Source organism: Sorex fumeus, unplaced genomic scaffold (assembly GCF_029834395.1).
Source record: "Sorex fumeus unplaced genomic scaffold, SorFum_2.1 ptg000008l, whole genome shotgun sequence".
In the NCBI taxonomy this organism is placed as follows: Eukaryota; Metazoa; Chordata; class Mammalia; order Eulipotyphla; family Soricidae; genus Sorex; species Sorex fumeus.
In genome coordinates this window covers 49,958,018-50,030,106 of record NW_026606065.1, presented here as the reverse complement: position 1 = coordinate 50,030,106, position 72,089 = coordinate 49,958,018, and the positions used below count along the sequence as shown (strand labels likewise).

At 39.8% G+C, this 72,089-nt stretch overlaps 1 protein-coding gene across 1 annotated transcript; it reads right to left on the bottom strand.

Annotated features, from left to right (window-relative positions):
• Positions 1-24,128: 24,128 nt before the first annotated feature.
• EDNRB (endothelin receptor type B) lies at positions 24,129-47,796 on the bottom strand. The gene is made up of 9 exons (XM_056109818.1): positions 47,487-47,796; positions 46,083-46,623; positions 32,312-32,424; positions 31,990-32,194; positions 30,682-30,831; positions 30,184-30,317; positions 29,515-29,623; positions 24,475-27,112; positions 24,129-24,205 (listed from the first exon to the last, which is right to left on the bottom strand). The coding sequence occupies exons 1-8, from the start codon at positions 47,729-47,731 to the stop codon at positions 26,978-26,980; spliced, it is 1,632 nt and encodes a 543-aa protein (XP_055965793.1). The 5' UTR covers positions 47,732-47,796; the 3' UTR covers positions 24,129-24,205; positions 24,475-26,977.
• Positions 47,797-72,089: the final 24,293 nt, after the last annotated feature.

The window sequence follows — 72,089 nt, the reverse complement described above, 5'->3', positions numbered from 1 at the left end:
GTTGTTTATTTCCAAATTGGTCAGGTAGAAGAAAAACTGAGCACGTGACTCGGAAGATGAACATTTGATGTGGCACATTTTCAATAATCTTTGTTTTGTCCTAACTTGTTTCTCAAGGTCCTGAGGTATGGATCAAAAAAAGGACGTTATGAGAGAAAAAGTATGATTCTGATTGGAAATGGTTTAAAAATAGTTGATTTTGTTAAATGAATGTTTAATCCATTAGGCCTATAATATCCTCAAGGCATTTTCTGTGCTTATAACAAGAGGATGAGTTTCTCATTTTTTGTCCCATTTTTTTATTATGGGACAATATCTTCCTCTTCCAAGATCAATATTTTTGGGAGAGAGGGTTATGTAGGAGACCATGCTGTGCATTGGATTTCATTATATGAACTAACTGGTATTAACTGCCAATTTTCTTAATCCATTGGATTTCTTAATCCATTGGAGGGACCAGAGAGTACAGTAGGTAGGGTGTTTGCTTTGTATGTGGCTGACCTGGGTTTGACCCTTGGCACCAGATACGGTCCTCTGAGCCCATCAGGAATGACCTCTGAGTGTAAACCAGGAATAATCCCTGAAAACAGTTTGGTGTGCCCCCCACCCCCACAAAATAAATTTGACTAACCAATCGATAAAGAAGTTAACAAAAGAATTTAATAGAATTAATTAGTCAATTAAAGCTTAGTTAACTCGAAGGAGTGTCTAGAGCTCTCAAGAGTGTGTTAGAAGGGTTATTTTTAAGGGTTATTTTATTTTATGGGAAAATAAAATCAGAAAGAGAATACATGAGAAAAGTATTGTTCTTTTTACTTATTAGAATGAGCAGTGTTTCTCTCTAAATGGATATCATTGCACTTAGCTAGTCTGACTTTGACAGACTGGCAGAGCACCCAATTTTTATGTGTTTGGAGCATATCCAATGAGAAGAGATCCAGGGTGGAATAAAATGTCCTTAATGGGGCATGTTTGTGTTAGGAAGTATGATATAGGCACTACAAATCCAGGGAAGTTTAGGTTGGAAATGGAATATCTGAGGATCTGTGAAAATGAACAGTGTCTCAGTATCATCCTCAGAAATAGTGTTTCATTGGTTTGGGAGCATGATTGGAGCATCTTAACTTTTAGCAAATCCCCAGGTGATAGTGATAGATTGAGAAATATCGGTGATATGTAGACATACTCAATATTGTATGGTTGATGAATTTAAGACAAGCAAACAAAAAAATTTTGAGTATCTATTAAAATGCTTCTTAACTCCTCCTCCACACTGTATGCAGTTTATAGGGCTTTTGAAATATCCTAGTACCTGGTTCCCACACTAAGATCGAGCCAAAGTCCACCTTGATATCCAGAATTTTTAATACAGAATGTTCTGATGTGCTGCTATACTTGAGAACTGCTGAAGCAAAAACTTGATTCAAATAGATATTCTAAAACACCTGAAATAAACATATAACCTCATTTGGATGATTAAATCACATCCAAATTCCTGGCAACTGATGCAAAGCAGAAACAAAGCAGAAAAAGCTCCATTTTCTGCATAAAGTATGGCAAACTCTCTTTCCCTCTCTTTTTTCCCCTAAAGAGATGAAATTTCTGTAATGAAATTTTAAAAAGAATTTTTTAAAAGTATGTCTTCATGGAAGGTGTTGAATAATGGTAGAGTTTTCATCAAAGCCTTTTAAGTGTTGTTCCAATGAGTAGTAGTCCTGGTAGGGGCTTATTATGGACTCAGAGGCAGGATAGTTAAAATGGGTCTGTGAAGAAATTTTTGGGCAACTGAAGAGGTCTCATTGCTAAGAGAGGAAGGCCTTTTATTGTTAATCTAATTTAGATGAAACCTGGTCACCTCATAAGACAGTGTGCCTGTCTAATGTAGATTATGGATCAAACATGATGGCTGCTTTTTACCTGTATTGTTGCTTTTTACCTGTATTGCTAACCATAATACCCAAAAGAACAGAGAGAGTAGGAGGGATTGTGTCTGCTACAGAGGCAGGAGGTGGGAAGGGGTGAGAGTGGGAGGAGGGATATTGGGAACATTGAGGGTGGGGAATGGGCACTGGTGGAGGGATGGGTACTTGAACATTGTTGGACTGAAATTCAGTCATGAAAGTCTGTAACTCTGTAAATGTATCTCACGATGATTCATTAAAATAAAAAATTAAAACAAAAGAAAATGTCTAGCCTGGGAGCCATAGAGGGGCCAGAACTGTTTCTCCACTGAGATTTGCACAGGCATTATATCTCCTCAGAGAGAACAAGAAGAGATCTTGGGTATTCGTAGTTATTTTCAGTGGAGAGGGAAGGAAGGGATGCTGATGAGAGTAGAACTAGCAGGCTTGGGGTAAAAGGCTACCTATGAGCTGTAAGAGCCTGGGAGGGAATGAACCCAGTCCTTCAGAGTAAATAAAAGGGATATGAGTGACCATAAAGAGAGTGACACTAAGTTTTCCTGGGGCATCAGTATTCTAGAACAAGTAAGTAGTTTTCTAAGTACCTTTCTGGGTAATACTTTGATTGCCTAGTCACTATTGTACCTCCTCTGAATCTTTTCCAGACAACTTCCTGAATTTCATAAACTTACTAAAAAATAAATGTCAGAGCATCCATGTACTTTGAGTCTAATAAATGAGTCAGAGACTGTGCTTGTAAAATTTCATTAACTGTAACTTAATGTGAAGACTCAAAACCTCAGGCATCAGTCACACATCCTTTCTTCTCCACTGTCAGTAGAATTTTTCTGGAAATGTTGAAATGCATCAAAGCATAGCAAAACTATAGGATCAACTGTTCTTAAATAAACCCTTTCTCTAGAAGAGAACAGTGACACTGTAATTCCCCTGGCACAGATTTCACCCTCTGAACCACAGGAAAGGTGTTCATTGACATGGTACTGGAAGAATCAACTCTTGAGACAGCTGAAGAAACTGAGATTACAAAACCCTGAGTGCTGACAAGAGCCACTGCAGGGAACAGCTGCTGTAGCTCTGTTTTCCTAGGAACAGCTGGGAGAAGGAGGGAACTACCAAGCCTGAGTGCAAGGGCAGCAGCTGTTGACCTGCTGAGTATAGATGCCATGAGAAGTGGCAGATGAAGTTATTCCTAAGAATGGTCCTTCCTGGATTAGCTGCACCTTTCCATTACCTCTGTATGAGTCACTTAAAGGAAGAAGAAGGAGAAGAAGAAATGACAGGTGGGGGGGGGGGGAGAGGGAGGGAGGGAGAGGGAGGCAGAGAAGGAGAGAGAATAGAATATGCATGCGCAATGCACATATGCTAGAAATTGGACTGGGGGAAAAGTTAAAATTGGGATTTTTGGGGAGTGATGTGTTTTTTTTTCCCTTTTTAATCATCATGGAAGAAAGACTAATAGTATCTGTGATGCATCCCACTGGGACTAGATGCCTGGGAATTCAGATTGAGTCTTTGAACCAAAGGAAAAAGGTCCAAGAATAAGTAAGCAACCAGACTATTGGTATCTGAGAACAGAGGTTAGGAAGGACTCAGAGGCCCAATGGTGCCAGAATTAGCAATTTTACAGATCTATTCTCAATGGTCAGAGATTTGGAAAGGTGATTAGATAGTGACTACAGTTGAACTCTCACTCTGATTTTGGCAGAGCAGGTGTTCTGGACAGACACAAGGGGAGCCATTTTGAGTAGGTGCCAATTGATTTAAACCTTTAGTAATGATCCACAGGATCACTCTCATTTCTGCTTTCTTAAAATGATCCACTCTCATTTCTGCTTTTCTGGTGAAAGTCTACAAATGGAGTTAGAATTATTTTTAAATTATTTTTTATTAAATCAGCATGAGATACAGTTACAAAGTTTTCATGATTGAATTTCAGTCACACAATGATTGAACACCCATCCCTCCACCAGTGTGTATTTTCCACCTGAGTCAGAATTTTTATCAGAGTTTATTTTTTTATTAAATCACGATGTGATACAGTTACAAAGCATTCATGTTTGAGTTTCAGTCATGCAATGATTGAACATCCATCCCTCCCCCAATGTGCATTTTCGACCACTAATGTCCCCAGTCTCCCGCTTCTCATCCCACCCCTCCCCCTGACTCTATGGCAGACAATTTTCCCCATACTCTACTTTTGGCCATTATGGTTTGAATTATAGATACTACGAGTCTATCATGTTTGTTCCTTTATCTACTTTCAGCACACATCTCCCATCCTGAACTATCCCTCCAATCATCATTGACTTAGTGTTTATCAGAGATTTAAACTTGTCAAGTTCTTGAACTTATGTATGATATAGTCTTAAATAAATAATGGTATAGCAAAACCCACAGGACCTGTACGCCTCATTTGAGCCCCATGATTTTCACCAGTTCACCAGCTTATGCTTTTGTTGCCTGGGTTGATCATTATATGAACTATATTAATATGCATTATAAGTATGAATTTATACACATACACCTATATCTGCATATATTTTGAGTATATATAATTGTATTGAAGTTTAACTTTTCCATGTATATTTGCAATAGAATGTCATAATGAAAAGCTTAAAAGCAAGTTTTTTTTGTAAATGAAACTAGATGGGGAACCCAGCTCCCGGAGCCGCGCGGCCGCATTTGCGGCCGTGCGACATCTTCTTATGACATCTTATTATCTCATTCCTACTTTGGACAAACTGGCAGGCTACCGAATGTAACCTGCCCACATGGCAGAGTCTGGCAAACTCCCCGTGGCATACCCAATATGCCAAATACCAGTAACAATGATGGGTCTCATTCTCCTAACTCTGAAAGAGCCTTGAATATAGCACTTTTTTACAAATCTCAGGGCTAGGACGAAGGAGACGTTACTGGGGCCTGCTCAAGGCAATCGACGAATAACAGGATGGTAGTAGTAGTGATTAGATGGGGTTGGAGAGATAGAATGGTGGGTAAGTCACTTGCCTTGCATACAGTGACTTGGGTTCAATTTCTATATGTGTGTTCGTCACCATATATGGTCCCTGGAGCACTGCCAGGAGTGATCTCTGGGTGCAAAACTTAAAGGAAGCCTGTGCATGCCCGGATATGGCTACCTTCCTCTTCCCCCAAACACAAAAAATAGTTATATAAACAATTTTAGTTTTATATTTTTGCAAAAATGAAGGGAAAGGAAATTAAGTTTTTATTCTATTTTTCATTGAACCTTTATGTTTTGGCTCAAAAGACTAAATAAACCCTTTTGTAACAGAGGATTGCAAAGACTGAAATGAAATAGGTAAATGATTCTGACTCAAATATGCAGAAGGCAGCTGGATAAAATGTGAACTTCTATTGCCTAAAGCTTAAAACTTGGGCTTCTTAATATGAAACACATAACTAATGATTTCATCTGAAATCAGGATACACTGAAATTTGATAGGAAAAAGATAAAAATCACTTTTAAAGTGAAGGGGATGTTGTAAGAAAGCTTCTATTTTACGTCACTTTCGGCAACATTGTTCAATGAGTTACTGCCAATGAGTGACCTGCCAGTTACTTCCTCTGATGTCATTCTCACACAGATTAGTCAGATTACAGTGCTATTTCTCGGAGAGGGATTCTATGATGCTTGGCCATACTAAACAATAGAATGTGAAGTCTTAAGTCCATGACTTTGACTTTATCTTTGTGCACGACAGATTTCCATTAAGTTCCACATGGAAGGAGGACTTAAAGCCACAATGGTAACTCAATGCTAACTCAAGTAAAAATGGTAGGTAATCATAATTATATCTCCATTGTGAGACTTGTTGTAACTGTGTTTGGCATATCGAATATGTCATGGGTAGCTTGCTAGACTTTGCTGTTTGTGTGGAAATACTCCCGGTAGTTTGCTGGGCTCTTCGAGAGGGGTGGAGGAATTGAACCCAGGTAGGCCAGGTTGGCTGTTTGGCCACATGCAAGGCAAACTCTCTACCCACTGTGCTGACTTTACTGGGCCCACTCAAGCAAATCGATGAACAATGGGAGGACAGTGCTACAGTGCTATCATAATTATATATGTGTGGATTATATATACGTGTATGAATTCTATGTGTGTGAATATATATATGGACATATATATGGCTATATATATCTGGATGCCTCAGAATTCAGTGTGTATGTGTGTGTGTGTGTGTGTGTATGTGAGTGTGTATTTGGTGTGAAAGATAGGCAGAGCTCAGTGTCTATTCCTGGGTCTCTGTGCTTAGGAGTGACCCTTGGAGAACCATCCATGGTGCTGGGGATTTCAACAAGGCTTGTAGCCGTTGCAGCTTGTGCTGCACAAGTGCCTTATCTCCTGTACATCTTTCAGGCATAATCATAGTATTTTTAAGAATATTGCTTTGATGAAGTATAATTTAAAATATCAATAATTTGCACATACACACAAATACACTGGGTTTTAGGGTCAAGCCCAGTAGTGCTCAGGGTTTTCTCCTAATTCTGCCCTCAGGGACTAGTCTAGAGGGACTCGGTGGCCATATAGGGTGCTGAGGATTGAAATGAGTCAGCCACGTGCAAGGCAAATGTCCTACCCACAGTACTATCACTCCGGCACCTGCACTTATATTTTGGGGGAGTGGGAACATGCACATAGGTATTCTATTTTGTCTTTCATTCAGAATGCTGTTACTTTTGGGGATTTCTTTTACAAACACTGGGGAGCCATAATTCAGAGATCAGTGCCTGATGCTATATGTGAGCTTCTGTTTTGTGCTTGCTTTTTGATTATTTCAAATTTATCTTCTGTGTTACTCAATAATCTATTCAATTTATGTAAAAATTTTCCAACACTTTAGGACCTATGGAAACTTATTTTTTGATAAAAACTCAAGATTTTTTAATACCAAAATATATTATAGCAGGATATTAGCCTGCTCATAATCAATCATAATCCTTGATTTAAAAAAACACGAAGATCTAGGTTGATTTTTGTTGTTGTTGTTGTTGTATGGCTTTCTGAAAACTTTTTATATGCTTCTACTTCTAACTTGTCAGCTTTATAAACTCACATTCTTTTTTATGCAGTGCCTGAAGTTTCATTGGGAAATGAATTTGATATAAATAAAATGACTATGACTTCTTCAAGGTCTATGCAAAGGTATGACTGATTTATACCAAATTTTTGGCTGTAGCAGACTAGTTCTCAGTAAAAGGACTCATATTTTGTAGATTAATGTTTTTAGGATAACTAGACTAGACTGCATCATATTGTTTCAAGATTTGGTCTCTGTCACAATGAAATACATAAACCCAACTATGTTAGTACTATATTTTTATTTGAGAGTAGTATCTAATTACAAGGAAATTCTGGAGGCAAAAACTACACTCAAGGATAAAAATTACCTTTTGTCTGAGAGTTTGGAGATACTTTTCTCCAGGCTTCATTCTTACTTGAATGTGTTGTAAGACCTTTTACTTCTGGGTCTTTTTAACTATTGGAGAGGCACTATATCTTTTTTCAACTCCTCTCTCCTTAACTGAATGTGAGTGTTCAGAAAGCTAGCTTGAAAGTAGTTAAGAACAATGCCAGATCAACTAGTAGAAAGTAGGAGGACTGATGAGTGAAGGGACAAACATCTCGTGCTGGGTCTGTTTCATCTCCCACAACAGTGAGCCCTCTGAAGAACCAACCTTCTGAAAGAGGAGAGTGATGTTATCTCCTGGGCAAACTTGAAAGGAGAGTAAACAACGCATTCCTCTTCATTAAAGTACGTCACACTGCTGATTTTTTGCATGTAAGAGTTTACCAAAGAAAATCTGGAACCACTAAATGCTACTTGCTCAACCAGTACCCTGTAACCATAACACTGAGAAAGCAACAAGATGAGGAGTATTTGAAATGATCCCAAATCCCTCCAAATTGCTGATGGTCCAGTCAGTCATGAAAGAGACAATGGTATTTACCTTCCTGTAAGTCGATAGCCTCATTTAAAATTGTTGCAGCAGGAAAATGCTGTTTTTCCAAATCTGTGAGGAGGAGGTAAGCAGAACTGCTTGAAAGATCAGTGATTTCTTGTTCTATCAGAAATCAAGGATGGTGCTTGCTTCTGCAGCAAATATACAGAAATCGAGGATGTCATAACAATCTCCGGAAAGTATGGATTGACCTTATGGAAACTAAAACCACACATTATTAGACACATTGTTAAAATTATTTCTGTGGTTGCATTTGTTTGAGAATAAACAAGCAGGATGTAACTGAGAGCTTTTTCATCCCTTAACCTAGGAGATTTCCAAGGAAAAACCAAAATATCCACTCCCCTACCTGTAAGACTTGTAGTAAATGAGAAGTCTGGGGAGGTAAGCTTGAAAGTCTTAGGGATCTATTGCTGCATACGCTGATCTCCTTCTCCTTTTTTTCCAAAGTAATATTTAAAGGTCTTTTTGATGACAGGTCACAGCACATGGCACTTGGAGAGACAAAAACAGATGAAAACCAGAGCTCTATTATTTGGAGCTTTGAAATAAAGACAGAAGTCCCCCAGGCAGTGCTATCCAAGGGGTTGAACAGGGACAGAAGGAGAGCTCAGTGTGTGTGTGTGTGTGTGTGTGTGTGTGTATGGGGGGGGGGGTGGACAACTTACCAAGACAAATGTATCTAGAAGGCCTGTGGATTGCCCAACCAGGCTCAGGGTTGAGGGGCTATTGCTGGTTATTGAGTACCTGGTCTAGGGTGATGAAGGATGTCTTCTAACAACCCAGAGATAAAGGCTTGATAAGGGAAGTGGTTGGAGTGCATATTTACGTGGCCACTCAAGAAGGTGAATTGACAGGCTTCTCAACAGTAGGCCAAGAAGGCACAAAAAGAGAACAAAAGGAATTCGTTTCCCTCCATGCCACGCATCATGTTTGTTCTGGGCAGAGTTTGCAGTAAGTGTGGGTGTGCTACAGTGAAAGAAGTTCCACATGAAGAGTGATTGCTGGACAGGATCAAATTTTGCTTATACACAACCCTATGCATGGTTCACAGGAGCACACAGTGTTAAATTAATTCAGATTCTGGTTTAACAATTCTTCAGGTAATATCTCTCTACAGACTTTATTAATTCCTTCTGAGTGTTTGCTTCTTTTTGAAAAACACATTAGGGTGATATCAATTATATAATATAAAATTTCTCTGTTTATAATTAATTGTAGCACTGTAGCACTGTCCTCCCATTGTTCATCGATTTGCTCAAGCGGGTCCAGTAACATCTCCATCATGAGACTTGTTGTTACTGTGTTTGGCACATTGAATACGTCACGGGTAGCTTGCCAGGCTTTGCCATGTGGGCGAGATACTCTCAGTAGCTTGCCAGGCTCTCCGAGAGGGGTGGAGGAATCGAACCTGGCTTGACTGGGCTGGCTGTGCACAAAGCAAATGCCCTACCACTGTGCTATTGCTCCAGCCCAATGTTTTAGTAATTATACAGAATTCTGCAACCATCATCTCAGTACAGATTTAGAATATCCCTATCATCCCAGAAGAATTCAAGAGCATCTTTATACTTAGTCTTCTCTTCAAATTTCAGGCTGAACATCAATCTGCCTTTTTGAATGTATAGACTTGCTTTTTCTAGACACTGCATCACTGTATCACTGTCATCCCATTGTTCATCGATTTATTCGACCAGACTTCAGTTACATCTCCATTTGTCCCAGCCCTGAGATTTTAGCAACCTCTCCTTACTCATCTTTCCTAGCACTACCGTATTGGAGGCTCATTCAGGGTCAGGGGAATGAGACCCATTATTGTTACTGTTTGAGGCATATGGAATACACCACAGGTAGCTTGCCAGGCTCTGCCATTTTCTAGACAAATAGTATATAAATGGACTTAAGCAATGACTAGTCTTTACATCTGAGATTTTTTTCTCTTTGACTTAGTATAATGTTGCTGAGATATAATGCCGAGACTCATCTATGGTATAACACACACCATTGTTCCCTTTATTGATATATATAATATCATTCTATGAGCATACCACATTTTTGTCATTCACTATAGATGGACATTATTTTCTCTTTTCAGCTTTTCAGTGTGGGGATATTATGTGTAGAGTTCCTATGTATGAATGTTTGCATACGTCTTTTATTTTTTTTTTGCAGTGCTCAGGACTTATTCCTGATTCTGTGTTCAGACATCACTCCTGGTGGACTTGAGGGACCATATGGAGTTCTGGAGAGTGAATCCAAGTTATCTATGTGCAAGGCAAGCACCCTACTCATTCTACTATCACCCTGGCACTGCATACAACTCTTGATGTAGGTAGGAGTGCTCATTTCTCTTGAGGTAATAGATATCTTAGATGGGAATTAAGATATATTAATGCATTTTACAATAAATTAACATCTTAGATTAGCAATATTAGCAATTTTTCATGCATCTGTCAGTATATTTTCTAAAGTATCTCTGTTGTTTTGCTCACCATCATCAATGTATAAGATGATCAATGACTTCTCCACATCTTCATTAACACTTTATTTTTTATTAGTGAAACACCATGAGGTACAGTTGTAGACTTACAAATTTTTGTGCTTGGGTTTCAGTTATACAATGATCAAGTATCCATCCCTCCGCTAGTGCCCATTTTCTACCACCACAGATCCCGGTATCCCTCTCACCTCCTATCCCCCCCCATCCCACCCTGCATCTGTGGCGGGGCATTCCCTTTTGTTCTCTCTCTCTTTGGGGGGCTGTGGTTTGCAAAAGAGGCATTGAGTGGCAATCATGTTCAGTCTATAGTCTACTTTCAGCATGCTTCTCCCATCCTGGGAGGGTCCTCCTAACACCTTTTATTTGGTGCTCCCTTCTCTATCTGAGCTGCCTTTTCTCCTAGCATGACTAACGCATTTTTTTAATACAACCAGTCTACTAGGTTCATGTAAACATTTCTTCTTTTTTAATTTTTTTTCCATTTTTGAGTCAGAGTAAATGAAATAACATAATTAAATTCAGGAATGAGATACAAAACCGAGAAAGTTGTTAATGAAGACAAATAAAAAACGTTTTCAAATCGTTAAATTATCTACTACAAAAGAAAGATTTAAATTTTATAAACAATTCTTTATAATTATTACAAAAAGAGCTTTTTAAAGGTAGTGCTTCATAATTCAGTGAACATTGCATCAGCACTTGTGCTAAGTGTACAAAAGTGAAAGAAAGAAGAGAGAAGAGAGTGTAAGATAACATTGGTTTGTTCTTTCTCCCTTGCCTCAGGCAGTTTAGGTTTATTGAGTTACACCATCACAGTGCTCTTGAGGTACTCCCATACCTTTATGTTTAACTTCCCTGTGCTCTGCTTCCCCTATCTGTTAATCACCTATATCCCCATGTCAGACTGTGACTTGTAAGGTCAGAACCGTCTAATGACTCTGGATTTTGTATTTGTAAGTGAAATATTGCTTTTGTCTTTCCCTTATATCCTTTGCATAGTTAACTTTAGAGCAATGTCCTTTTTGTATAGATAAAGGAAGGCAGTTAATTTTATGCTTTTGTAACTTGTGAGTTACTTGACTCGAAATAATATTTACTCCTGAGCATCTGTCATATTTACTCAGCATAAATTTACGTAAATTTACATAAGTTTACATAAATTAACTCAGTTTCCCTTATTTCCTCACACCCCAAAAGCAGGGTCCCAATAAAGGGACTGGATGGACCCAGGGCAAGTGATAAGCTACCCTGGCATCAAAACAGGACAGACCAAGTGCCATAAAACTTATAATAAGAGCATGGTCATAGACAAATTTTTGTGATGACCCAAAGAAAAGTGACTGGACAAGGACCCTGCTAGGGTTAGGAAGAACTAATCTGGCCTGAGGACTGTAATCTGGGATTTATACCCAGATGTCCCCAGGAGAGCCGCCCTTTTTATTTTAATTTTATTTTATTATTGAATCACCATGAGATTATGCAGTCACAACATATTCATGATTGGGTTTCATTCATACAATTGGATTTCTTTTTTTTAAATCCTGATAGAACACCTTCTGCTACATGTTTCATGTCCTCCATAAACATAGATAATCAGGTATGTAATTTCACATGAATGAAAGATCACTGAAAGATGCAGAAAGTGTTCACTTCTTCAGAAGATTATTATGGTTCTTGTAGCTTGAGAGCCACCCTTTAAGCTTAATATATCTCTTACTGTGTACATACAAGATGACTAGAAAGATTATTATGAAGTAAATCTAAGATGATTGTTTATGGACTAAGGTAAGGGTTAGTATAACCTTAGATAAAATTCTGTTCTTGAATGGATCTCCTAGCAGGATGAGATCTTTGTCTTCCTGTAGACAGGAAGTCGAGCTTTCTAAAGGGAAGCTGAAGTAGAGTTGCCCTCTCACACCCCCAAGGAAGGGCTTTCATATGCTGATGGTGCTATCTCACCTATGTGTAATTGCTACCCCATCCTTGGAAGTTGGGCTCTTGACTAAGACAGTGAGACTGGGTGCGGGGGAAACTAGCATGGGGAAAGTAGGAGATGGGAATGAGGGGCAGTGTGAGACTGGAACAGGGTGCTCAAGTGTTCCCTTCTTCATGTGTCTGGTGGTGACAGTGGCAGGCCAGGAGGGGAAGTGGTTCATGGACACTGAATGCACGTGGCGAGAGAACCCACACATATTTTGTGAACATACAAGAGAGGGGAGGGGAGAGGAGAGGACAGAGAAGAGGTAGACAAAGGCCATGAAGGAACCTTGCAAAGGGTGAAACTGGATTATGTTTGAAGGCCTAAAGATAAGGAGAGTTTATGCATAGTTTACCCTTTTCCCCAAAGCCTAAGCCTTAGTTTATGTAGGTTTGAGGGTAAGGAGTGTTGACTTATTGCCAACACAGTTCTTTCTTGGCCATGTAGGGCCAATGAAGATGTTCTAGATTTCTCCCTGCAGTAGCACACACAGTTGGGCCTTTGGCCTGAAGGGGATTGCACATTTTGGGAGACCAGAACGGAAATGAGTCCTTGAGTATATGTCATGCTGGACACCAGGAATAGAGGGTCTCCTTAGTTTGGAGAACACAGCAGGACTGTAAGCCCATGGGCATGACACTAAGGGACAACAGTGGAACCATGGAGACAAGACCTTGGGTACTTGTGTGTACCTATCCCGTGGGTATTTAGGAAGGCCCTGGCATTTTCTGTGATTTTCATTTTGCTGCTGTTTCCCGCATGAGAGCTTTTCAGGACTGTGGGGGAGTCCCCTGAGAGATTCAGAGCTAGGACGGGTCCTCTGAGCAAGCAAGCTAGCTGGCATAGTTAGCTTTCACACTATCTTCCACCAGAGGTGGAGGGAGTGGGGGAGAGGGAGAGGGAGGGGGAGGAAGAGAGGGAGAGGGGGAGAGACAAAGACTCTCTCCTATACTGGCATCTGGAGAGAGAGAGAGAGGGAGAGAGAGAGAGAGAGAGAGAGACAGAGACAGAGACAGAGACAGAGAGACAGAGAGACAGAGAGAGGGGGGAGGAGGGGAGGGGGGGAGATGGGGAGAGAGGAGAGGGAGAAGAGGGAGGGGGAGGGGAGAGGGAGGAGAGGGAAAAATGGCCAAGAAACACTTTTCTAAATACTCTGGGTCTGTGCAAAGGTCCTGAGACTGGAAGGTGGTGTTAGCTTTTGAGAACCTTTAGCAGGACCTCCTTGCCTAGAAGACAGAAAGTCAAAAAGATCATGTTAAAGATTTCAGATTTTATTCCCTAGAGAAAGGAGAATTTAATGAGATGTTCAACTGAAGTATAACAGGGTTCAATCTGAAAAGCATATCTTTAAAGTAGTTTGTACGGGACTGGAGAGGTAACACAGGGGTTCAGGCACTTACCTTACTTGTTGCAAAATCAGATTTCATCCCCACGATCACATAAATCCTGCACCAAGTACTGCGAGGAGTGATCCTTGAGCACAGAGCCAGAATTAAGCCATGAGCACAGTCAATTGTAGCTCCTAGACCAAAAAAAAATAAAAACAAACAAAAGCCGTATAATTTTACAAATATGGAAGTGAAGATGCTCATGTAGCCAGCTTAGTCAGACATGAGCTGGTGCCAGGGGTGTGGGGGTTGCTCATGTAGTCAGAGCCCAGAGCCCAGAGCCTTGGAATGACCCAGTTAGGAAAACTGCCAGGAATCAGATTGCTCAGGGGGCGTGCAATCTCCAAGAATGCCAAAAGCGAGAATTCCTGTGATTAGTACATTCTGAGAGGTCAAACCACCTGGCACTGAAGCTTTCCCACCCAGAAAGTTATGCAAAGGCGGGAAAGCTAGGGGAACCGCCCAGAAATGTGGATAAAGAAAGAGATAATCAGATAAAACCTATTATGCCTGTCTGTTCCTTACTGTGCCAGACTGCTCTAAATGTCTCTGGAGAGTACTTTCTTTTCTTTCACTTTTCCCAGTATATTTCCTGTCACTCTCTTCTGTCCGGGGTCTGGGTCTGCTGAGAGAGAGAGAGAGAGACAGAGACAGAGACAAAGAGACAGACAGGAGATGGAAAGGAGAGAGAGAGGAGAGAGAGAAGGAAAGAGAGAAGAGAGAAAAAACAGAGACAGAGAGACAGAGAGAGAGGGGAGATGGAAAGGAGAGAGAGGAGAGAAGGAAAGTAGAGGGAAGAGGAGAGAAAGAGAGAGGAGAGAAAGGGGAGAGAGGAGAGAGAGACACAGAGAGAGAGAGAGAGAGAGAGAGAGAGAGAAAGAGAGAGAGAAGTCAAGAACCAACTCACAATTCCACATCCCAGTAGCATTTGCATTTCCAGTAACAGAGAAGCCAGTCAGGGTCCAGTTGCCCTGTCCAGATAGGGTAACTGAGGCAGAGATAGGGAAGGAGAAGCAAGCACGGATCTGAAAGAGGCGCTGAAGTACTGTTCACAGAACTTCCAAGTGCATTGAACACAGAAGTAAAGAAAAGGAAAAATTCAAGTTTCTATTCTGAGTTAAATTTTGAAAGGTCAGTGGTATCCTTAAGTTGAACAGAAACATGCTGAGAGAGGATATGGAAAAAAGGTTTAATGGAAAAAGAAAACAAGAGACACAGATATATTTTTAAAAAAATACATGACTGTTTTCCTGTGTCTCCAGGGCAGCTATGTGGAGAGCCCATTGGGGACCACCATATAGAGAATTCCGGAGCTTCACAGGAAACTGGCATATGATAGAAAGGTAAAAGTCAGCAGGAAAGGACCTCCAGGCTGAGGTTGGACTGATAGCACAGTGTGTAGGGTGTTTCCTTGCATGTGGCTGACCTGGGTTTGATTCCCAGCATCCCATTGGGAATCGCCAGAGGTGATTCCTGAGTACAGAGCCAGGAGTAACCCCTGTGCATCGCTGGGTGTGACCTGGAAAAAAAAAAGACTTGAAAAGCCCAGTGGGTAGCCCAACTACCATGGATATCTTGTCCTTTGAACTAGAACTTAAAATTTACCATCATAATTGACACCTGCATTTTCCTATCATTGAGTGAAATTTGGCTTAGGGGGTGAATTTTGCAGAGGTCCTTTCAGATAGCCATAAAGAGGAAATAAATCCTTTCACCGTTTTGCTAGGAAGCCCCATAGCAGCCCGATCACTCCCGTCTTCATTCCAGCCCTTTGGTGATATTAATGATTCTCAGTGTTACTTGCACATTGGAATCAACCTAACAGACTTAAAAATTCTGAAGCCTGTGCCCCACCTTCAGAAATAATTCCGATGTGACATGGTTGTGGGCTGGTCCTCAAATAAGGAATATTAGAAAGACTTTAGGAATATTGAAAGCTCCCCCAGTTGATTCAAATTAAATGAAAACTTGAGAACCTCTGTGTTGGAGAGCATCTTAAAATAGGCCCATTTATAACAACTGTGAGGCCAGAACGGGTTCATTCGAGTCATCTAATGATGAATTGTTAGTTTTTGATTTGCATTTCCTCACACTTAGAATGTTTCCTGCCTTAGGTCCAAATGTCCAATGTTCAAATGTCTCAATGTCCCAGTGTATTTTCTTTCTTGTCTCACCAGGATGCTGGGAATTATCACTATACCAGATGATTTATCTCTTCCATTATTTCAAATGAAAATTTTTCCACTACTGAGAATGGTTCACCTGACAAAACAGTGTGTGATGGTTTATTCCATAAACCCTCTGCAGGAGCAGGGAGGCAGGAGGCAGAACTTGACAGTAGCTCCTGCTCTCTGCACTCCAAGAACTCTGAAAAAGAAACTTCTCTTTCCAGGCAGTGCTTATACTTTTATTTTTTGTGAACTTGAGTTTCTTGAGTCATCTTATGTAAAAAAAATTTTTTTAATCGAATCACATACAAAGCTATTCAAGATTAGGTTTCAGTAATGCGGTGTTCCAACAACTATCCCTCCACCAGTGTACATTTCCTAGTACCAGTGTCCCTGATTTCACTCCCATCATCCCATCCTACACCTACTGGGTTCTATTCCTATCACCTCATATACCTCTCTGGAAGGCTCTCTATCTGGAAGGCTCTCTATCTGGAAGGCTCTCTCTCTCTCTCTCTCTCTCTCCCCCCCCTTCTCCATCCCTCCCCCCTTTTAGGCATTGTCTTTGCAGTACAGATACTGAAAGGTTGTCCTGTAGATCTCTTTTCCTATCCACCTACTTTTAGCACTCAGTTCTTGTTGAATGTGATATTTTCCAGCTATTATTGTCATACTGTTCACTTCTCTATCTTACCTATCCTTTGCCCCACACACACTTGTGGTTGATTTCAACCACTGACCAGTACACACACACACACACACACACACACACACACACACACACACACACACATACACACACATATATGTATTTTTATATACCAAAAATGAATGCAGTCATCTTGAATTATCTTAAACAAAAAAATTACATCTGCATTGGATAGTAAGTTGGTGTTTAGCATGGATAGGAAGCCTCATACAAGGTGTCAAGAAAGGCTCTGGAGAACAGAACCAAAAGAGACGAAGTGCAGGCAAAGTGACACAGCTTCTAGGAGTGTGCAGTGGAACATCAAGCATGCAGCCAACACTGAAGTGACTTCTCTTACAGTAATCATACTTTCTTTTGGGTGGTGGTTGTGAGGGGAGGGTTACACCTAGGAGTGCCAGAGATGCCTGGCCTTTCCGTGAAAAGCATGCAGTCCAGCCCATTGAACCATCTCCCTGACCCATGCATAATAATCTGAACAAAGTTCTTGTTGTCCCTGGCCTGGTTTGCCATGGTAAAGAAGGCATACTGTAAGTTAACAACTTAACATAATTTATTTCAGGATTTCAAAATGTGTTTTGTTAACATATGATGCTGTGTGTCCTGGTAATGTTTTAGGAACAGCAAGATAAGAAAGCAGGCTTAAACTAAGGTGAGCCAAGAATTGTTCTGCCTCTCTCTTTTTGTGTTATTTTACTGTGATTTTATATAAAAATTAATTTCATATTTTTAAACTAGTATGTCAGATTTATTGCAGTGGGGTTTATAATCCAAAATATCAGTTTTCTGCCTTTCTCCAAATTTCTATTCCCTTAGAAAACAGTTTTCTTCTTATTTTCTCTTGCATTTTAAGGCCATTCCCTTCATATTTCTAAATAATGAGTGTATATGGTTTCTGCTTGATTTTTAGAAACATTCTTTAGATGTTTTATATAGGCTTTTTCTATAATTTTAATTCTTTTGGCTTTTTTTTTCTTTGCTCACACCTGGCAATGCACAGTGGTTACTCCTGGCTTTGCACTCAGGAATTACTCCTGGCAGTGCACAGGGGACCATATGGGATGCTGGGAATCGAACTTGGATCAGTTGCAAGCAAGGCAAATACCATACCCACTGTGCTATCACTCCAGCCCCTTCTTTAATTTTTAAAAATGTGAAATACAACACATAGGCAAAAGAACCTAAGATAAATGTCCCTGAAGAAATAATTGTTATATTTAATAGCATATGAATTATGTATGAGACATATATATATAAATATAGTACCAATTATATACTATAAAATTATATAATATAGCTTTACTTTGTAACACAATATATTATAAAACATACATGCATTTTAATTAGAATTAATATATGCAATTTGTATTGTATGTGCACATATATTCATATATGGTACAAAGTATGTGATATTCATATAGTTACTTTACATTTTTCTATATGTTAACCTGCATGATTACATAGATTATAACTATACATTAATAATAGAGTATAATATAAATAATAAAAACTCTTCAGAGTCAGGTGACCTTCCCATAAATCTCTTCCAAATCACAATTCTGATTTCTCAAAAATAGCAAGTAAGAGGCTGGAGCAATGGTACAGTGGTTACTGAGTTTGATTCCCAGGATCCCATGTGGTCCCCTGAGCACTGCCAGGAGTAATTTCTGAGAGCAGAGCCAGGAGTAACCTCTGTGCATTGCCAGGTGTGATCAAAAAAAAAAAAAGCAAGTAAAACCAAAGAAAGAGAAAGAGAAGTTGAAATTTATCACTGATAATTGCAAAATAATTTTTAGTGTATGTTTATGGTTCCATGGTAAATGTGCTTATATCCATGTAATTTATATATAATTTTTATGTATTTTTTTCAAGAAAAAGTCAAGGAGGGGATTCAGAAGAGGACCACATTTTGAGCATCTAAGAACATGTCTTTCAAGTATCCTAATTACTTTTATGAAATTACAGACTCCCATAAATATGGGAAAATAGAACTGACACACTCTTTTATTTTTTCCTGGAGATACTGTTCTGTTCCTCTTCTGCTGGCAACCAAAATAATTGATGGCTTCACAGACAGGTGGAAAAGTATGCCCTGCCTCTCTCCACTATCATCTTGAGAATCATTTTTAAGTCTTTCCTGTCTAAGATTCACCTGTTTCCTGGACTTTTTTCATTTCCTTCCTTAGTTTTGCTTTAGTAGATTTAGGAGAGCAGCTCTATAGTGTAATTTTCCTCAACACAACATTTATATTCATGGAGAATTTTATTTACTTTCTCCTAACACATTTTCAATTCCCAAGAATACTTTCTTTGCGGGCTCCTTTTATCCAGGTAGCTCTTTCATTTTTGGTTTCTTGGGTTTTTTTTTTTTTATTGCTCTGGGAAAACATAATTGTATTGCATCCCCCCCACCCGCCCCATTATATTTCCTGTACTTTTTCTTTTTCCCAATTCTCCTTGCCTTTTTTTTTTCTCATGTTCACTTCAAGTTTTGTCTTTCATTTGGGAGGATTTTTTAAAAAGTGTCTTTGCATCTTTGCCTCCTTTTATTTATTTCGTTTTGAGGCCACATGCAGCTCAGGGTTTTCTCTTGGCTTTATAAACCCAGGGATCACTAGTGGTCAGGGGATCATATGTTGTGCCTGGGAATCAAAACTGGGTTGAATGAATGAGTACAAGGCAAGTGCTTTATATCCAACCTATCTCTCCATACTTGCCTGCTTTTATTTGTCTTGTTTTGCTTTGAGATAAGTGCTGATGATGCTCAGGGCTTACTCCTGGTTCTGCACCCTGGAATAACACGTGGAGGACTTGGGAAACCATGTGTGGTGCTGAGAATTGAGCACAGGTTGGCTGCATGCAAAGCAAATGCCCTACCTGTGGTACTAGAGCTCCAGCCCCCTGTTGCTTATAAAGTGTGGCACAAAGAAGCAATTTCTCAGATCCCTGCATGTGGAAAGAAAGGATCAGTTCTCACCATTTCAGTGAGAATCTTCCTCACCACCTCACTGGGCACTCCCCTCCCCCTGCAGCCACCAAAGTGTTGATATCTGAGGGATTGTGTGTGTGGACACTTAATACTGTAAGTGTCATATGACTGCCTACTTGGAGATGGAGATGAAAGCTAAGTTCTCAAGGTCTTCAGATAAATTTGTGTTGAATCCTTACACACATACACACACACAAATATATATAAGTTCAATCATCGTGAGATACAACTACAAAGCTATTCATGATCAAGTTTCACTCATACAGTGTTACAACACTCATCCTTCCACCAGTGTACATTATCCCACCACCAGAGTCCCCGGTATCCCTCCCAACATGTCCCCCACCCCAACCACTCCAGTCTAACTCAATAGCAGGCACTTTTCTATTCTTCTTTTTCTCTCTTTCTCATTTTGGGCATCATAGCTTGCAATACAGGTACTGAGAGGTTATCGTGTTTGTTCCTTTACCTCCTTTCGGCATGTAGCTCTTATCTAGAGTAATCATATTTCCTACTATTATTGCCAGAGTGGTCCCTTCTCTGTCTCAATTGCCCTCTCCCCCAGTACTTACGGCCGGCTTCAACTGTGGATGGATCCTCCTGGCCCTTGTTTCTACTGTCCTTGGGTATTAGTCTCATACTATGTTTTTTGTTTTATATCCCACAAATGAGTGCAGTCATTTTATGCCTGTCCCCTTTCTTCTGACTCATTTCACTCAGAATCATTCACTCCATGTCGATCCATTTACAAGCAAATTCTTTTGATTCCAGTCTGAGACCCTCATTTCCATCTTCAGCTGTGCTCTGGTACCTCTGCTGAAATGAAGCCACTTGTGTTTTAGTGACAAGGTGGACAGCCACCTGGTGATGCATGCTGAAATCTTTCCTCTTCAACTTGGAGTTAATTATTTTCTTTTGTCCTTCTGAAGCCTTTAATTTGTCAGTTGATTCTAGGCTGTGAGGCATAGTTCCTTTCTTGATTGCAAACTCAGTGATGCAAATTCCTACTGCAGAGCTTTTTCAATCCTAGGTGCATACAAACGCTTGAAAGTCTTCATTAATTTAAATACTTTGGGAGCCACACAAAAGATCTGATTGTGTAAATCAAAGACAGAAGCCAGGAATCTACACTTTAAACAAATCTCCCAGATGAGTCAGCAGCATATCACTTAATCACTTAATCACTTAACCTCCCGTTAGTCATCGATTTGCTCGAGCGGGCGCCAGTAACGTCTCCATTTGTCCCTGTCGCGTGCCAGTGCAGCCCAATGGCATCTCTTCGCTCCGGGAACATGAAGGGCCTCAAACCGATCGATCGTGATCTTGACGAAGAAGTCTGACCATCTGGTAGGTGGGCGGCCACGCGGTCTTTGACATCCCATGGAATCCAGTCAGTAACAGCTCTAGTCCAATGGTCGTCTTTAAATCTCATTACGTGACCAGCCCGTCGGATTTTCAACACCTTGGCAAATGAGACAGCGTCCCTGATTCTTGATCGTCGATGGATGTCAGAACTCCGGATTCTTTCTCTCATTTGAGTGAAACGTGATATTCTAAGCATAGCTCTTTCTATTCTTCTTTGGGAGACATGAATAGCGTCCTCATCTTGTTTGCATAGGGCCCAGGTCTCTGAGGCATATGTTAATGCAGGAAGAACAGTGGAATCAAAGAGATGTGCCCGGAGCCGGAGGTTCTTCGTCCTCTTAGCTATTGCTTCGACATTCTTGAAGGCGTTCCAAACTGCTCTCTTCCTCCTGCGCAGCTTGAGTGCCAGGTCATTTGTCATGTTGACCTCTCGACCTAGGTACACATAGCTGTTGCATTCGGAGATGGTCGTTCCATTGAGAGCAAATGGGGCGTCAGGAACAAGGCTGTTTCTCATAAACATTGTCTTCGTAAGATTCAGCTGTAGTCCTACCTTTCCACACTCACGGTCAAAGTCGGCCAGCATTTGTGCCGCTTGGCTGATGTTTGGTGTTATTAAAACAATGTCATCAGCAAAGCGGAGGTGGTGTAGTTGCTGACCATCTATCTTCACTCTCATTCCTTCCCATTCCAGTCGTCGCATGATGTTCTCGAGGGTGGCACTGAAGAGTTTCGGTGAAATGGTATCACCCTGCCGCACCCCTCTCTTGACATCAACGATCACTTCTTTGTAGAATGGTGAGATCCTGGTAGTGAATCCGCAATACAGCTCACGGAGGATCCTGATGTATTGGGCTTGAATGCCCTGATTGGCTAGGGCTTCAATGACCGCTTCCGTCTCAACAGAATCAAAGGCCTTCTTTAAATCAATGAACGTTAAACAGAGCAGCATCTTGAACTCCCGAGAAACCTCAATGAGCTTGGTTATCCTGTGGTTATGGTCGATGGTGCTGAATCCTTTGCGGAACCCGGCTTGCTCGCATGGTTGTCCTTCATCTAGTGTTCTGCCAATCCTATTTAGGATGACTCGAGTGAACAACTTGTAGATGACAGACAATAGGCAGATCGGGCGATAGTTGCCAATGTCATGGATGTCTCCCTTCTTGAACAGTAGTACGGTCCTGCTGGTTTTCCATTGGGACGGAACCTTGCACCTCAAGGTGCTGCCCAAAGCAGCATATAGTTCTCATATATTTGAGAAACAAACTCTTAGGAAAAGGAAACCTCTACTCTTTATTGATTTATTTATTTATTTTAAATTTTCATCTGGAGTGATGATAGCACAGTGGGTAGATTGCTTGCCTTGCACGTGGCTGACCCCGGTTCAATTCCTCCACCCCTCTTGGAGAGCCTGGCAAGCTACCCAAGAGTATCCCACCTGCACGGCAAAGCCTGGCAAGCTACCCGTGATGTATTCAATATACCAAAAACAATAACAAGTGTCACAATGGAGACATTACTGGTGCCTGCTTGAGCAAATCAATGAACAACTGGAGGACAGTGAACAGACAGTGCTACATTTTTAATTTTAGTGAATCACCATGAGATGCATGAAACCTCTACTCTTGACTTACAACACAGGGACTCTTTGACTTGTAATCTCTTTGCCCCTACCTACTTTCAGTTTCTACTTTCCTGATCTTGAGGTTCAAATTTTTTTCTGAACTTGCCATACTCATTACCTTTTAGTTCTTCTACAATATAGTGTTTTCATCAATGATGCCATTAACTCCTTTGTGAGCTCAGTGCAATTCTTTTGAAGTTCAGCTCAAGGACCAACTCCTTTGATGACTTTGCCTACCAGTTGTTGCCATGTATATATCGTCTATATTGCTTTCATTATATTGTCATCTCTTCTATTAGATTGTGGGCCTCAGGAAAGCAGGGACTATATCTTCTTCATTTGTCTAGAATGTTATTTTACAAAGTAAACTAAAATTATTTAGTGAGCACACTAAATTTTGTTGATTCAACATTCCAATTGGGTTAGGGACATTACTTCTATGTAAAAACTGATTTGATTGCTAAAATGAGGAAATCATCTAGTATTAGCAGTTTGGGTGCTTTTTTCCTGCTGCCTTCCTAATATGATGGGGTTGTTCCCTGTGCATAAGTGAATCTTGAATCCTGGAAGTGACCCATGAGATTTTCCAATTTGGGAATTCTCACTGGATCTGTGGATTATGTACTGTCACTTCTGAGCTGACTAACAGTCAAAGCAAGTCAGTCCAGAGTCATTGCTCATAGCATGGCCTCTTATACCATTTGGACTTTTGACTCCTCTATTTAAGGCAGCCACATTTATTTCAAGAATAAAAAGTATGTTTATTCTACTTTTTGTCTACTCTTCCCATAATGAATTGTGCAGGCATTATGCCGATGATGATTATTCAGCTGACAACTTCTTTCTCGAGAAAGTGGGCTCTTTTTGGTGGCAATATAAAGATACTGCCTCCTCCCCACCCCCACCCCTAACCCCTCACCACCAACCCAACTTCTCACACGTAGCCCCTGGAATTTACAACACCTTTATTTCCAAGACCTCAGCTGAGATTAGGGAGCTGAATTCCAGCAAAGGTCAGGAACAAACCAAACAAACATCTAGAGCCCTTGACTGGGTTTAACATACGTGAAGGGAGTAAATGCTAATTCTTGATTATTTTTAGCAGGTGAAGGAAGGGATCAAGTGCTAAGAAACAAAGACACAGGAGCTGCCAGCATGCAGTTATTAGTGCTTATTTCTTTTTACCTTGTTTCATTTATGCTCACTTTCAAATAGAGTTCTTTATTTTGTCACAGCTCATACAGAGTGAAGATTCAAAAGAAGCCCATAAAAATAGAATGAATAACTAACAAATTGTACTTAAATCTTTGACTTTCAGTCTGTGGCTCAGTTACAATGAAACAATGAGCTGCCTGAAAAGCAGAAAGCCAGAGACAGAAAGATGGGGGTCAGGGATGGAGTACATTGAAAGCTATCAAATTAGATCAGCAACCTCAGAAAGCGGAATGTCTGTATGTATAACTGGTTCCTCACAATCATGAAACATAACAGAGCCAAGAAACAAAAGCAACTTGGAATTTTAATTTAATGTCTTTCATATTTCTTTGATAATTAGGTTTTACATAAATAATGTCCACCTGGGGCTGGAGCGATAGCACAGCGGTAGGGCGTTCGCCTTACAAGCGGCCAACATGGCCAACCCGAGTTCGATTCCTCCGCCCCTCTCAGAGAGTCCAGCAAGCTACCGAGAGTATCTCGCCCACACGGCAAAGCCTGGCAAGCTCCCCGTGACATATTCGATATGCCAAACACAGTAACAGCAAGTCTCATGATGGAGACGTTACTGGGCCCGCTCGAGCAAATCGACGATCAACGGGAGGGCCTTTACCTTTCCTTTAATGTCCACCTGCAACACTTGTATTTCCTTTAAACAAGTAGTATCTAATCACTTGTGCATGTATTGTGAAAAATAAGCAGGTCCTCTTAATTTACACTTTTCTCGATTTTATTGACATGAATATTCAACAACTATAGTAGCTGCCACTTTAAGTGACCACAGACAAACAAAATATAACATTATTTTACATGGTTATATTACATTTTATAAAGTTAGCTACAGCATACCCATGTTTTGTTATAAAATGTATTTCTTTGGCTATATGTAAGATGTTAATACTAACTGGTGCTTGAACAGATACCCATGTCAGCAATGGAAAGGTGAAAATAGGTTAAAATTGCTTATATAATTTATGTGCTTAAACATCTCTATTAGCATGACTTTTGTCTATTGCTATATTAAAGTTTTGATGTTAGGAACCATGTTTGAAAATAAACAGTAGCACCTCTTTTTTGTCCTGCCTGATCCTTATTCACGCCAAGAAATCATGTGTGTTACTCATCAAATGTTATCAGTATGTTAAATTTTTGATCAAACCTCTTTAGAACAGCTATAGAATGCAACTTAATTATAATGCAGAGACAGATTTGTTTTGAGCATATAATACTTTGGGTAAATGAATGCAGATCATGATACTGATGTGGAAAATGAAAGACTATTAAGATGGAAAAAGGAGGCAAAAAACAAAGTTTAGTGCATGGTAATAAAAATGAGTTCACACTTAAAATAGAACTTAAAATATATGAACTAACTGAAAATATTAGTAACCCAAAGTAATTTGGAATCCAAAGTTTGAAGCCTTTTGTGAGGACAGACATCTGAAATAGTGATTGGAAAGAAATTAATAAACAAGACCTAGTGATGTGTAAATAGAATCCATCTGGCATATTAATTAATTATTGTCCTTTGTTTTTGGCTGCATTGTTGGATTCTGGTTTACAGTATCATCACATTTGATGCTGGCTGAAAGCAACATCGCTGTGTATTTCCAATACATGTCCCCAAGTTACTAAAAGGAAAAAACAAATCCGTCGGAACTCTGTTATATTTTAAGACAGAGTTAAAGTTCTTGAGCCCAATTTGTTCCTGAACTCACTCTGAGAACATTGCACTGTGTTTTGCTGGAACAGAATCAGGACCTTTTACATTGATGTGACAGGCCAATGATGAATGTCTGGCTAAGAATGGGAATCTGTCCCCTTGCTCCCACCCTCATCTCATTTCCTCTCCCTTCTGTTTTCTCTGGTACACACTTTCACACACATCTCATCCTGAACTAACCTAAAGCACTTCGTGAAGGGCATTAAAAGAATTAGGTAGGAATGCATAAGGCAAGAGGATTTTTTTACCCTCTCAAAGAGCAATTTGGCCTTTGATAGAAAAGCACCAATGCAAGAAGTCTTTTCCATTAGCTATTTACAAAACTGAGATCAAAGTTAGTAATACAGGTTGTGGGTAAATGGGCTACTCTGTGTGATCTTTTAAAATAAGGCTATTGTAACTATCCTATGGTACAAGTGCCAGAGGCATTTTCACTGCAGCGTGGGGGGGAGGTGATGCCTTGTCTATCATGTGGACAACTGCTCCAGGCAACTCACATTCTGTCCAGGATGGGGTAACTGGCATCTCTCCTCCAAAATGGTATAAACACAGGGACCTGCCCGTTGTTTAATCATCTACATGGAATAGTGTCTTGTAGCTGAGTATTTACAGAGGACAGAACTAAACAAAGAGCATTTCAATGACAATAGTGAAACAAGAAGACAGGTTTTATAATCCTAAAAACATTATAGGTAGTATTTTCTTTGTAGAATATAGATGTGGGAGATTTCAAAGCACTCTGGTGAGATGGCATTCCAAACCTTCTCTCCCCCTTGGTGACCTTATGTTACATATGAAATAATACGTTTAATGATTAAAAAAAAAACCCAACCACCTTAATCTCTCTTTCTGACTCACCCCTTTGGACTATCTGAATGTTTTCTGATGTCTCTAAAATATCAGCTATACTGTTTTCACATTTTATATCTAAGTTTGGTTCAACCACAGGTATGACACTATGAATAAAAGTTATTTTAAGAGATTTAAAAATTTTCAAATTGAGAAATATAAATTTCATTTAAAATTATTTTACAATTACACATTATTTCCTTTGTCTAGGATTCACATTAACTAAAAAGAAAACCTTTAACAGGAATTCTAAGTAATCTCATTTTAAACTTGAGTCGTGTGTAAATATACTGGAAGTTATTAAGAGCCCCATGAAAGTGCTCTCTGTAAAATATTAAGTGCTTTCACAATGAAGCTGTCTCAATTCTCCCTGCTTTGCTTCTCTTGCTGGACCCAGCCGGTAAAATGTCATGTGTAACCATGAGTGCTAAGAAAACAATCACTCATACATTTTTACATTGTGCAAACACACAGCTGCTTTGTTTTGTTTTGGCAAATGCTTCATTGTTTTAATGACTTCTGTCCAAAATAAAGACTATGGAATTAAGTGAATATTCTTTCTTCAGGATGAGCTGTATTTATTACTGGAACGGAAGTTGTCATATCCGTGATCATTAGCTTTGAACTTTAGGCATGACTGCTTTTCCTCCATGGACTGTTTTTCTTCAAATGACTGGCACCAGCAGCATAAGCATGACTGTAAAAAACAAAGTAACTCATTATGTGTTTAGATCCATCACACTGTCACCAACCTTAATCTCTAACATTTTGGCTTTCTTTGCACATCCAGAATACTTAGGTCATGCTTTTTTCTATGCTATTATATTACCCCATGTATATATATATATATATATGTATTTATATTACCCCCATGTATATATATACATGGGGGTAATATAAATATATATAAAATATAAATATAAATACATATATGTTTATATATACATACATATATACATAGATACATATGCATATGTTTATATATACACACATACATACATATATACATATATAATCACATTAAATACATGCTAATTTTGAAGTAGAATACATGTATGTTTATATATACATACATATATACATAGATACATATGCATATGTTTATATATACACACATACATACATATATACATATATAATCACATTAAATACATGCTAATTTTGAAGTAGAATACATGTATGTTTATATATACATACATATATACATAGATACATATGCATATGTTTATATATACACACATACATACATATATACATATATAATCACATTAAATACATGCTAATTTTGAAGTAGAATACATATATGTTTATATATACATACATATATACATAGATACATATGCATATGTTTATATACACACATACATACATATATACATATATAATCACATTAAATACATGCTAATTTTGAAGTAGAAAATGTAAGAAAACATACATGTAATTCAGATCCTTTACCAAGAGGTAAATTCAGTGTAGATTTTTATTATTTACTCTTTTGTTTGCTTTCTGCCATACCCGGCAGTACTCAGTACATACTTCTAGCATTATGCTCAGAGATCATTCCTCACAGTGCTTCGGGACCATACACAGTAGCAGGAACCAAGCCTGGGTCAACCACTTGCAAGGCAAGCACCCTATCCATTGTATTGTTATTCTGATCCCTTGTTATTTACTCTTGATTACTAGGAAGTACTTTTAAGGGTTGATGAATAGATAACTAAATACTTTTTCCCTATGCAAATAGACATCTGTCATGCATACATACACAGATGACTTACAGATGTGTGAGTATAATTTTTCTTTATAAGATCCTGATATTCCAAACCATACCATAATCTGCTTGTTCTCACTTGACAAGTATAAAAAAGTCTTTGTATATCAATGAATTTAATATTTACACTGTCATTCTTTTTTGTTGCTGTTGTTTTTTGGTTTGAGGTCACACCTGGTGATGCTCAGGGGTTGCTCCTGACTCTGTACTCAGAAATTACTCCTGGAAGTCCTTGGGGAACTATGTGAGATGCCAGGGATCAAACCTGGGTCAGTCACATGCAAAACAAATGCCCTACCTTCTCTGGCCTACGTTGCCATTTTTAAGCCACATATTATTTTGTAGCACTGTAGCACTGTCCTCCCATTGTTCATCGATTTGCTTGAGCGGGCACCAGTAAGGTCTCCATTGTGAGACTTGTGGTTACTGTTTTTGGCATATAGAATATGCCTCAGGGAGCTTGCCAGGCTCTGCCGTGAGGGTGAGATACTCTCAGTAGCTTGCCGGGCTCTCCAAGAGAGACAGAGGAATCGAACCTGGGTCAGCTTCATGCAAAGCAAACGCCCTACTTGCTGTGCTTTCGCTCCAGCCATATCGCTCCAAGTCCATATTATTCTAGTAGTTTAAAAACTTTTGGAATAATATAAGGCTGTAAGATATTTAGGTGTCTTAGTTTTATTTGAATTTTTTTTAAGCACAGGTGTTATTCATCCTGTTTGTTTCTATGCCTTTTTTTTCTACTTCTTCATTCTGTTTTTTTTTTCTCTAAGAATATCTAATTACCTGTCTCTCTATGTATAAATGAGTGGTCCATTGCTTTCTATTCTGTAAAATTATGAAACTGATTGTGATGAAAGTTTTCTTCTGACTCTATGAAATTATGAATATATAGCTGGGCAAATAATTTTATAGCTTATCATAAATTTATAGAAAATCCAGGCTCTTGACTTTCCAATAATGAACTACAAATTGGCTCATTAAATAGGTTATAACAATTGGTTCAACTAAAATCAAAATATGGATTATTTTCATATGAGGAGATATTTTATTTCATGTTAGGGTGCCAAAAAAATAAACAATGTTGAATGAATATTATGATACAAATAGCCCAAATGGGAAATTTCATATATTCCACAATCAGTAGAGGAGGTAATAATTGAATAAGCTTTAATAAAGGTAATAAGATAATAAAGGTAATAAAGGTAGTAAGTTGTGCTCAGTAAGTGTAATAATGTTATAGGCTTTGGGCTCAGGGATCACTCCTGGCAGGGCTGAGGGGATCATATATGGTAGCCACAAGAACCTTTTATTTTGCAATATCCTCTTACCTTAAAGCAGTTTTTGAATCTTTTGCTCACCAAATACAAAGCAATTGGATTAATGCAGGAATTCAGGGAAGCCATGTTGATGCCGATGTAGTCCAGTACCAACAAAAAGCTGTAAAATAATGCAAACCATGCCCATGAAAAAAAAAAAAGACCTGCTGAATTTGAACATGTATTCTTTGCAGACTTTTGCATTTTAGTAATGAGAAATAAAAAACCCAGTATGGTGGTTTTAACTTGAACACTTTCTTTGCTCATAGTGATCTCTCTCTCTCTCTCTCTCTCTCTCTCTCTCTCTCTCTCTCTCTGTCATCAACACCCCCTCCTATGCTCAATTTTCTCTTTTGGAATTAAATCTCATTAGGAAGTGCTAAGGCTGTCTGACAAGGAAAGATTAACAAAGTTCAAAGGACAAGCAAACATGATATGTTCAAGTGTTACCAAGTGTTACTCTCTAATTCTTTGTACAGCTCTGGTTCTCCATTCCCAGTGTTCCCTTAAATCCCCTTTATTTCTTCCTCTAAAATGGAGTCAAGGTTAAAAAAAAAAAGAATCATAATTGCTTCCCAAGAATTAGAAAATGATTTTCTGTTCATGAAAAGAAAGGACAGAGAGACTTCTCCATGATACTTATTTACAAAACTATTTCTTTTTTTTTTTTATCTTTCTTACCTCAAAAGTTCACATCGATTCGGATCATTCTGGTCATAAAGCGTAAGCTTCAAAATTCTGCTGAGGTGGAGCGGAAGCCAGCACAATGCAAAGACAAGGACCAGGCAAAAGACCGTTTTGGCCACTTCCCGTCTCTGAAATAAAACCATAGTCAGATCCTGCAAAGATGACTCATTATCAACACAGCATTCTCTCTTCCCAATCAGAATATTTAATATACTTTACAAAAAGTCATGGTATTTGCAAGATTTCAGAATACTAAGATTTAATTGGAATATTTAATAAGAGTTGGAACTTAAACATGGAGAGATTCATCTTTAAAAAGTAATGTCTTTTTCTAGGCCCTTTTAGATTATGCAGAATATCTCTTGTCAGGTCACTTTAAATTGTTCTTTGCATATTAAAATATACCAAGAGAAGAATTATGCACTAGAATATAGTAGTTCTCCTTTATAATTTTCATATTAATAATTATAATCATGAGTCAGCAATTCTTACCTGCTTTAGATGGTCATTTAAAGCAATTTGCATGCCGCTTTTCTTTCTCAACATTTCACACGTCATCAGGGTGTAGAAAAATGCAGTGATGGCCAATGGCAAGCAAAAATAGAAGCTAAATAGCCACCAATCTTTAGCCATCTTGTAAAACTATGAGGAAGAGAGAATTTTAGTTCAATATTACACAGTAAGGAAATTTTATATATCACATGTTAAAGTAAAATATATAACATAGCATCAAATAATAATTATCTTTTAAAGTAGGTTCATTTAGCGGATACTGCAGAGACTCTTTTAGACAACATCCATTGAACTGAATCTATATATTTATCTATATATCTAATATATATCTATATATATCTATAATCTATATATCTACTGAACGTATCTACTGTTATTGAATACTTACATTAAATGTATCAAACGCTTCCTAAAAGGTTACTCCCAGAAGGCTCAGGGACCACATTGGGTTCTGGGGAATGAATCCAGGCCAACTGTATGCAAGGCAAGTGCCTTACTAGCTGTACTATCTCTTCTGGCCCTGCCATTTATTTTCTTAATTCACCCTTTTATATCAAAGACCTATTTTCTGGAGATGTGCATCAGTATTCTTTCCTACTGCTTGATTCAATGTTCTTTAATAGAAAACCAAGATAAAATGTTCTTGGTAGCTTTTCTTTTAGGAGAGCAAGCTTGCCATTGAGTCATCCATACCAGTGTAACCTCTGCCTGATCCTTTCCTGAACCATCCACTCCCTCTCATTACTGCTATGTGAAACCTTGCATGCGTGCACACACACACACACACACACACACACACACACACACACACACGCATATATATCCCTATTGTGGGAGACGGGTGCTATATCTGGCTATGTTGACAACTTAGTCTTGGTTATGGTTGGATCGCCATATGTAGTGTGGGGACTGAATGATGCTGACTGCAAGCAAGGCAAGCACCTTACTCCCTATACGATCTTTCATGTCCTATCTAATACAGGATATGCATTACTTAAAAGTCTCTTGGGGGAATTTCAGTATAGTAGCTATAAATTCTGTCCAGTTCTCTTGTGAACTTGGTGTATATATATATCCCAAAGAGCCAAGGATTTGTGGACCAATAGTGATCCAGCTTCTTGTAGCTTGAGTCATTTGTCACTGTATACACACACACACACACACACACACACACACACACACACACACCAGTGACAGTCATAAATTAATGTTTTCAAGAAGGGGAGGTCCTGACAGAAAAGAGCTACATATTTATAAGGATAGAGCAGGGGGGAAAAAAAAATGTACCTGCATGAAGGCTGTTTTCTGGGTAGGATGAAGCAAGCAGATTCGCAGAGAACTTCCTTTGTAGTCAATGGTAATTAGATCAAAACCCATAGCCTCTGGTACAGCCAAAACCACTGAGACCAGCCAAATTAACACAATTTCTACTGCTGTCCACTTCGGAACACCAATTCCTTTAATTCGACTCCAAGAAGCCACAGCTCGGTATCTGAAGAGGAAAATAGGATTGTCAGGCTGGTGGACCCCGGTTGCGCTGAATGACGTAGTGTTTTCTCGAGTAACTTAGCAGTGGAACAGATAGAAGGCAGGCTCAAGAAGCTCTTACCTGTCAATACTCAGAGCACACAGACTCAGCACCGTGATTCCCACAGAAGCCTTCTGGATGAAAGGTACCAGCTTACACATCTCCACTCCAAAGGGCCAGTCCTCTGCCAGGAGCTGTGTGGAGGATGGGGGAAATATGAGTGAGGTTTTCACAAGGGGCCTCTAAACAACCTTACTCAGGGGAGGGAAAACCATCAACATGCAGAGTAAGATAACAAATTCCAGTTTTAATGTTCCCTCCTGGACTTCTCATTTGGAAAACACCAGTGTTCCATATATGGAACAGAAAGGTATACTGGGGGAATATGAGAAGACTGGCTCATGGGAAAGTGCCATGTGTATACAGTAGAGTCAGCGGCTTGAGACTCGCCATGGAAGTGCATTGCCTAATTCTTCTTACAAAACTGAATTTGAAGCGTTGAAAACCTCTATGACGCTATCATGGTTCTCTGTAATACTCAGGTCACAGCAAATCCTTATTTAATTAGAGATGAGAAGGGGCCACTTGAGCAGGTAGGACACTTGCCTTGCATGCAACTGACCCAGGTTTCATCCCTGGCTCCACAAATGGTGGCCCGGGCACAGCCAGGAGTGATCCTTGAGCACATAATCAGGAAGAAGCCCCAAGTACCGACAGGTGTGCCCCACAAACAAACAATAAATAGAAATGGTTCTTAGCTAGGGAGACTAGGCTGCTCAGCCAGTATGTTCTTGTTATTCACTGTAATCAAATTTTGATGTCAGCAGAGTAACTCAGCCAGAGTCAACTCATGGTCCTTAGCACTCCAGGTACACAACTGTCTTTTTTTTTGGGGGGGGGGGGTCACACCTGGCAATTCACAGGAATTACTCCTGGCTCATACACTCAGGAATCACTCCTGGAGGTGCTCAGGGGACCATATGGGATGCTGGGAATCAAACCTGGGTCAGCCGCGTGCAAGGCAAAAGCCCTACCCGCTGTGCTCTAGCCCCGGTACACAACTGTCTTAAGGCATCTTTCCTTCCTTCTTCCCTTCCTCGCTTTTTTTTTTGTTTTTGCTTTTTGGGTCACATCCAGCAATGCTCAGGGGTTACTCCTGGCTCTGCACTCAGGAATTACTCCTGGTGGTGCTTGGGGGACCATATGGGATGCCAAAGATTGAACCTGGGTCAGCCACATGTAAGGCCAAACACCCTACCCACTATACTATTGCTCCACAACCCCCTTCCTCACTCCTTCCTTTCTTCCTTGCTCCCTTCCTCCCTTCTCACTCTCCTCCCCTCTCTACCTCCCTCCACACCCAGCAGTGCTCAGGCTTACTCCTGGCTCTGACCTCACACATCACTCCTGGTGGGGCTCGGGGAACTGTGTTTGGTGCCAGAGATCGAAAGTTTGAAACTAAATCAACTGCATGCAAGTCAAGTTTTCTACCTGTTATACTATCATTCCAGCCCCCAAATAAACCTTTACTTAAAGGCTTTGTTTGTTTAGATTTTACTGTCTAGCATCCTAGAATCTGAGAGAGAATAGAAGCTCTGCAGCCTAAGACAATTTCAGACACAGAGCTGACACTTCAATTCACGAAAAAATAGACTGCAGACTATGTCCCCATCTATTGTTAAATGCTGTTCTTTCCTTTCTTAGTACAGCTGGGTGTGCCCCACATGGGCAAATGAATCACATTAGGTGAACATCTGGAGCAAATGTTCATGAGGTTTAGAAAATAAAGAAAAATATTTCAAATCTATGCTTAAAAACAGTTTTAAAAAATAAGCTTCCAACCAAAGTGAAAGCTATTTTGAAACACAATTGAGTCCTTCCGTCTTTTCACAAATGAGTGTTTGTTTTATGAAGTTAGTCAGCTAGGTGATTGTTTTCTGACCAGCACAGCACTAGAGCTGAAATTTGTGTCGCATATGAATAGGACTTCTAGTTCAAAGTGGAAGTAATTTCACTTCTAAATTAGAGGTGAAAAGTTAAATTGACATATAGGACAAGTATTGGTAGACTAAACAAAAATATGTTTACACTGGGGTCCTACCAGCCTACAGTGGCAAGCAGGAAATCAAATGTTAAGTATAGGGGATGGAGCGATGGACAGCAGCTAAGCTGTTTGCCTAGTACAAGGCACTACAGGTTTGATCTCAGGCAGACCCAGAGCCACCAAGTGTGATCCCTGAGCTCAGAGCCAGAAGGGAGGTCTAAGAACCACTGAATATGGCCCTCAAATCAAAAAAGAAAAGTAAGTATAATGATTGGGGCCGGAGAGATAGCACTGTGGATAAGGCACTTGCCTTGCACATGGTCCCCTGAGCACTTCCAGGAGTGATTAGTGATCCCTCCGTACTGCTAGGTGTGGTCCAAGACAAACACCAGCAAAAAGGAATTGCCAGTGTGGAGAGTTGATCTTTAACATCAGGCAGGGCTCAGCTGCCTGGCATCCTCAGGCCCTTGCATCTAAATACCAATCCCACTTGGCTGAAAATTGCTGGTAAGAAATCCTGGATCTCATGAGTACTGCTTGGGAGCCCCCCCAAATTAAAAAATATATATAAAACAAAAGAACTGCAAATTACTCCTGAAAACATTAAAAAGATTGCAACCAGTTACAAGAACCCTACCAGACCCAATTTTCGACTATCTTAAAAGAACTCTGCCTAATCATTCTGATTGTCCCCAAATGTACTAAGGGTAGCACTGTAGCACTGTCCTACCATTGTTCATCCATTTGCTCGAGCAGGCACCAGTAATGTCTCCATTGTGAGACTTTTTGTTACTGTTTTTGGCATATCGAATATGCCACAGGGAGCTTTTCAGGCTCTGCCATGCGAGCAAGATACTCTCGGTAGCTTGCTGTGCTCTTTGAGAGGGACGGAGGAATTGAACCTGGGTCGGCCATGTGCAAGGCAAACACCCAACCTGCTGTGCTATTGCTCCAGCCCGTAATAAGGGTAGCAAAGCAAAAATCACACATATCTCACAATATAGCACACAGGATGCACTATTCTAAGCATTTAGATCTAATAAAACCAAACCAAAATCAAAACAAAATCGAAGCACTTAAAACTTTATTAATTTTCTATGTCAGCTTCAGATTTGTTTGCATGTTCTTTGGTGGTCTTCTCTTCAAAAGGTGAAACTTCATGGGACCATAGAAATAGTATAGAGTAAGGTACTGGCCTGGAAATTAGCTAAGTCTGGTTCTATCCCTAGTACCACATATGATCCCCTAAGTATTGCCAGAAGTGACCTCAAAGAACAGAATCAGAAAACAGCCCTGAGCACCACCAGGTGTGGCCTCCAAACAAAAACAAAACACAAAAAAAGTGAAGCTGTGTTTTCAACTACATGAATGGGGATGATTTACGATGCCCATGATTTGCTTTTTAAAAACAGAAAATAATTTAAAAAAAAGTTTCTGCATGACAAAAGAAAGTCAGATTTAAATAAGGATACATTCTATTGAATAAGAGAAAATAGTTATGTACAGTACAGCGATTAAAGGGCTAGTATCTGAAGTATATGAAATTCACAAAACCCAGCAATAAAAATAACCCTGTATAAAAATGGGTTCAGATAATTTGGCACTTTCAGAAGAAGACATACAGATGGCCAGTAAGCAAATAATAAAGTGTTTATCCATTGCTTATCAGGGAAATGTAAATTAAAATGACTTTTTCACACCTGTGAAACTGCCATAAATAGAAAAGACTACAAACAGAACCCTTATTCACTTATGGTGGAAAGTCATTTGATTCGCCCTTTATGGATAACAATTATGTGCATTCTCAAAAAAGTATAAACGCCCATGTCACCCAACAATTCCATTGCTTGGCATTTAATTCCAAAATACTAAAATATTAATTCAAAAAGTAAATGCATGCCTATCTTCATTACGGCACTCAGTACAGTAGCTAGGATATGGAAGCAACCCAAATGTCCAGTCAGAGATGGAAGGATAAAGAAGATGCAGTACAGGTCCATAATGGACACTATGCAGACATAAGAAAAAGTAAAATCAGGCAATTTGCATAAGAACTGAAGGATATTGGTCAAGCAAAGTAAGTCAGTAGGAGAAGGAAAAGTACAGGATGATCTCACTTAACTGAACATGCAGAGGAACAAAACAAGGGACTACACAATATTGAATGATAACAAACTCTTCTCTTGGATTACAAAACTGACTACCAAGGAGTAGGAATTTGGGTAGGAAGGAATAAAAAGGTAGACTGGAGGTGACACAAGAGCAGTAGTAGTGGAGGTAGGATTGAGGTGTAGTAACTTCATCAGTACCATAAACATTAATAATATTGTAAACAAGATAGTAAGCAATAATTTTTTAAAAATTAAGGGAACAGTATGTGGCAAGAATGATGAGCTATGATATTTGAGGTTAGTTCATAAAAGGCATGAGTGAAATGGTTTCCTCCATGCTCTCTCTCAGATTCGTCATTCTAGAGGAACAAGCCAACCTGTCATGAGGACACTCACTCAGGCATCTCTTGAATATGTTATTTATCCGTCCTCTTGGGTGATCTCCCACAGAGTTTCCAGCCTCAGTGTATTCTTCTTCACCACTTTATAACTAAGTCCTCTATGGCAAAGCCAACATGGCACAGAATTAAGACCTCCTGAAAGTAGCTGGAATGAATTTTCCAGATGAGAGGCTTATCCAGGCTTAGGCAAACTTTCAGATAATGGCAGCCCTCACTCCCCACTCACTATATTGATATATCTTCATGGGAGATCCTGAATTAATTGCCCAGCTGAGCAAATCCAAAATTCCTGACCCAGAGACACTGTGTAGATAATAAATGTTTGCTATTAAAGTATTATATTTGGTATCATTTGCTACTCATCATTAAACAATACGTAACAATATATAACTATGTGTATGTGTCTGTGTGTCTGTCTGTCCTTGGTCAAGCACTTAAGTTTAGATTCACATTTGAATCCAGATGGTCTAATTCTAGAGTCTACAGTGTATTGAATCGAGGGCTGGAGCGATAGCACAGCGGTAGGGCGTTCGCCTTACAAGCGGCCAACATGGCCGACCTGAGTTCGATTCCTCCGCCCCTCTCGGAGAGCCCGGCAAGCTACCGAGAGTATTCGATATGCCAGACACAGTAACAACAAAGTCTCCAATGGAGACGTTACTGGGCCCGCTCTAGCAAATCGACGATCAACGGGAGGGCCTTTACTTTACTTTACTTTACTTTACAGTGTATTGAAGAAGCTAACATAACACACACACACACACACACACACACACACACACACACACACACACACGAGTCTAGAATGATATTAAAGGAACCCAACACTACATTCCAACCAACTGTAAAGAATCTACAAACAGAGTAAAAATTTCTTCTAATCACTGGAGTGATAGTACAGGGTAATCAGGGTAACTCCATCTCAAATTCCCAGTACCACATATGGTCCCCTGAGCACCACCAGGGGTCACTCCTGAGCACAGAACCAGGATTAGAATCTGACAGTGGTTCCACCTCCACCTCCCACATTTTATTTGCCAAATAGATACAGCCAGCAGATGAACCAAAATGAATGCATGTGCAGGCCACCAATGGTAAAGCAGACCAGCCCATGAAAATGAGCTCTGTACTGAGTCGAGGCCCTGTTTTGCGGTTGCTATTGTTTTTGGCTCTGTGTGGAAAGTGGATTATTGCTCTTCACAGCACTGTGAAGCCTGCAGCCCAACCTCTGACCCAGGTTATCACAGTCGACAGGGAAACACAAGCCGACAACCCGAACAGTTCTCTAGAAGCTCAACACAGATCACAGAAACTTAATCTTAACCAAGTGATTATGGTTTTCTGATTTCCGATCCTTAGGGAAAGGAGCTTTGAACCAAGGAGTGTCAAGTCTCATCAGCTTTCAGTATTTCAGACTGACAGGTCAGGCCTGGATGCCGCTGGTCCGGAGTAGTCACAGAAGTGAAGGGATGCTATGTTAACTAGCTCTGGTATTTTGGTGTGAGAAGGATGACTTTGGCAGCCTCTGGCCCTCTCAGAATGCTTTGTGGAAGCACAGAGAAACCCAATTAACGACAAAAAGCATACTCCCTACTCTTACTCACTTCAGTCTTGCTTTGATGGTCTCCAGCAAACCTCTGGACACCTTGTGCCTAGACCTTATTTGAAATACATTCCTCATTTAACTGTAGAGCCCTCGGTAGTGGGAAATGAATAAATTTTAAGGCAAAAATGCTTCAATACCAGATGTTATCTTTATAAAATAAATTGCAAAAAATTGTTTACATAAGGCAAGAGTAATAGTATGCCGCTGATCCAGGTTTAATCCCCAGCGCCACATATGGTCCTGTGAGTTTCCCAAGGAATGGTCCCTGAGTACAGAACTAGGAGGAAGCCCTGAGAGTAGCCAGGTGTGGCCCCAAAGCCCCCCCAAAAAAACCCAAAATAATTTTTAATACATGCAGTCTATCACTTATGAAGAGTGAGTCAGAAAATAATCTCATAAATGACACTGATATACACATTATAATGGCTTAATAAAAGGGTATTAGGTCCTAGGAGCAATGTAGTTTTAATAGAAGAAAGATTTGCTTATGTTGACCTTTCCCTCAAAGGTTTATGCTGATCCCATTTCTGCTTCCTTACTTCATTTCTTTAGTATTATGAATAACACAAATAAATACTAGACTGATTAAAAGACATGAAACTATGATTATAATGTTTCTACTTATGGATGAGCAGATTTCATAAACTTTATGTTAGAATATGAAATTGTTTGAAAAGGGAAAAATTGAACGGGGTCCAAATAAATTATTTGTCTAAAACATAAAGTTGCTTGTATATTATTTAGTGTTAAAAGTAAAGTTCTACAGGAGTAAATATCACAAATAGGAAATGTGTATCATTTCTTTGAAGTTAATTTAAAGTGAGTCATGCCACATCTTTCCAACTTGGGGGGATTCACCTTTGTCCTTTTTCTTTTTGAATTAAATTACATTCTTGAGAAATTAAATGGAGACAACTGGTAATATACACCTGTGTTAATACCCAAAGGAATCAGCCCCATAATTTCAGAAAATTCCAAAGTTAGCCATCTTGCACCAACAAGTGGTTGACAGTCTCATTAACCATACCGGTAATTTTCTTTTCCTATTTTTAATTGAGTATACACTGAGCCTTACCTGTTATTACTGAATATTCTACAGCATTAATATACAAGTGTATCATAGTTCCTGGCACACAGATGTCACTCATTAAATGTGTAGTGATCGATAATAGTAAATGCACAAATGGATGAACAAATGAACTGATATAATACAAAAACATTGTGATAAAGCTTTTGTCATGGAGGTCGGGCAATGACTCAAGGGAATGAAGCACCTGTTTGTATGTGTAGGTCCAGATTTGAGCCTAGCACTGGATGAGCCAATGTGTCTCTCTGCACAAAACAAAACAAAAATTCTTGTCATGACTGTTTTAGTTCTTATATTTGAAAGAAAGAGTTTCGAGAATTGAGATGTCTGGGCACTGCTTTGGCTGTCCATGTGCTGTCTTTTCCCAGGTGATGGGGTCATTTTATCATATGCGACCAAGGCCTTGGGAATCATAGCCGTTCTCTTGGCTGTTCTCTTGGAGTTCTGCCTTCAAAGAGGCCAGAAAAGGTGAAAAGCACAAATTCCTCTCCAACCCTCTGTCTCATCAAATCTGTCAAGGAAATGACTGATATAAAACAGAACCTACGGTTTCTCAGTATCAAATGGGATTCTATCAGAAGTCTTGGTTGTAAACTAGTGAATAAGGATGCAGTGAGGCTGGAACTCTTTGTGAGATTACCAAAGAGGATGGATAAATAACATATTCAAGAAGATAAACATGGTAACTTTCAAAGATTACTGTCTGTTCCATCTTGTGATGTACTCTAAACATCTGGTAGTAGAGAAATGTTTTTACAGAGTCAAAAGAGGGAAATAAAGGGGTGACTGTATTTCACAACTTTGGGATGGGGGATACTATTCTGTTTTTATCTTGGTTTCCTGTAGCAGATAAGAGCAGTTTTTTGTTTGAACTAGTGTTAGATAGGATAAGGCAGCCTCATTCAAGCGTTTTCATGTTGGAACTTCCTTTTCTTTCAAACCTAATTTTAGGTAAGCTTCTGGTGAAGTGCACAGAAAGTGTTTTCTTGACATACATGGACTTCATTCCCATGGATATTTAGACTGTATGTGATGGACATGCATGGGTCAGAAATAATGTCAATCAATTCCTAGTGGTACCATTTGTATAGACCATAATGAATATTGCCCTCTGGAGTTGTGCAAGGGAGACTTTCTGTTTCTCAGAATCTGTTGTGTGCATACCCACAAAACAGAGGGCACCCCAGAGCTCTGGAAAGATTCTTATGCCTTGGTAAAAGAGAATCCTAATTTCATGAAGATAGATTCATAAGAAGGAGATTAAATTTCTTGAAGCAAAATTTCTAAGAGTAGCAGAGAAAACAATAATATTTCTTAGGAGAAATTCAAGTTCATCTTAAATAGATTTTCCTAGCAGAGGGCTATTTCCACAACAGGTAAATAAAGAAATGAATTATTATTCTCTATTTTCTAACCTTGAAAATTTATCCATAGTTTGTACTTTAAATCTTTTGTTGACACATTACATATTTTAAAAAGTATCCAACTAAAAAAATTAAGAAGAGCTATTTGTAAACCTAGCCTATTATTAGACTCACTTATTTGAACTGGATCTTCTAAGATGACCTTGACATCTGAAGAAACTGAAAATTATAGCATAATGGTCTCTTGGCTAAGAAAGAGATTTTCCTACTTAATGAATCCAACAAGCCCTATGAAGTAAATTTGATATCTTATTTAAACCTAATTGTAGTTATAGACATCTAAAGGGACTGATTACTATGGAATCCAAAAGCCCTTTAAACAATTTAAGAACACTTGAGTGAAGGGGAAGAAGTGTACAATGTTAATATCTAGAGAATGGTTCTTTTCCTTTCTAGAATCTACTATGGAGCCAAAGGCGAGAAGGAGGAAGGGGACAGAAATCAGGAGGCATGAGAATGGATGAGACTTGGGGAGACACAATAGCTTGAGAAATGCTTCAGTTAACTTTACTAAAACGTTTCTGACTCAAGTCTGAGTCATTCTCTCTCTGTCTCTCTGTTTCTCTGTTTCTGTCGCTCTCTCTCTCTCTCTGTTTCTCTATCTGTTTCTCTCTCTGTGTTTCATGGTATTTGGAGGTGGGGAAGGTAGTGGGCCACACCCAAAGGTGCTCAGGTTTTACCCCTGGCTCTGTGCTCAGCTGTCACTCCTGGTAGTGCTTGGGGAATCATATTCAGTGCCAGGGATAAAACCAGAATCAGTTGCTTACATGCCAAGCATCTGAACCTCTGTAATCTCTTTGATTCCACCATATTTCTTTTTTACTGTATCTTATATATTTTTTATTTACTATATTTATTTTTACTATATTTTACTCTATTCTTACTGTATTTCTTTTCTTTTGTAATTTCAACAAAGGATCTATAGGAACAAGAGAAGTAATAAATCTCCAAAATAAAAGCACTGGAAAGAAAGAAGTCTAAGATTACACAAATTGTATAGCATACACCACACTCAGCTATCTTCTAAACATAACCAACTTCTTAACTTTGCTATGTCCAAAAAGAGAATGTTTCACATCATAAATTACATCTTAAATCTTATTTCAGCTTAGGCTTTCTCTGTCAACACCCTCTAAAACACTTAATCATTTATTAGCATTTGGCATGTTTCTTCAAAAATAATCAGCTATAGCATATTAGCCACACCGAGAAAACCATATATGGTTTTCTTTGTGAGATGGACATGGATCTTTGGCATTAACACAACAGGGTCTTGGCTAGGGCAGTCTTTTTAATAAAAGGCTTTGGAAATATCTTCAGTCTTGAACAACTTGTTTAGAGTGAGCAAAGGAAAAAAAACATAAAGCTTTTGATACATAAGCCTTGCCATCCTGAAAACACTGCCTTGACATTTAAGGTGCTTGGATTTATGGAGTGACCAAGAGCCAGATACAAGAAAACACAAGAAGCCATCAAGTCTTCCTGGAGAACTTTTCATTGTCCAAGGCCAAGCACTGGCCAACCATTTTTCCCCTTTGTGAATTTATACCAAACATATGAAGCAGTCAATTGAAAATAACAAGTTTTGAGCTTGTGAATTTTTGAATTATACTATTGACTGGGGGTCAGTAGAATTACTACTACTTTCTATCATTATCACTTACTATCATTATCTTCAGAAAAGAAATCAAACTCTCTCCTTCATCCCTTTCTCCTTCTCATTTGGATATTTATAAAGACACATTTAAAAAAACCCTTACTTTCCTACTATCATATGTATATCTACTGTCAACAAGCATTTTTCTGTTACAAACTGGTAAAGGAATGCTTTTAGACAGATCTAGGGGTATTAGTTTTGTTGATTGAACTTGGGTCACTCAGAGCTAATTTGTTATTAACACATTTCAAACCTAAAATTTTAAATTTGTTTAAATGTTTTTCTTTAAATAAATTTGTTATCTCTTTGGCTTAAAACACTTCTGATGCTAAAATATCATTAAAGTATCTTAGTTTCTTAACTGGTGATAAGAGCAGTGTTACTACTTTGGGAGAAACTAGACACTCTTTGCAATGGTTCCTTTACATCAAGTATTGTTTATACATGCAAGAATATCTGTGAAATGACTGGAAAATTCTAACCTAAAAAGTTGGGTGGTGTTCCATTAACTTTTAATTTTAACTAGGAAATCTGTTGATTATACTAAACTTGCTATAGTACCAGTGGTAGTCTAGGATCAGAGAGTGAGAAAGGTGGTTTTATTCTGATCATTTGATGGGGCCTCAAGCAGAAAATGTCTAATGACCTAACAAGGTCACTTTACTAAAAACTCATTTGTGGGTGCAGTGAAGCAATCCCCCATTTTGACAAGCCGGAATTTTAATGTCAGATGAGGCCCGCCTTAACTAGTTAAACATTAAAGATCAGTTTGCCTGCCTTTAAGAGTAGCTCACATGGTTCGAAAAGAAAAAGCATCTTGAAGGCATTCTTGTGGGTCACCCATCTCAAAAGACAGTGGGCATCTAGTTATACTTTGACCCTTATGTAATTGAGTGTCATATCAATATTTATCTTATCATTTTATTCACAGATTTGTCTACAAATGTAACCAGTTTGAAAACCCCAGTCAATTGTATTAGGTAATTGACTATATTAACTCATTTATAGGTGGGCGTGTAACAGAAAGTGTTAAGTGATTAAATAAAATGCAGAATTTATTTTAAGACTCTTTATTTTCTTAAGAGTTTTTAACTTTTCCCCAGCTTGCAACCATGTTTTTTTTCGTTTTGGGGGAATGGTGGGCTGTGGGTGGTCCACACTCAGTCTTCCTCCTGGCTCTAGACTCAGGATCACTCCTGGTGGGTTTGGGGAATCCTATGGGGTCCCCTGGGATTGCACCTAGTTTGGCCACGTGCAAGGCAAGTGCCCTACCCACTGTGCTATCACTCTGGCCACCAACCAAGTTCTTCTAAATATCACTTTAAAGAAATCAACTAACTAATCGATCAATATTGTAAACAACTTCCAGCATCCACAAATACACTCAGCTCTTTTGCTACCTACCCAGTTTTGACATTGGTAGTACTATAATCTAGTGTTCTGATTGGTTCTTAGAGGCAATAAACATCTATATTGCACTATTATATTAATCTCAGAAAGCTTCTAAATTGGCTGTCCACAAGAAAGTTCCAAGCATTTCCCCAAATTCACAAAATTCTGTGCTCGGCTAAGAAAACTGGATTATAATCTCCCATTAGAGAGGGAACTTGATCTTACTTATTTTTAAAATTCTCACAACTACTTGCTTGCACTCTGAAGTTTCTCAAACCAGTTTTGAGGATTTGAATAGACATGGTACAACTTGACTATTTCTTCAGAGGTCTCTTCAGAAGAAGAGGGGTCATTTCTGATCTTAATGGAACATTGACTTCAATTAAGGAGCCCATTTCAGTTGCCCTGCTCCCAGAATATGCTCAGAGTTCATAAGGCCCAGTTGCTAAGCAGGATCTTAGGATTTCTCCTTTTTGCCCCTCATTTCTAAAGGTTCTGGTTCTTTGTCTAAGTCCCAGCTTCAAACCTCAGAGATCACTACAGTTCCCTGGAAGCATGGCTGTTTGGAATAGGTTTTCCAGAGATCGACGAGGGTCAATTCAAAGTTATCTCTTATGGTGACCTTCTGTGATAGGCTAAGCATCCCATATAATGTTCTCCCCAGCCTCATCTTTCTTTATACCAGCACCAGCATCAGCTTTTGGAAAATCCCCAAAGCACTTTTCTATTCCCATACACATTAGTTGTGTTTTTTTCATGTGATTTTTCAATTTTTGCCATGATAGTGAAGCAGTTTTATGCATAGGCACTTTAAATTTTTCTACTTATTTCACTTACATTTTTCCCCTTAATTATCATAAAATATCATAGGTGAGCACTAATTACCAAAGACCTGATATATATAGTGCTGCATGTAGCGTCCCAAAGAAACATGGAGCCAACAATGTGGCAGTTTAAATCTTGCCTTGCTCACTTTCCAACTTTCCAGACCTGTGTTTTTTCACATAATTGTGCAAACTCCTGGAACCCATTTTAAACCCATTTTAACTTTTAAGCGGAAATTATAAATGGGTACTCTTGGACTGACCCACAACGTGGTATATGAAGTAGAGATTACACTTAGAACTCGAGAATGGGCTGGATTTTGCCTTCCACGCCGCAGACCCGGGTTCAATCCTTGGTACCCTATATGGATCCTGAGCACCGCCAAGAGTAAATCCTGAGTAGTTCAGAGCCAGGAGTAACCCCTGAGCATTGCTGGGCGTGGACAAAAAAAAAAAAACCCCTTTAAAAAAAAAAAACCCTTAGAGCTCCAGTCTGAACCCCACCTCTATCTCCCACCTTAACCTTCTTGTGAGACCTTGAACACTCAATAAATCATCTGTAAAATGGAGCAACATCTGCTTTGGGGTAATATGGAAGGAATAAGGGAAGTAACACACCGGTCAGAGTGTTTGCCCCCTGAAGTCATTCAATAAAAGAGTAAGAAGGAAGGAGACAGCCATTCACAGCAGGTGAACTGTTGCCCTACTCAGCAGTCCCAGGGTGTCTTCTAGGCCATTTATTTATTCCCCCCAATCTTATTTCAGCCCCATCTACTTTCCTGATCTGCCAAGATAATACTTCCCCAGGTTGGTTTGCATATGCATCTCCCTGGCCTCTTAAAACACACATTCTTAGTAAGTGTGGGGTGGTCATACATATCTAAGAACACCCCAGGTGTTTTCAACCCCAGCTGATCATGGATGGACCACACTCAGAAGAGAGGAGGATCCATTTAGCTGGATTGAGAGGACTAGATCCTTACGATTTAGCGAGTCACAAACTTGCCAGTTCCGCATCATCATGAGGAGGGCTCATTAAAACACAATTTACTGCTTCTGCCCAGAGTTTCTCCATCAGGGAGTCTGACACAGCGCCATACAATTTCATTTCAAACAGGTTTCCCAAAAGGTGCCATTGATGCTGTTGGTCTGGAACTGCATTGTTTCTAAGCTTGAGGGGGATCTACCCGAAGACGCCAGGGAACTGCCTCTTGGGGAGTAAGCGCCTCTCCCAGGCGGACTCATCATCTCCTTGCTAACCGAGCCCCCTCCCACGGGGCCTGCAACAGTGCTGGGCGCCCTTTACCTTGTAGACGTTGATGGGGATGTCGATGATGATGTGCAGCAAGTCTCCCAGAGCCAGGCTGGCGATCAGGATGTTCGGGCCGTTGCGCATACACTTGTTCTTGTAAATGATTCGCAGCAGCGTGGAGTTTCCGATGATGCCCAGCACGAACACGAGGCAGGACACCACGGTGTTGATGTACTTGAAAGTCTCCTTGATCTCGATGGTTCCTTCGCAGGGGGGAGGAGAGTGCCTGCGCGGTGGGGCTCCCCCAAACCTCCCTCCTAGAGGCACCTTGGGAGGTGTGGAGGATCCCGACAGGCTGGCATTGGAGCCCCAGGTCTTAGTGGGGAGTGTCATCATCTCTCCGTTTCCCAGAGGTGGCGAAGCGGTCGCAGCCGGCGGGAAACCCCTTGCTGCCCCTTGGCCCGCTGCCACGCCGCACACCAGGATTAGCGCCACCACGGCGGCGCGTGGGCACAGGCACGGCCGAGGTCGCATGCTGCTGCCTGCTCCGGCGGGTTCTGGGTGGCCGCTCTGCAGCTTTCGGCGCCTGGGAAATCTACAGGGAGAGGAAGACGGGTCACTAGCGTCGGCTTCCCCAGACACGCCCCTGCAGACCACTAGCTCGGAGCGCGGCCACTCCTCAATGGTTCAACTGCACAAGTAACTCAAGGAAGCGCGCCGGTTGGGGTACGCTGACGTTTGGGACCTGTCTGTGCCCTGGCTCTGCCCTTCCAGTTTTCCTCGTGTATATATAATTTATTCCTCTAGTGTCTCCCCCGTCTCTCTCCCCACCCCCCCACCCCACCCCCCAGCCAGGGTTCAAAGACTTGCAGTGAGATGGGGCGGGGCAGTCTGGAAGGGGTGGGTCGGGCCAGGAGGGAAAGATGCGAATCAAAGAAGGCAAAGGTCTGAGCCGCTTTGCAGTGCCTGGAGCTAAACCAGGATGACCTGGTCAAAGGGCTGTAGGCACCAGGGAAATCAGAGCAACTGGATTCCAGGGCAGACGTCAAGATCTGCACGTAGGGAGCCCCGAACCGGTGTCTGCAGGCCGCCCGCCAAGACTCCCCAGCGCGCCGCATGATGAAAGCCCCTATTTTTTTTCTGGAAGCCTGCGCTCAGCTCTCCCGGTCCCCCTAGCAGTGCTCGAGAAATAAGCCTGACTCGGTCAGACTTGGGAAACCGTCGGTCTTAACTCAGGATCGTTTATCCCCCCCGCTCCCCCCATCCAAAAGGCTCCAACACGCGTGCTCTCTCCTTTACCACTCAATCCATCGCATCTACCCGTTTTTTATTAAAAAAAAAAAAAAAGAAGAAGAAGAAGAAAAAAAGTTTCCCAAACTAAGGCAGGCAGTCCAGACGAAGCTCCAGGACAAGGTCCAGTGACTGATCTGAGTTCCACCCCCGAGTCAGGACGTTTACCTGGCGGATCGGAAGCAGAGCGCGGCAGCGCGCTGAGCTCGGGGAGCCTTGGTTCCCGGGGCGCCCGGCTGGCAGCTGGCTTTCAGCCTGCTCAGGAGGCAGAGCACGCCTCCCTTCAGCTGCAGGCGGGTCTGGCGCTGACGAAACGCTGGGAGAATTCCAGACGGAGTAGCCTCCACCGCGGCTGGCTCACGGTCTCTGCCTGTCCCTAGACAAGAACTTTTATTCAGGCGTCCCTTCCCCATCAATCACTGCCAGGCTCCTCCCGCGCCCTGCGACCGAGCCGCAACCTTTCCCCCGGGGCGATGCCTGGATAGCGTCAGCAGCCGCTGCCCGCGGGAGAGGGCAGTCCCGGGCAGTCCACGAGTCCCTGGAGGCTCTTCCTTTGTCATAGTTCTCAGCTCTCCCCCTAAAGCCAGCCATGCGTCTCTCGCTACTCGCGGCGTGCGTCCGGACATCGGTGCCTCCGGGTATCTTTCCAGTCCAGATAACTGGATAAAGATCCCGCGCGGGTTGGGGGTACTGCTCCTTTAAAACATACAGTTTGGCCCTGAAAGTTTCAAGTTCAACTCGGATCCCTCTTGGAAAAAGCCAGACCCTTTATATTTTCAAATCCTATCACTTCCCAGGGAGAAATCTTGAAAAACATTTTTTAAAGTGCTTCTTATCTACTAGGTTCTAAAGTGGTAAGCCAGGCCAGAGATTTATTTATTTTGGGGTGCCGGGTATCTAACCCAGGGCTTCACACTTGCAAGGCAAATGTTCTATAGCTGAGCCACATGTCACGCAACTGCTCAGGGATTTTCCTAGGTGGGGGGATTTGACAGGTATCAGGGGCCATGAAAATAATGAGGAAGATGACCATCAGATCTAGAAGATTTCTTAGGCAAAGCCATAAAATAAATACATCCAAATCCCATCTTGAACTCAATTTAGGATGAGGGAGAAAGTTAGGGCCACACCTGGCAGTGGTCAGGACTTGCTCCTGGCTCAGTGCTCATGGGTTGGTCCTGGTAGTGATCATGGGGTACTGTAGATGGTCCCCAGGTCCATGCAAAGCAAGAGACTTAATTCCTGTACTGTTTCTCAGCCCTTCAATAGAGTGAGTTAATAGCGGTCAGCTGTTTCACCTGAAGATTGTACAAAATTAATCACAATTTAATGCTGAGTGATAGCACAGCGGTAGGGCGTTTGCCTTGCACGCAGCCAACATGGCCGACCCGAGTTCGATTCTTCCCCCCCCCTCTTGGAGAGCCCGGCAATCTACCGAGAGTATCTCAGCAGAGCCTATATGCCAAACACAGTAACAACAAAGTCTCCAATGGAGACGTTACTGGGCCCCATCGAGCAGATCGATGATCAACGGGAGGATCTTTACCTTTTACCTTAATGCTGAGTGGCAGACACTGGGTCCAATACAGTCCTCCAGTCAACTCTGTTCGTGTTGGATCTGTGACATTTATTTCTCACCTAGCAATTATTTCTGGAGACCTGGGGGGATAGGGAAAAGGAGCTTTCTTGACTTCAAAACAAGTTAAAGTCATAGGTAGGACAAACAAGTTGGATTTATAGTCACCCGTGTATGCCATGCTTTTGGAGAGAACTAGAAGTAGAAAAGCCCAATTATATTTTAAAAGGTGAATTTAAGTGTGAAATATGTTCTGAAGGAGTATGGTTGAGGAGTAAGGCCATAGGAATGAGAAATATGGTCTAGGATTGTGAATGCTAATTCCAAATGGTCTATTTTGAACATGGTACTTATCCTCCCTGTCTCAGTAAAAATAAGGTCAACATTTAATTGCTCCATAGCTGAGACAAACCTTATGTGAATAAGAAATCCTATCAAAGCAGATGTAGTGTGACTATTTTAGTACTGAACGCTTATGCACAGTTCTTCTTCCAACATCTTCCCATCATACATACAGATGAAGCTCTCTCTCTGTTTCTCTGTTTCTTTCCATCTCTCCCCCTCTCGCTCCTTCTCCTTCCCTCCCCATTCATTCTTCATGTCTACCACCACTTTTATTCTTAACTTTCTTCACCCAGTTCTGGGTGTCTTCTAAGCCCCCCCCCCCCGAATTGTCTCTTCTCTTTTATCACTACACTTTGTGACCATTAAATGTAACTGAGCACTTGATAACACAGATTTTCATGGGTCACAACTGATTCATGGAATTTGTTTCTTTTTAGGGACCTATTTCTTATTTCTGTACCATCATATGACCTGTAACAGGTTGAGCTCAAGGAACTTTTTTTTATAGTTTTAATAATTATATCTTATATTAATTACATTTTGTAGCTTTAATCATAGGACTTAGGAATAAAACAAAATAATGTTAAGGTTAACATACCATCCATTCCTCATCTGTAATCTAAAATACAGTTTAGGGCCAGAGAGATAGTACAGGAGTTAAGGTGTTGGCCTTGCATGTGGTTGACCCTCGTCTGATCTCCAATACCAGGTGGTTACTGAAGCTTTGCAGGGAGTGAGTCTCCAGCACAGAAGTAAAGTAGCCCAGTAGCCCCTGAACACTGCTAGGTCTGACAATTCCTCCCCTTCCAAAGAATAACATAAAATAAAATCAAGTGCCTACTACAAGACTTTCCATGTGTATTGGGCATCTAATTTCAGGATCTCATTTATTCATTTACAACCACCTTTGAAATAAGTGTTGGGAATCTCCCGGGCCATGGTTTTAGTAATAAATGCAAAATGTTTTCTTGTTTGTTTGTTTTTGGGGTCACATCCGAGATGCACAGGGATTACTCCTGGCTCATGCACTCAGGAATTACTCCTGGCAGTGCTTGGGGGACCATATGGGATGCTGGGAATAAAACCCCGGTTGGGTCGACCATGTGCAAAGCAACGCCCTACCAGCTGTGCTATCGCTCCAGCCTGGCAAAATGTTTTTAAGTGAAGTGGTAAACCTGACATAAGAATATGAAAAGCCATCAAGGATCCAAGGCTCTTTCCCACGACAGTATCCTAGCTACAGACTGCTCTTTCTAGTCCCTCATCCCAACTTTAAATCCAATAAAAAGTGCTCACGCACCAACCTAGTTAAGAAGGTCCTAAAGAGAAAGGTTTCTTCTGCCTTTCTCTGGAATACTGCTTAGCATGATTGGAGTCCTGTCCTTTTCCCTTTCTTTGTCTTCTCAGTAAAACTGTTTCTAAAGTCAATCATTTTGTGTTGTCTCCTGCTTGCAGTCCTGGCTTATTGCAGACAAGAACCTGAGTGCCTTGTAACTTGTCTTCATGATTTGGTAGCATAAAACAGCATCTCAGAAATTCAATCTCATGGACATGAGGCTAATTGGTCGTAGGACTAGGATTTGGAATCAGGTTTTGAATCCCAGACTCTGATCTATTGACTGCATTTTGATTAGCTGCATGGAGTCTAAATAGATTCTTTTTTTTTTTTGAAAAAACAGTGTTTTAGAAATCAGATTGATTTAATTTAAGATTAACCATAAGTTGAGTGAATAAGTAAAAGGAACTTTGTTGAATATTTATTTTGATCCTGATGAGTAACTTTAAGTCATAAGAAATGGAGTCTCAGCTTTCCCTTGGTAAAGAGGAAAAGATGGTTTCTAATCAACTTCTTGCTCTACTAAGTCAATCTGGCAAAAATATACTAATAAGCTATATGAAAGAGGGTTGAGAACAGATCTTATGCCTGACTTCTTTTTTCTTGTATCTCTTTGTGCCAACATTGAACAATAATATATTGACATAAATCTTGACACCTGTGACTTCAATTTTTTTATTGAAAAACTTCATAGATGCACCAATGAAAATTGTGTATATTTCATTTATAACTAGGAGCAAAACAGTCTCTCGTATTTTAAGACTCTATCCCTGTAAGTTTTGAGTTTACATTAATTTTTATTTCGCATCTGTGAAGAAATTAAACTTTAATAAGTGTGAAATCATTTAACGTTTACTTTAATAAAGACAGTTTTTTAAAAAAAAATTTTATTAGTGAAACACCATGAGGTACAGTTGTAGACTTACAAATTTTTGTGCTTGGGTTTCAGTTATACAATGATTGAGTACCCATCCCTCCACCAGTGCCCATAATCCACCACCAATGATCCCAGTATACCTCCAACCCCCACCCCCCCATCCCACCCCACTCCTGTGGCAGGACATTCCCCCCCTCCCCTTTTTTTTGGTACTCCTTTTAAAAAATGTTTATTAGTGAAACACCAAGAGGTACAGTTGTAGACTTACAAATTTTTGTGCTTGGGTTTCAGTTATACAATGATCAAGTACCCATCCCTCCACCAGTGCCCATTTACCACCACCACGGGTTCCAATATCCCTCCCACCCCCCCATCCCCTCATTGCACTCTTCCTCTGTGGCAGGGCATTCCTTTTTGTTCTCTCTCTCTCTGTCTCCTTTTGGATGCTGTGGTTTGCAAAAGAGGCACTGAGTGGCTATCATGTTCAGTAAGAAAAACAGTTTTTGAAGTTTCCCAGAAAGTTCATAAAAATTCCACATTGGCTAAAATCACCTTTCAAAGACAGAAAGTATTGCAAAGGATGCTGTCCAGCCATCTCTTTAAATGCCTTAACTAGAAGATCCTGAAGACAGGGTTGAATGCCCTGCAGAATTCACACCTCAAAGACATTTGCCAGAGGGAGATTGCCCAAAGCAATCCCTTTCCCCTGGTAGGGAGCAAAGAAAAGCCCTTTTTGCCACAAAAAAGGCTAATACTTTCATGTAATCCCCTTGATGTGAATGTACTTTTCAAAAATCTACCTTGCATTCTCAAAACGATGAATGCTAATGGACAAGGCATGTGAAGAACACAGCACAGAGCAGTTCAGTGCTCCTCCCCATCCAGTCCCTTAGGAGCACCTCCACTCATCAAACAGTGGCTGAAGTAGGAGCTTCAAGATAATTGAAAGTGACTGCACAAATCAATAGCCAACGCCTTGAACATTTCAATTCCTCTCTACCCCTACCTCTTATATGAAATGACTAAAAGTATTTGAGTCTTAGAATTAAGAATTCTTTCCCTTTAAAATAAACTTATACTTAATATTTAGCTAAATCTACAGGGCTTAAGTGCATAGTTGGAAGGGGATTAGCAACTATGCACAACTCTGTGACCCATACATAATTTTTTTTTTTTTTTTTTTTTTTTTGCTGGAGAGAGAGCATTGGGCCCACTTGGTTACTTCAGAGCTCATTTTTGACTCTGTGCTCAGGGATCACTCCTGACAGTATTTGCCAGAATTCAGACTGGTTTGGCTGCATGCAAGTATGCAAGTACTCTACATGCTATCTACCTAATAGAGCTTTTTGAAAATGCATTTATCAAGCTCCCAGAGGCATATTTGATATGCCAAAACAGTAAAAACAAGTCTCACAATCAAGAGGTTACTTGCGCCTGCTCGAACAAATTGATAAACAACGGGAGGACAGTGCTACAGTGCTACCTATATCCTTATTTTTATTTTACTAAGTTAGATTTAAGTCATTTCTATGATGAACTAAAAACGACAGCTTGTCAAATCCTTTCATTTTTTTATTGAGCTTTAATGCACACTTCTGAGTATTGTCTATGGTTTCTTAAGGGTCATTACTATTCTCATCGAATATTTTTACCCCAAGTATCATGTTTTCCCAGAAAACTATGAGTGAAACTTCAATAACTGAAAATATGTGGAATATTGGGAATTTCGGACAAGCCAAGTTTCCCAAACTAACATGGGTCCAGAAATTATGTGAGGCAAAAACTGAAAAGTAACTTAATTTGAGCTGGAGCTATAGTGCAGCGGGTAGGGCCTTGCACGTGGCCAACCTGGCCGACCTGGGTTCTATTCCTTTGCCACTCTTGGAGAGCCTGGCAAGCTACCGAGAGTATCTCTCCCACACGGCAAAGCCTGGCAAGCTACCCGTGATGTATTTGATATGCCTAACACAGTAACAGGAAGTCTCACAATGGAGACGTTACTGGGCCTGCTCGAGCAAATTGATGAACAACGGGAGAACAGTGCTACAGTGCTTAGAAGTAAAACTGGAATATATTGCACTTGGACACAATTTTTATTATTTTTTCCCAAAGATCTTGTTTCTTCCTTATATCAACTTATTTATAAGACTGGCTTTCATAACTGAAATATCATTCATAAATGAGAGGTGTACTTATGACAAAAAAAATTCTAGGATTTGGAATGCTACCAGTGGTTACTTCATAGTGCCTAATTTCAGTTCATGCCCCTAGAAAAAGAAAAAAATTTGACAGGTTTGTAGTAACTAGAAATTAGACATATTCAGTTTTTTTCTGCTTACAGCAAATATGAGAAACAGGAAGACCACACTTCCTTTTTTTCTGTTTGAGAAAACTAATATAGTTCAGCTATTTTAGGCTATACTATACTTTAATGAAAGGAATTTAATTAAAAGATATGCTGTCTTGCTTATGCCTCAAGACAGCATATCTTGATGTTTTTATAGAACATTAATAAAAGAAAGCTGTTACCTGCCTTATAAGCGACTAAGACCATTCACATGAGCTCTTTGGCATAACTCTAAATAGTATTAGAACTTCCTATCTAAGTAGGCACTTAAAAAGCTGCACTTTCTTACATTATGGAAACTTCTCAGAAAAATAAGACTAGAGCGTCCATGTAATCCAGTGATTCTACTTTTTTGGCAGCTACCCCTCAAAACACGAAAAATAATGATTTGAAAAGATACAAGGATACTGATGTTCATTGCAGTGCTAAGTAAAGTAGCCAGGATATGGAAACAACCTGAATGTACAATGACAAATGAATAGGTAAAGAAATTGTGATGTATATACAAAATGGATTGCTACTGCATAGCTATTAAAAAAGATAAAAATTTGCAAATTGCTGAACTGAAGGGAACTTGAGGATATAATATTTGGCAAAATAAATAAGAAGGTGGAGGATAAATATTGAGTGATCCTTCACATCCATTGCATACAGAAAAATCAGACAAGGGAATAGACAATATTGAATAATGATAAGACTTTGTATTACAAAACTGAGATTACTAAGTAGTGGGATAGGAGATGGAGTATATGCAGAAAGAAAGAAAAGGACTAGAAGTCACATAAGAATTGTAAAGGGGCACCTTGATGATGGTGAAGGTATAGAAATTTTGCACATCAAAATCATAGACAAACATATTATCTATACTTCAATAAAAATGAAAAACAATGGGATGAAGCAAAATGGATTAAAGAGACAGTAAAGGTGATAAGACATTTGCCTTGCATGCAGTCAACCCTGTTAAATCCCTCACACCACATATGATCCCCAGGTGGCACTTCTGAGCACAGATCCAAGGGCATTTGAGCACCACAGGGTGCGGTCCACCTTTCAAATTGAAAAACAAAATGAAGGAGAGAGAGATATTATGAGAGAGAGAGAAAGAGAGAGAGAGAGAGAGAGAGAGAGAGAGAGAGAGAGAGAGAGAGAATGCCTGCCACAGAAAAGGCAGTGGGGGAGGAGGAAAACTGGAGACATTGGTGGTGAGAAAAGTGCACTGGTGAAGGGATGAGTGTGGGAACATTATATGACTGCAATCCAATAATGAGCAACTTTTTAATCATGTATCTCGATATAGTTAAATTTAAAAAATAGCACTGTAGCACTGTCCTCCAGTTGTTCATCGATTTGCTCAAGCAGGCATCAGTAATGTCTCCATTGTGATATTTGTTATTACTGTTTTTGGCATATCAAATATGCCATGGGGAGTTTACCAGGCTCTACCATGCGGGTGGGATACTCTCTGTAGCTTGCCGTGCTCTCTGAGACAGACAGAGGAATCAAACTCTGATCAGCAGTGTGCAAGGCAAATGCCATACCCACTGTGCTATCTCCAGTCCAAATTAAAAAAATAAATAAACAAGTAAATTTAGATCTAAAAAAAGAAAAAAATACAACAAAATCTGTGCTTTCATATTTTGTCAATATATTCTTATTTCGTTTGTTTGGTTTTGTTTTGCCACCACACCCAGTGATGCTCAGGAGTGTTTTGCCTTAGGAATTACTCCTGGCTGTGCTCACGGGACTATGTAGGATTTCCTGGACCAAACATGTGCAAAGCAAGCACCCTACCGGCTGTACCATCACTCCAGTCCCTTGTCAATGCATTCTTGATGTGACTTAGTCATAGAGGAAGCACTATCATTACTTGTATTCAAACAATGGAATTATATTTAAGAAATTGTTTGGGTAGCTATTATTTTATATGGGGTCCATTTGCTGATGAATTTTTATATCTCCCCTCTAATTCCAAGTATATTTTCTTTAGTTTTCATCTTCACCTCCATTCTTTTAATAGCCTAGTGACTGTATAAAAGAGATGGGAAAGAGTCAAAGGAAGTTAGAGACGGGAAATAGAAGTTAGGGACTTAACAAATCACTGTTATAATCAAGATAAGTTGTTTTATATATTTTTTAAAGAGTGGAAAAATTTAAAATCTATGGCCAGTTTTACTAAGGTTACGCACACACATCTACACACACACGCACACACACACACAAAGTTTGAGGGGGGGGAGTGCTAATTCTGTTTTAGGCCTCCTGTTTCTCTGTGTTTACTGTCTCATGTTAATGCAACCCTTAGTATTTATCTTTTGTGACTGGCTATTTTATTTGGCACAATATCCTCAAGGGTCAGCCAGGTGTGACATTTGGCTTAGTTTCCTCCATTTTTAAAAGCTGAATAATATTTTATAATATTCCATTATATTTATATGTATTCCACATCTCATGTATCCATACATCTGTTCATGGACATTTTGGATCGATTCCACCTATGACTAAGAACATGTGATACAGACTGAATAATTGTGTGTCCTCCGCATTCCTATTTGAAACTTAATCCCAATGTGTTGGCACTTGGAGGAGGAGACACTGTGAGGTACAATCCTAGAGTGGAAGTAAGGCACTTGGTCAAAGATCCCAGAGAGCTCTCTTGCCTATCTGCCAAGATGACAGAGTTCAGGAAGACTAACCCCACCTTGCAGGTTCTCACCAACCTGTCACTGATCTTTAACTTCCTATCTCTGAAACTGAGAAGTAGGTGTTTGCTGTTTAAGTCTCTGGTATTTTTATTGCAGTGGCCAAACATGGGTGTGCAAATATTCTTTTGAGACTTTGTTTTTAATTCTTCTGGCTATATACTATGAAGTAGTTGCTTGATGCTATTATAGCTTTTATTATTTTAATGTTGAGGAACTGACATACTGTTTTCCATAGCAGTGATTCCATTTTGTAATCATTATAATCAACTAGTTATATTTGAAATTGAGTTTTCAGAAGATAGTTTATAACATCATTGCATTGAAAAAGATAGTCAAATTACCAAAAGTCATTTATTTGTCTACAAATGTGTTGGTGCTGGAATCAATATGTATTGATTTCTTTTATTTTTATTCCTTGTTTTTAACCCCTATAAAATAGAGAGCCTCTAAACTGAAGAAACAAATAAATAAATATCTTCTTTCTAATGCAAATTGCCACATCTATCTTTGATTCTTTGCTTCTGGGTTCTACATGAGAAGAGAAAGGCCTATGGTTGTATCAGTGGGAAGGGATTAACACTTGGGCAATGCTCAGTGTTAATGGTTTTATAACACATGAAGACCTCAGAACTTCTGATGAGTATACTACTTCTTGCTGCTACGCTCATGCTTACCTTTGCCTCTGGCTGAAATTTCTTTTTCTATGTCTGTTACACACTCAGAAATTAATATGTTCAGGGCCCTTTTCCTACTGGGAAAGTAAAGAAAATTGCCAGAGTGGATCAGGTCAGATAGAATTGCCCCATTCTGCAAACTAACAACAGTTAAGTGATAAGAGATGTTGTGGGTGATAAGAAATGTTGTTTGAGAGAAATGCTTCAATAATTGGCTCCAAGTACCTGGCAGATGAGATGAATAAATTAGAGGTGAACCTGAGGGTGGTCCAAATTAGCTAAGTATTCTCCCACAAGGCTGCAATGAGATGTCAGTTGGAACTGTTGTGATCTAAAGACTTTAATAAAGGAGGATATTCCTGCATCTCACTCAGAAGACCCTCCTTGTTGTCACCCAGGTGATGGTTGGCAGCCCCAGGTCATCACTGGCCTATTTATTGTCATGTGGGCACAACTTGCCACCAGATACATGGATTCTCTGAAAGCAAGTGAGAGAGAGTATCTAAAGTGCAAGGCACTGTAAGTTCATTTGGAAGTGCCTTTCCATCACTTTTTCCATATTCTAATCATTAAAGTCTAGCCTAAGGTCCAGAGAAGGAGATTTAATAGGAGGTTAAAAAATAGGAGGTAGATAGATTTAGGATTATTTTAGAAATTTCCATGTTGCAACCCTTAAAAGTACTCTATGGGCCAGAAAGATAGCACAAATGTTAAGGTACTTGCCTTGACCATGGCCATCGTGGGTTTGATACCTGGCATCACATATAGTCCACTGAGCACTGCCAGGAGTAATGTCTGGGTAAAGAGAGCCAGGAGCAATCCCTGAGCACAGCTATGTGTAGCCACAAACCAAACCAGCAAACCAAACCAAGAATAGTGAAGAATCTATTTTACAGACAGGAAAGAACTTAGAAAGAAGGGTCCTTCCCCTAAGCTGGGGTTGTAGCTATCTGGGTGCTAATAAAGTTTAGTACGACTAAATTGCCAAGGTCAGAGTTGGCCCACAGCTATTGGCTAAGGAGAGAAAGCATCCTACCCAGCTGAGGGTGGCATACAAGAATGCACAAATAGGATCTGTTGAAGAGATAATGCTGACCAAGGTTGGTGAGGAGGAGCCACATGCTAAACCACAACTGAAAGTTTCCAGAAGTTGGGAGCCCTTTTGATGGAGCCTGAGTTTCCATCCGGATGGGAGCTCATTTCCTTCTGACCTGCCTTTACTCTAAAGAGACAACACTTTTGCATCACAGCCCAACATGGAAGATATTTATTGGGACCCCCATTCATAGTGTCTTATCATCCTGGCTCTGTAAGACCAGAGAAAAGATTGCTTCTCCCCCCCCCCCCCCATACTAGGAAGTGGTAAATACAGGTAGGAGTAAGGTGGGGCATAAAAGTGGCCTGGAAAACAAAGTTTCGCTTCTCTATATTTGCACTTGGTTCAATAATTCACACTTGAATTAGCTCTACTTTAAGCAAGTTACACACACACACACACACACAGAGAGAGAGAGAGAGAGAGAGAGAGAGAGAGAGAGATGCACATATGCACATGAGAGAGATGATTAATCTTTCTAGACCTAGTGACCCATCCATTCATCTGCAACAGAAAAGTAAAAGTTGCTTTCAGGAGTTGGGGAGAAGGATTGGAGGGGGACTCATACCTGGCTGTGACTAAGTACCCTTGTTTTCTGCTCAGGGATCACTCCTGGAAGTGTTGTTCAGGGGACCATATATTGGGTCAGGAATCAAACCTGGGTTGGCTGCCTGCAAGGCAAAGAACTTAGCCACTTGCCACCAAATTTCTGGTGTTTTTGTTGTTTTTGTTGTTGTTGTTGTTGTTTTGTTTTTTTGCAGGGGATTAAACTCAGGGTGTCACACAACATAAGCCACATTTGCAGCTCAGAAAGGTCATTCTTAATTATCTACTTCACCATTCCTGATGGCAGAAATATAAGATTCAAGGATTAGGAGGGAAGCATCATGTTCTCCCTTTCTTGTTTGGCCAGGATGAGTTAGTTCAGACCTACTCAAGTTGAGGTAAGTTGAGGGTTAAGCCTTTGAACTATAACTTGCCTGGTTCTGAATTGGTGCAGGAAATACATGGTCCAAAATTGAGCAAGAAGGGAGGGCGGGGGTGGGGTGTGGCGATCCGGGAAATCTGTGTCTAGGATCTTTGTCAAAGGTCAAAAAGAGGGAGAGGAGCTGGTACAGAGACATTGAGTACAAATTCTCTTTTGACAGTTTCTAAGGAGAGTAGCCTGGCTTTTTCATTCTCAGACCCTGCATAAAATATTTTTATCATATTTGTGAGATTGAATCCTTCAAACATATAGTCATATAAACAATAATTATCTTAAGGTAAAGGTAAAGGTAAAGGCCTTCCCGTTGATCGTCGATTTGCTCGAGCGGGCCCAGTAAAGTCTCCATTGGAGACTTTGTTGTTACTGTGTTTGGCATATCGAATACTCTCGGTAGCTTGCCGTATCTTAAGAAAAAAAGTAAAATAGAATTTCTGTAGTGCACTTGTCTGAATTAAAAATTGTAGATGTCAAAAAAATACCCCTAAAAACAAACAACAAAAACACCACAAATTCAAGAAACTGAAAAAAGGAGATGAAAGATGATCATAACAATGGTGATGATAACTGCATAAGCATTTTTTTTGGTTGGGGCCACACCTGGAGGTGCTCAGGAACTGCTCCTGGCTTGAGGATTGTTCCTACAGGTGTGGAAAATCACACCCAAGGCTCTAGCAGTGCAAACATACATTCTAGACTGTTGTGATATCTTCCTGGCCTCAAGTGAAAGATTATTATCAAGATGCTTTGGATAAAATTTATCCGGAGAAAGAGCCATAGCATTCTTAGAGGTTCATAATTTCTTTTCACTTTCACTTTTAGCTATTCCTCTATATTTTTACAATGAATAATCCATATCTTAGGAAGGACTTTAGTGTTTGTAAGAAAAAGCTATACTTTTTTTCAATATTTAATCTTCTATATTCAATCAAATAGAGAAGAAACTAAATGTATCTTCTATCTTAAAAATTTCAGATGATATCACAACTTTTATTGTCAATACATATGTGGATTTAATATTCCACATTAATATATCATCATATTTTCAAAATTGTCATTACCAGTACACTGAGTACTTTCTTATGTCAGGAAAACCAAGTGACCTGATTTTTGGTGGTCCTCCTTTACCACCAAAGAAATTCATTGAAGAAATATTTCATCCCTTTCTGTTTACCACAGGGTGGTTTTGTATTGTTACCAAATATTTTATACATTTTTATGACAGCGTTTTTGGTGTAAAATTAGCTACAGCACATGATATTTTAAGGAACTTTGTTTTCTAAAGGAATGAATGTCTTTTCCTGAAAATGTTTACCACTGGAACCATCCACAATGTGTTGCTTTAAAACTAGCTTGAAAAACACATTTAAGTTATTTAATCTGGAGGTATAAATACAATAGGTTTGCCTAAAAAACAAAAATGGCCTTTTTCCCTTTGGAAATCCAGACATAACACTGCTTCTAGAAGTTAGGCAAAGATTAGGTCTGAAAACAATGCTGCTGTCATGTTCTAGGGAAAAGTTTAATTTGCTATAAGAATTAGAAACAAAAGGAAAATGTCGTTTTCATAATATTTTAACCAAATAATTTAATAAAAATTTAAGTCTTTAAAAATAATTCTAATGCACACTTTTATTTATTTATTTTTTTATTTAGATTTTTATTAGTGAAACACCATGAGGTACAGTTGTAGATTTACAATTTTTTGTGCTTGGGTTTCAGTTATACAATGATCAAATACCCATCCCTCCACCAGTGCCCAATCTCCACCACCACTGATCCAAGTATTCCTCCCCCCTCCCCATCCCACCCTGCCTCTGTGGCAGGGCATTCCCCCTTGTTCACTCTCCTTTTGGGTGCTGTGGTTTGCAAAAGAGGCATTGAGTGGCAATCATTTTCGGTATAAAGTCTACTCTCAGCACGCATATCCCCTCCTGAGAGGATCCTCCCAACACCCTTTATTTGGTCTCCCTTCTCTATCTGAGGTACCTTTTCCACAAGTGTGTGCGGCTGGCCTCCAAGCCATGGAGTAAACTTCCTTGTACTTAAAACCTGGTACTCTGCTATTCTTGGGTGTTAGTCTCCTATTTTGTTACTTTATGTTCCCCAGATGAATGCAATATTTCTGTCTGCCCCTCTCTTTCTAACTTATTTTGCTTAACATGATACTTTCCATGTAGTACCACGTGTATATAAATTTCATGAGTTCATCTTTTCTAACAGCTACATAGTACTCCATTGTGTAGATGTACCAAAGTTTCTTTAACCAGTCATCTCTTCTCGGGCATTCAGGTTTTTTCCAGATTCTAGCTATTGTAAACAGTGCTGCAATGAACAAACAAGTGAAGACCAGATGTCACTTCAACTATACTTTGTTGCCTCTCTGGGATATATTCCCAGAAGTGGTAATGCTGTATCAAATGGGAGCTCAATGTCTAATTTTTTGAGAACCATCCATACTGTTTTTCAAAAGGGCTGAGCCAGTCGGCATTCCCACCAGCAATGAGGAGGTTCCCTTTCTCCCCACATGTGCGCCAACACAGGTTGCTTTTGTTATTTTGGATGTGGGCCAGTCTCTGTGGTGTGAAATGATATCTCATTGTTGTTTTGAGCTGCATCTCCCTGATGATTAATGATATAGAGCATTTTCTCATGTGCCTGTTAGCTATTTGGATTTCTTCTTTGAAAAATTTTATGTTCATTTCATTGCCCCATTTTTTGATGGGGCTGGATGTTTTCTTCTTGATAATGCACACTTTTAAACTAACCATCATTGCGAAGTTGTGGCAGGAGGAAAAAAGTAAAATTAACCATCATCTCCCTACCCCAACTTTAAATTTTTTTTAATTAATTTAATTTTTTTAATGAATCACCATTAGGTACAGTTACTTGCAAATTTTCATGCTTACGTTTCAGTCATACAATGTTCGAATATCCATCCCTCCACCTGGCCCATTCTCTACCACCAATGGTCCCAGTATCCCTCCCACCACCCCGACCCCACCCGACCTCTGTGACTGGGCATTCCCTTTTGCTCTCTCTCAGTCCTTTTGCCCACCCCAACTTTTAAATTATCTGCAAGCATCAAATTTACTTGGAGCCAAGGACATTAGCAATGGACAAAGTCTGATCCAAAGCAATAATGGATGATTCAACTGAAGGTTCAGCTAAGAACCTCTGTTAAATTTAATCATGTATCAGCCCTAAATTTTAGTTTTAGGCATTGGTAAAAGTCAAAAGGTCATTGATTCATTTCCTGTCCTTGTCACTCTACTGCTTGTCACAACAGATTTCTGGAAATGACTGAGAATGGAAATCATCATGCAAAAAGGTCTTGTTCATGTGACATGTGCTACAATGAGGTAATGCCCAACAATGAGGATTGTTTTCATTATTAGAAACCTCAAAGCATATGCGCGAGAAGACCAAAACATACAAGACACTGTTGTTCCCATTGCAAATATGATGGAGGAGCAAGAGAGTTAGCAAAGGTCTGGTCTTGGTACCTCTTCATCATTCAATATGTAAATGGATGAAATTTGAAAGAGCGCTTTATTGGCTTCCTTTTGTAATTTCTATCCTCTTTGTGTAACCCATTTTTTTAAATAAAAGCTATAATAGATGCCCTACTGAGGCCACAAGTTGCCCCCCCCACAAGCGGCTCTCCAGCACAGCCATAGCACCAGAGACATACAGACCTAATCAAGAGCCCCACAGTTTGCGGCAGAAAAGTGAATGGACTATGCGTTAAACTGTTAAACTATGGTGCCATGTCCCTTAGGAGGGAGAGGGTATCTGTCTCTTGAGCCCCCTGCCCCCCCAAGCAGCACATGGTGGCCGCCTCAGAGCTTATTGGAAAGCCAGGTATGAGCCAGCAGTGACGGGGCAACTGCAGCCTCATGGGATTGGGGGGGGGGGGGCAGAACCGGCTTGTCCTTCACACCCTACGGAGGCCACGAGTTGCCCCCCATGAGTGACTCTCCAGCAGGGCCATGGCACCATAGGCACAGAAACCAATCTCGTAATTATCCGGCTCTTGGCAGAAGTCCCTCCAGACTTAATTAGTAAAATATCAGAAATCCAAAATCTAACCAGCAATAGAAAACAAATTATTTCACAATGCCTTTTCAGCAGTTCTGATTGTTGGGGGGAAATTCCAAACAATAATGGTGCGTCTTTTGTCGAAATAATGAATGTAATCAAAGTAGAAGGAGAGTTAAGTAGAAATCATCTGCCTCACAGGCATTGGGAGGGATGGGAGGGGGGTATATTGGGGTTCTTGGTGGTGAAAAATAAGTACTAGTGAAGGGGAATGTGTTTGATCATTGCATGACCGAGACCTAAACCTGAAAGCTTTGTAACTTTTCTCATGGTGATTCAATAAATAAATTTAGCAAAAAATAAAAACCCAAAAAACAGAAAACATAAAAGCTATAATAGACTTTCTCTTTTGTGACAAATGGTTATATTATTTGGAGGGCTAAAACCTGTTTTAGACCAATGAAATATGAAACATCAGTTCTTATGTTGGTTAAATGCTCTTCAAGACCCGGAGACTGGTTTACACATGACAGACACATTTTCCTATGCTTCACTGTAACAGCCTTTCTTGTAAATCTCTACCGTAGAACAAGAGAAAAAAAAATCAAGTCCCTTTGTAAGGGAAAAACATAGGAAAAGAGAAGAGATGAAAGAGCAACTCTGAATTTACCCAACTGTAAGGTTTTATGTGAGTGAATGATTTTAGTTCAATATATCTCTTGGATAAAAGAAAGAATAAAGAGAGTAATTCCATTGTAAAATTTGTTTTATAAAGTTTCTAAAATGTTCAGTTAAGTGCTTGTTATAAAGTAACTGCTGAGCAAATACCAGATCACTTTTATTAATATATTCTCTCTGGCTCTTGGAAGGTAAACATTAAGAGGTGGGAACACTATCCATCAATCTGAGTGATGGTGTTTAGCAAGGATTTGTCTCTAATATGGATATTGACTAAAAACAAAAACTGTGCGAAGGGCGCTGGCTCATGTGCTGGATTGCCTCCTGTACCTGTCAACTGTATGATTACCAGGGTAAGTAAGACTTGCCCTTTCAGTGATTGTTTCACTGCTCCTCTGAGACATGATCAATGTCTATATCACCAATTCAATAAAAAAAAAATAGACAAAAAATGAAAAACTCAAAAAGGAAAAAAATGTTCTAGAAACTGAAAGCAGTGAAATTATCTATGTAGAAAGAAGATCTATCAGTTACAGAGATTTTAGAAATTCCTTTGAAGTACTTTAAGGGAACAGAGAGGTAGTATGGGAGTAAGGCTCTGGCTTTGCAGGTAGCCAATCCAAGTTTGGACCCCAGCACCACATATGGTTCCCCAAGCACTCCCAAGAACGACCCCTTAGCACAGAGACAGAATAAGCCCTGAACATAGGTGGGTGTGGCTCCAAAACCAAAAATAAAAATGATATATTTTTGCAAAAGAATTGCTCTACCAGTAAGCTATGTTTGAAGAGGACATTTAAAAATATTTTAGAATACTTAACAATTTTTATTTTAATTGTATTAATTGATAAGATGGTGCCACAAATGATCATACCTGATTTCTTCATTCTTTGGTTGGTTTTTCTCAAGTATCTTGTAGTGTTGTGATAGGGCAATAATTTCAGTTCACAGTATGTGTGAATAGTTTGAAAAATCTACCACTTATTGATACATCGATTATGTGGCAAAATAGAACTTTTAGCAAACTTGAGATTTCAGAACAATAATGAGAATTGGCTGAATTCATGCAGGGCCTGAATTTTGGTCTTTGAAGAGTTCAGCAGGCACAGCTGGGTCTTGTTACTGGTGCCAGAGGAATTTGTAGCACTATCTCTTTTATGACACTTCCACACCTACTTTTACCCTATAAGGAAAAGACACAAACTCTAAATGTGTATTATACATAGGCCTATGTTTAGTAACAAAATAAATTTTGCAAGCCAAAGAGAAACAGAAAATCAACTTCCAGATGCTGCTTTTGAAAAGTAGCATCTAAATAGTTGCTGCTCAATGTCATAACAATGTTGTTGACTAAGATAATTCCAACCTCTTCTCATAAACTCATGAAATGAAGCAGATTTCTTTTTCTAATACAATATATAAGATATTTACATAAATAATTGAGACTAACAAAAATTAAAACCCAAAGTATTATAAAGATAGTGATAAAGTGACTGCTTAAGAATTCATATTTAATATCATGTCCCCAAGCTCATATTTAATATCATGACACCAGCTGCCTTTCTTAGCAGTGTTGAGAAATTTCTCAAAATTTTTATTTCATAATAAAAAAAAACACTTCTAATCAATTTACTTGCAAATTTTCCTGACACAGAGAGGTTTTTTTTTTTCTCAGAGCTGTCTTGTTCATGAAGGATTAGGCCCCTAAAAGAGATCATGCTTGTATTAGCAGACCCAGACTTGTAGGTCTAACTGATTGCTGGGGAGGTAGCAAACCAAACCTATCTATCAAAATCCTCAGTTTATTGTTGTTTTATAAAGTAGATGGGAGGAGGTGCAATTTATAGTAGATACATGTGCCTGCTGTCATGAGACAGAGGCAGAGGTCAGGACACAATTTGGGTAATGTAGCTCATCCAAGGGCTATGTAGAGTTAATGGTCATTGGGTTAGGGTCAAGGGGTAGGGAAAATCTCTTGTCAAGAGTTTAAAAAAAAAGTCCCAACTTTCCTTGGGTTTAAATAGTAGACTGACTTCCCTTCCTTCCTTCCTTCCTTCCTTCCTTCCTTCCTTCCTTCCTTCCTTCCTTCCTTCATTTCTTCCTCCTTCACTTCCTTCCTTCCTTCCTTCCTTCCTTCCTTCCTTCCTTCCTTCCTTCCTACCCTCCCTCCCTCACTCCCTCCCTCCTTCCATCTTTCTTTCTTTCTTTCTTTCTTTCTTTCTTTCTTTCTTTCTTTTCTTTCTTTCTTCAAAATGAAGTTTCTAAGAAATTGGTAGTTCTGCAAATATTTTGTTTTATTTTAAGCAAATTTATATCTGTAAAACTTAAGTTACCTTATGATATTTTCTGTTTGTTTTTTGTTTTATTTTTGAAATATTATAACTTAAATTTTCTGATTTCTATTTCAAATATATGTAGAATCTATTGTGATTAAGTGTAATGCAATTTTTGAAATAAACTGTAATAGAGAAAAGTTAGAAGTGACATACATGTAACCATTAAAAATTGGCCGACACTCAATACCTCTATTGCAAACCACAATACCCCAAAGGAGAAAGAGAACAAAAGGGAATGCCCTGCCACAGAGGCAGGTGGAGGAGGGGGGTTGCTGGGATGGTGGCAACTGGTGCTAGTGTGGATGTGGCGAGAAAGGGACCCTCCTTCACTGCTGGTGGGAATGCTAACTGGTTCAGCCCTTTTGGAAAACACTATGGACAATTCTCAAAAAATTAGAAATTGAGCTCCCATTTGAGCCAGCAATACCTCTCCTGGGAATATATCCCAGAGAGGTAAAAAAATATAGTTGAAGTGCCATCTGCACTTGTTTGTTCATTGCAGCACTCTTTACAATAGCCAGGATCTGGAAAAAACTGAGTGCCTGAGAACAGATGACTGGTTAAAGAAACTTTGGTACATCTACACAATAGAGTACTATGTAGCTGTTAGAAAAGATGAAGTCAGGAAATTTACATAAAAATGGTACTACATGGAAAGTATCATGTTAAGTGAAATGAGTCAGAAAGAGAGGGATAGACATAGAAAGATTGCATTCATCTGGGGACATAAAGTAACAAAATAGGAGACTAACACCCAAGAGTAGCCGAGATTAGTACCAGGAATTTTGCTCCATTGCTTGGAGGCCAGTCACACATGTAAGGGGAAAAGGGAGTTCAGATAGAGAAGGGAGCACCAAGTAAAGGGTGTTGGGAGGATCCTCCCAGGATGGGAAAAGCATGCTGAAAGTAGACTATAGACTAAACATGATTGCCACTCAATACCTATTTTGCAAACCACAACACCAAAAAGGAGAGAGAGAACAAAAGGGAATGCCCTGCCACAGAGGTAGTGAGGGATGGGGGTATGGGGGGTGGGAGGGATACTGGGATCCGTGGTGGTGGAAAATGGGCACTGGTGGAGGGATGGGTATTTGATCATTGTACAATTGAATCCCAGGCACAAAAATTTATAAGTCTACAACTGTACCTCATGGTGTCTCACTAATAAAAATTGAAAATAAAATAAAATAAAATAAAAACAACAGTAGCAAAAACAAAAACAAAAAACAAAAAAACTAAATAAAATAAAATCTCAAGGCCAAACTAAGCTGCCAGAATGATGAAGGACAAAAATTACTGTGTGTACTTTCAATGCACAGAGGATGGCATTGGATGCATCCATCCAGGACCTAATGGTATAAGCGTGAAAGATCAAGTACGACATCATAGATCTGACTGAGACAAGAAGGCATCAATCACATCACGCTGTTTTCAACACTGAGGAAGAACTGTTCCTTGGAACATGCGACAAAAGAGGCATTGGTGGTCTCGGTGTCCTTGTCAATACAAACTTGGCCATGAGCATTGATTCGTTCAAATACCTAACAACTCGAATCAGACAATTACACTTGAATAGATGCAACTCACTGCCGGCAGTTTCCATCTTCGTTGTCTACGCACCAACACCCAATTATGATGAAGGAGAAATTAAGAAGTTCTACATGGAGCTGGAGAAGTTCTATAAAGAAGACCACACCTTCTACAAGATCATTGTTGGTAATTTTAATGCCAAGATAGGAATGAGAAGATTAGCCAAAGAACTCCACATCGGGACCCATGGCATAGAATGGAATGAACAGGGTGAGAGACCAAGACCAAGACCATCTATGGTAACTCACAGTTCCAGAAGGCCAAATCTAAATGTTGGACATGGGAGGCCCCAGTGGATGGTTCTACAATGTAATTGACCACATCATACTCAATCGATGGTTTTGCCTGACTGATGTTGCTGTTGTCCCAAAATTCCAAATGGGATTGGACCACCATCTCCTTCGTGCAAAATTCTACTTCACGGATCAGGGATAAAGGGCTACAAAGTTTAAGAGAACTCTCAGAATGACCACCAACTGGGAGCTCTTTGGCACTATTGCTGCAACATGGGAGTATGCCATCATTGACAACATTGACAAGGAATATGATCAACTAGTTCATCACCTCCATGATTATGTGAGGAATGCCAAGAGAGAGATAGCCACAAAAAATGCCTGTCTTTGAAAACTCTTGAGCTTATTCACCAATGTGGCTTGGCACAAGCCTCAGGCAACTGAAAGAGAATGTCTGAGCTTGCAAAGCAGTGCAGAGAAGCGATAAAGGAAGACCTCAAGGAGAGAAGAGCAGCAGTGCTGGCAGATGTGATAGAAGCCGGGAAAAGCATTCTCAACACCCGCCTGTCCTTTGCCAACTACAAGACCAAGATGACTGCCCTCTGATGTTCTCATGTATCTATCACATCTTCCAAAAGGGTAATGGAGGAGATTATCAATGCCCTCTACTCGGATCTCTTCAATAGCCACATCCACCTGCCCACATACCAAATTCCGCAGGATGGATATGTCATTCCCAACGTTCTCCCTTCCAAAATCGGATTATTTGTCATTTCATCAGTAAAGAAGTGAATAGCACCTGGCCCAGAGAAGGTCAGACTCAAACACCTGAAGAACCTGCTATCAATAATCATCAATACACTGCCTCAGCTCGTCACACGCTGTCTGAATGCATGGTACCATCCCAATGGAAAACTAACAAGACTGTACTACTGTACAAGAAGGGAGACATCCATGACATTGGCAACTATCGCCCAATCTGCCTGTTGTCTGATGTCTACAAGCTGTTCACTCGAGTCATCCTGAATAGAATTAGCAGAACACTAGATGAAGGACAACCATGTGATTAAGCTGGGTTCTGCAAAGCATTCAGCAAGATTGATATATCCACACAATAACCAAGCTTATTGAGGTTTCTCAAGAGTTAAAGATGCCGCTCTCTCTAACATTCATTGATTTAAAGAAAGCCTTTGATTCTGTTGAGATGGAAGCAGTTATCGAAGCCCTAGCCAAACAGGGTGTTCAAACTCAATACATCAGGATTCTCCATGAGCTGTATTACGGATTAATTACCAGGATCTCACCATTCTGCAAAGAAGTGATCATCCATGTCAAGAGAGGGGATTGGCAGTGTAATACCATTTCACTGAAACTACTCTTCAGTGCCACCCTCGAGAATGTCATGTGATGACTAGAATGGGAAGGAATGGGAGTGAAGATAGACGGTTGGCAACTACACCACCTCCGCTTCGCTGAAGACATCATTCTAATAACACCAAACATCAGCTAAGTGGCACAAATGCTGGCCAACTTCGACTGTGAGTGTGGAAAGATCGGACTCCAGCTGAATCTCATGAAGACAATGTTTATGAGAAACAGTCTCATTCCTGATGTTCCATTTGCTCTCAATGGAACTAACATCTCCGAATGCAACAGTTATGTGTACATAGGTTGAGAAGTCAACATGATAAATGACCTGGCACCTGGGTTGCTCAGGAGGAAGAGAGTGGCTTGGAACGCCTTCAAGAGCATCAAAGAAATAGCTAAGAGGATGAAGATCCTCCAGCTCCGGGCACATCTCTTCGATTCCACTGTTCTTCCTGCATTAACATAAACCTGAGAGACCTTGACCCTATGAAAACAGGATGAGAACACTATTCAGGTCTCCCAAAGAGGAATCAAAAGAGCTATGCTTGGAGTATCACGCTTCACTGAAATGAGAGAAAGAATCCAGAGTTCTGACCTCAGTTGATGGTCAAGAGTCAGGGATGCTGTCTTGTTTGCCAAGGCGTCGAAAATCAGATGGGCTGGACATGTAATGCGATTTGGAGAAGACTGCTGGACTAGAGCCATTACCAACTGGATTCCACGGGACATCAAAGATTGCATGGCCGCCCACCTACGAGATGGTCAGACTTCTTCGTCAAGACCCTGAACGATCGGTTTGAGGCTGTTTGTGTTTCTAGAACAAGCAGACACCATTGGGTTACACTAGCACGTGACAGGGATGAATGGAGATGTTACTGGCACCTGCTTGAGCAAATCAATGAGTAACGGAATATCAAGTGATCAAGTGATATATATAAATATCAAATAATTCATTATCATTATACCATGAAGTTTATGGAAAGCATTATTCACGATTAAGTTTTTAGTTTCAGAAGCACTTTTTAGAACATATTTTAGTATGCAATTAGTTACTACAGTCACACAAATTTCTGCTTCCTGGTATTAAATCTCCATATTGTCCTTTCCTATATTGTACCTAAGTTGGTCTGTTTTACCAATAAAACATCACAGAAGTCACTCTATGTGACATCCAAGATCAGGTTAGAAAAGATATGCGTTGTGTGCACTCTCTCTCTCTCTCTCTCTCTCTCACACACACACACACACACACACACACACCCTGGTATCTCCCTTTCCCATCACCACTTTTTCTGAGGACAGTCAGTTGCCATATTATGAGCATCTCTACGGAGATTCTACTCTTCTATTCATTGTAGAAACTGAGGCCTCTGGTTAATAGTGAAGGAGGAAGTGAGACCTACTGACAATCATTAGTAGAAGTTTGGGTGGAAGTGCATGGGGATACTGCAAACCTGGAAGAGCTTTAAAGGACCAAATTCTATTTATCAGCTTGATTATAACTTCAGAAAACCCTGAGCAGGCCCTACCCAGCTGGACTACTCTAGATGTTTTGTTTGCTTGTTTTATTTATGATGCCAGGAATCAAACTTTGGGCCTCATATATACAAGGCAAGTTCTCTGCTGCTGAATTATATCCCTGGCCTAGTTCATAATTTTTTATCTCTGAGCTTATGTGCTTTAATAAAGACTTGCTATTTTAAGCTACTAAAAACCTTGCTGTTGTGATCTGATCTGTTTCTTAGAGAGATAATTAATAACAATAATTTTTAATTAAATACCTGGACAAGGTTGATTTGAGAAAAAATATAAATGCACACAAAGAGTGAAATAGAAGTTTAAAAAAATCAGTAAATTCTTGACAGCCTTAGTTCAATATGTGTGGTCTCAGTTCATGGATATGGAAACTAAAACTACTGTCATATAGAGAGAGTGTTTAAGAAATATATATTAACATTGTAAGTATGACTACATACTTGAAAGAGTTAGAAACATTGTTATAGGCCATTGTTTATAAGATTGAAGTGATTCTTGATGTAAGAAGCTATTCCTCTTTGTAAGGCATCTCTATTTTAACATAGCTATGTATAAATATTTATAAGATACATACTATATATACATATCTGTATATATGTAAATAGACGTTTGATAATACATTGTTTAAAATTAAATGCAAACTGAAATCTAAATTAGTTTAAAATTTAGGATTGACTTTATTTATTTTCTTTTAAGGAAGGTATGTGATTTCATTCAGAAAGACCCATCTATTTACATTTAAGTGCTTATTAGATAGTTACAAATCCAAGTTACTTTGGACAAACTTCTTCAATTGGATCACCTGACTATGTTAACTCTCCAGTCACCTCAGTAATCCACAATGTTTTGGGCAAGGGTAATTAATTTATTTATCTATTTATTTATCTATTTATCCTAGCTATGCTAGGATCACTCTTGGTGGAAGTTGTGGGACCATATGTAGTGCAAAAGACCAGATTTGGGTTGTCTGTATGCAAGGCAAGCACATTACCCATTGTACAATCTTTCGTACACCATAACCCCTGATCTTGATGATCTTAATATGGGTGAA

Excerpts from the sequence above, each read along its gene's own strand:
- EDNRB (XM_056109818.1), bottom strand. The coding sequence starts at position 47,731 with ATGGGGAAGGGACGCCTGAATAAAAGTTCTTGTCTAGGGACAGGCAGA. Across the intron at positions 46,624-47,486 it reads CTCTGCTTCCGATCCGCCAG|ATTTCCCAGGCGCCGAAAGC; the intron begins GTAAACGTCCTG and ends CTCTCCCTGTAG. Across the intron at positions 30,832-31,989 it reads AGAAAACAGCCTTCATGCAG|TTTTACAAGATGGCTAAAGA; the intron begins GTACATTTTTTT and ends TCTTCCTCATAG.